Raw genomic sequence first — 64,670 nt, forward strand, 5'->3', positions numbered from 1 at the left:
GATGACAGTGCTACAGAGCTATATCTCTAGGGAAGTTTCATCATTTTGTTTAAGGCTAGAGAAGACATGTGTGTCTTTGAGATGAAGGAAACAAGGCGAGGTATATACGGAAAAAAAAAGCATATTAAAGAGAAATTACTGAAACAAGGTCTTAGAGGAAGAAAGCGATGACATATTAATGGAGTAGCAAGACAGGGGAGAGCTGATGGCAAAAGAAACATCTAATGTCTTATTCCTTGGGTGGCCCAAGTCTCCTTAGGCCAGTGGTGGCAGATATTGTAGAGATAAACTGGTGGCCTGAGGAGGAAGGCAGAAAAGATGTAAAACAGTCACGATGGATGCCAGAAAATATCACAGAGCAGTCAGATACAAAATCCATCCAAAGATTTATTTTATTGATTTATAAAAGATACAAGAGCAACTTAAAGCTATTTACAAATTTAAAAATAAATTTACATCAGTGTATTCATATCATATTACATTAATCAGTGAAATGATACAGGTAGTATTGAACAAACAAAACATGAATCTAGTTCTCTAAATTTCATTTTTATTTATTATTATTATTATTATATTATTATTATTATTTTGCTTTTTGGGTCACACCCGGCAATGCACAGTGGTCACTCCTAGCTCATGCACTCAGGAATTACTCCTGGTGGTGCTCAGGGGACCATATGGGATGCTGGGAATCAAACCTGGGTTGGGCGCGTGTAGGGCAAACGCCCTACCCACTGTGCTATCGCTTCAGCCCCTAAATTTTAGTTTTTAAAATCTGTAGGTCACAATCACAAAGGGAGGTCACATAACTGAATGGGGAAGAGGTGTTCATGAAAAATCTGGCAACAGTAAAGATTTCTGAATGCCCAATGACCAAAAATTAATTCAAAAGCAACCATATTGTTATTCCCAGGTATTTCTGGCATTACTTGGGAAAAAAAAAAGTGACATGTAAAAAAAGTTTAAGGATCTCTGCTCTAAATCACATAATGCCCTAAAAGATGCCCCTGATCCACTGGAAGACAGGAAAAACTGGAAAATATACGATTTCAGGAGCCCACAGGAAGACGATGATATCATTGGTCCCAGGTTCTGTGGCCGAGTCAAAATTTTTTGATTCCTAAACTGTGACGGGAAGAAAACATGAGTTTCTTCCCCACCCCCCCCCTTTTAAAATTCTGGTGTTGCTCATGAAACAGACATTATAAATGTACGCTGTGAACCACACCGATGTGGTGCTGTTCAAGGATGAGGGTATTTGTGGTTGGCAGGGCACTGCGCTTTCCGAGGCAGTGAGGATCCTATCAATACTGGTGCATGCTGAAAAGGCTGTGCCATCCCAGGGCCGTGGCCCTCGCCACTCCTGCCACTCGGGGCTTTGTCTGCACATCAACAAGCCCTGCTGGGAAGAACACTGTTAGAGACCTGGTGCTCACCCTTCCATTGGAGGCTGCAGCTGATAAATGTAGCACCCTGTCCTGAAACCAGGGAGGGCCACGTGGCGGAGGCCTGGGCACGCTTTGTCCCTGGGTGCAGCTGCCAGTCCAAATCAGGCAGTGGCTGGCAACTCACAGAAATGCTAATGCTTGAGACCTAAGTTCCGGCAATTGCTGATATATTTATCCTCACGCTTGTATGAGGAAAGTGGACAAAAACACAAAGCTTAACAAGGCCTGACGCCACCTATAGTTGAATGAAGCAAAGACAAATATGATCTACTGCAGCTCATTCCTCCAGGTATGACCTTTCAAAGTCTAATTAACACCCCCCCTGCTTCAGGGTACCTGTGTGGCAGCTAGGTAGGGCCCTAAGGTAAGAGCGCCAGTATACATGTTTTATTAACAATTAATTACAGCTAAATTTTACTAGTGGCCCTTCATGATTACAAGTCTTAATGTAATACAAGTACATTTTTCATATTTGTAGACTGATTATCCATTAAAATAGCAAAGGCACTTTCAGGTTACATGATAAACAGAAATACACGAGTGGAGGCAGGCTTGTGTCTTGGTTCCTTCAGTTTCGGTGTCCATAGTGATCACTGAGGGCCCAGCTTTGTACCTCGCCTTTGGCAAACAGTGCAAAGAAAATGGCACCAAATACATTAATAGCAGCAGCGATGCAGAAAACAGTTTCCCACTCTTTGATAGTGTTCTATGGAGACAGAGAGAAAAGAGAATGGTCTTTCAGTTTGTAGCCCGGTTATTAAAAAAGTGGTGGGCAAGACTGTAACAATAGGAGCATTTCCCATATAAGTTTCATCAAGAGGGAGATTGAGAGATGGTCAGTTGTCACTTAATGATGGGGGACAGGATCTAAGAAATTCTCCACTAGGAAGTTTCGTTGTATTTTTGTCACAGATGTATTTCCACAAACCTTGATGATACAGATGAGACATCAAAGTTATATGTGCTCCAATGGTGACCAAAGTGTTAAGTGACACACAACTTTATTCTTTCAGTAGAATACTATGCAGCAATAAAAATGAATGAGCAAAAGGAACAGATATAGTTCCCAAACAAAGGTTGATGAAAAGAACACAGAGTATTTCCTCTACGTGAAACTCAAAATCAGACCAAACTAATCTAGTGTTATTGTTATTATTTTTTGTCTTTCTGGGTCACACCTGGTGATGCTCAGCGGTTACTCCTGGCTCTGCACTCAGGAATTACTCCTGGCAGTGCATGGGAACCATATGGGATGCTGGGGATCGATCCCTGGTTGGCCATGTGCAAGGCAAACACCCTGCCCTCCGTACTATCGAGCCACCCCCCCTAATCTCAGGTTTTAAAAATAAAGACAGAGGCTCTTCTTGGAGCAGGTGAGAGGAATGGTAGGAAGGAGAAGCTGGGGCCACAAAGAGGTGGCACTGTTTCCAGGTGACAGAAATGTCTTTGGAAAATTCATTGCACTGCATGTGCTTAGGACTTGTAAATTTTAAAAATACATGTCAGATGGCTTCGAGGCTGGCCTCACGTTCCGGGGAAAGGTCAACTCAGAGAAGCGATCACCAACTACATTGTAGTCGAAGGCCATGTGGGGGAAGGGAGTTGCGGGCTGAATGAGGGCTAGGGACTGAGCACAGCGGCCACTCAACACCTTTATTGCAAACCACAACAGCTAATTAGAGAGAGAAAACAGAAGGGAATGCCTTGCCACAGTGGCAGGGTGGGGTGGGGGGGAGATGGGATTGGGGAGGGTGGGAGGGACACTGGGTTTACGGGTGGTGGAGAACGGGCACTGGTGAAGGGATGGGTTCCAAACTTTGTATGAGGGAAGTATAAGCACAAAAGTGTATAAATCTGTAACTGTACCCTCACGGTGATTCTCTAATTAAAAATAAATAAATTTAAAAAAAAAAAAAAAAAAAAAAATAAAAATACATGTCAGAGAAAGAGAAATTGAATAAGTACTGGATAATGGATCTTTTATTATATTATATAATAATAATAAATATATTTTGACTTAAAAAAATACATGTCAGGACAATGGAGACAGGTCAGTGATAGTCCAGCTCCTGAGTTACCTCATTCCCTGGTCCCGCATGGCTCCTGTAGCACCAGCTGCTATGACCCCTAGACTCAAAAACTGAATATTAAGCTATAAATTTGGGCTCTGGTGGTGCCTTTCAATGATAGGATGACTGAGGCCAAGAGACTGATCCTGACCCCTAGCTCATGTGCCAAGAACCATGTGCCAAAACAAGTGTGTGTCATCTGGGTGCACTGCAACCAAGGGTGTGTGAGCACTCTGGCGAGCCCTGCAACAGAAGCACATGCCACAGGCAAGTGTTTGTGACCTCTGGTCCACAGCAAAGGGAAGGGGGAAATACAAGAGAAACTACAAGGGCCAGAAAGACAGTACATGGATAACGTGTTTGCCTTGTGGTGTTGGAGACTGAATCTGGGTTGGCTGCACTGCACAGCAAGCGCTCTGCCCACTGTCCTCTCTCTCTCTGGACCTTCCTCAAAAGATTTTTCAAATTTTCAATTTTCAAAGATTTCAATTTTTCCTTACTTATTCTCCCATCATTCATTAATGCTTCGCCTTTGCAATCTACTATTAGAGTCGATTTTTGTTCTGGGGTTATACCTGATGGTGCTTGGGCTTTGCTCCTGGTGCTGGTCATGGGACCATGTGGTACTAGGGATCGAATCTAAGGTTTCAGCATGCAAAGCATGAGCTCCAGCCCCTGAGCTGGCTCCCTGGCCCCCTGCTTAAATAACTGTACATTGTCAATTATCACAAGACCGGAGCTGACAAACAAGAGGCCACACATGGTGGAACCTGGAGTGGGCGGGGCAGACCTCTCCTAGTGATGCTAGCCCAGTGGTGTGGCTGGTGATACAGTGCTGCTTAGGGCCACTAGGGCCTTCCTGGGGGTGCTTGGGGGGGCCGTGAAGTTCTGGGATTGAGGTACAAACTGAATTTAGGCATATGCTCTAACACTTGCGCTATTGCCTAGCCACAATTTCATGACTTTAAAGTATTTGATGGTTTCAACCATAAGATCGTCATGCAAATTTAATTCTTTTGTTGGGCCTAAAGTCCAAAGAGTTTTTCTTTGAAAATGCTCTTCCCTTCCCATTAAGGCAGTTAGGTTCTGGGGCCAGCAAGATAGTACAGCAGGAGGAACTGGCTTTGCATGTGGCTAGCCCGGGTTTGATCCCTGGTACCCCAAATGGTCCCTCATACCCCCAGAAGTGCAAAGCCTGGAGTAAGCCCTAAGCATTGCTGGGTGTGGCCCCCAAACCAAATATTTTGAAAAAGGCAGTTAGGCTAAGGGATTGTATAAAGATAAACATTCAGAATTTTACCTTGAATTAAAGCTCAAGTAGGAAAATGAAACATATTAAAGAAAAACCTAAGCAGATGGGGTCGGTGGATAACTCAAAGAGCTGGCACCACATAGTCTCCTGAGCACTGCTGGGTACAGCTCCCAAACAAACGATAAGTATCAAGTGAACTACAGTTTGACCTTTGCAGTTTAAAATAAATTATCTACTTACTTCAGGAGTCAGACTTTTAGCAATGATGGGTCCAACCATTCCTGGAATTGTGGCAAATGTGTTTGTGATGCCCAGGAGGATACCAGCATATCTGCAAAAAACATTTTCACAGAGGCTTATCATCGGGTTATACATCCAAGTAGCTTCTCCCCTCCCCCCCACCAAATAGACATCTATACCACTTCTAGGCTGTATTTTTGTAAAATTGTATGTCTTGTGAAATGAAATGCCTCACTGAAGTAAGACTGAATATTTAGCCCCAGATGAGAAGCTTGCATTTCAGTAGTTAATTGGCATTCTAACATTACATCCAGGGACATGGCCACTTAAAGTGATACGGAAAAGTGATGAGATATGATTTCCACACCTGGCCATTTCTATCCAGGAGACTTCATGTGTCTTGATTATTTTTTGAGTTAAAAGAGTTTCTATTGCAAAATTAATTTCACTGCTGACAGTTGGAGAAAAGAGACAGAAAACACTGGGTGCTCAGTGGTGGGGCGCCTGCATCGCAGGTGTGAGGCTGGAGCCTTTTCTTCTGGTTTATTCCTCTTTTTGTTTTTTTGAGGGGAGCCACACCGAGTTGATTCTGGTTTGTTTGGGGGGTCACAGCTTGCTGTGCTCAGAGCTTTCTCTTCTGGCTCAGAGCTTAGAGATCCCTTCTGGGAGTGCCCCAGGAACTGTATGTGGTGCTGAGGATTTGAACTGCCCTTCCCACTGTACTATCTCTCTGGCCTCCTGGCTGAGCGTTTGATCCCAACAATGCCCCTGATGCTCAAATGTGAGCCTGGTGGTGACACTGGCCGTGGGGGCACCCCAGCCACTGTGTGATCTCCAACATAGTAAAATTTCTACAAGTACCACAACTGATGTCAGTGACCTTGGCAAGCACTGGAACCAAGTGTGTATGTGGTCACTACAACAACAGCTGGAAGGGAGGGGGAAAATAAATAAATAAAAAAAATGAAGAGGAAATAAAATTATCTGCAGTCCTTCTAAGTAACCAGCACTAACATCTTATAAATACCTTAATTACTCTCCCTACCTAATGCAATTTATTTATTTTTTAAAAAGGAAATTATACTGAAGAGGCATTGTATTATGATATTTTTTATAAATTTCAGGTGTGCATGGTTATAAATTACTACCCGTATGTATGACATAAGTTCACCACTAAAAAATTGAATTCTGGAGGTTAGAGTTATAGGATAACATTTGGTTTGTCCTTTCAGCCTTGCCACAGGGAACTTAGTTTACCTTAAAGTAATGCTCTTTCTGTATGGATACAGGAAGACAGTTAATATTATGCTTTGTAACTTGGGAGTTGACTGACTCCAATAATATTTACTCCTGGGCATCTGTTTTCTCAACTCAGTTGCCCTTAGTTCCTAGCACCCCAAAAGTAGGGTCCCAACGAGGGACAGAATGGACCCAGGGCAAGCTGTGAGCTACCCTGGCATCGAAATAGGCCAGGCCAAAGTGCCACAATACTCAACTATAAGTTGAGAACATGGTCATAGACAAATGCTGTCATGATCCAAAAGTAATGACGAGACTAGGACCCTGCTGGAATTAGGAAGACTAACCTGGCCTGAGGACTGTGGTCTGGAATATATAGTGAATGTCCTCAGGAAGAACTAAATAAGGCTGACATATCTCTTACTGTGTTCATACAGAGTGACATTGCTAGAAATAGAAGTAAATTTATTATAACTATTTAAGCAGATTACTAGCTGAGGAAGGAAGAAAGTGACACACCCTTGTTTGGACCCCACCCTTGAGTGGATCTCCTAGTAATCGGGAGTAATCTCCTTAGATGATATTTTATTAATCTCCTTGAGAAATGGTCTTACCCTTTTTTGTTGATTTGTTAATGTTCAACCCACCTTTGTGTTACGGCCCTATGTGATTGCTATATAAACTAAGACTGTAACAGAAGTAGGGGGAAGACACAGAAGCGAAAGAGACAGCAGAGACAGAAGAGGAGACAGCACAGACAGAAGAAGACACAGCAAGGAGAGGACAGAGGCAAGACAGAAGCAAGAAGACGCAGAAGCCGGGAGAAGACACAGGAGAAGAAACAGCAGAGAAGACAGAAGCAAGAGAGAAGACACAGAAGCAGAGACAGAGAGAGGTCGGAAGAGACCAGCAGAGAGAATACAGAGACAGAGACGGAGCTAGAGAGACAGACAGAAGAGAGCAGAGCAGCACACACAGAAGCAGAGCTCAAGGAGGAGCCATCCCGATCCGGTCCATACACAGAGCGCGCGTCTTTGTAATTTTTTACAAGAGTGATAGTACAGGGGCTGGAGCAATAGCACAGCGGGTAGGGCGTTTGCCTTGCACGCAGCCGACCCGGGTTCGATTCCCAGCATCCCATACGGTCCCCTGAGCAGTGCCAGGGGTAACTCCTGAGTGCAGAGCCAGGAGTAACCCCTGTGCATTGGCCGGGTGTGACCTAAAAAGCAAAAAAAAAAAAAAAAAAAATAGTGATAGTACAGGGGCTAGAGCACTTGTCTGGCCTATGGCCAACCCAGATTCCATCCAGGATTCCATCCCTGGAGCCCTTTATGGTCCTCTGAGCACAAAGTCAGGAGTTATTCCTGAGTCTACAACAAACAAAACAAACAAACAAAAGGTTGAATTCTAGCATTCATCATGTGATTCACCTTTTTAATACCCAATTTACCTCCACCCTCTCCCTTCTCTTCTGGAAACCACCTACAGATTTAATATATTATTATATAAGTGAGATCACAGCTAAATCTGTGCACTGTCTCAGAAGCAGTCAAGTTAGCTCTACAGTGTGTGTTAATGTATAAGACCCAGAAGTACATTTTTAGTAGCTCACAAAAGTCCTGCTTTATCTCTAATGTCTCTGTAAGAGAAACGTTTAAGAATAACCTGGCTATTTCTTGTAGACACGGGAGAGGCCCAGAAAAGACTGAGTACTTCTGTGATTTATTTATTTATTTATTTATTTATTATTTATTTAGTGCTTTTTGGGCCACATCTGGCAATGCACAGGGGTTACTCCTGGCTCTGCACTCAGGAATTACTCCTGGCGGTGCTCAGGGGACCATATGGGATGCTGGGAATCGAACCTGGGTTGGCTGCATGCCAGGCAAACGCCCTACCCGCTGTGCTATTGCTCCAGCCCAATTCTGTGATTTATTTTAAGGGCAATTCCTGTGGGCTGGGGATACAGCTCAGCAATAAAGCATTTGCCTTGCATGTGCAAGGCCCTGGGTTCCGTCCTGCAAATTTGCTCACACACACGAAAACTCAGTGGGACTTAAGGGTAACTCTTCGAAGAATAGGATGCTGTACTGTTTTTCTTTCTTACTTTCCCACCCCCCTTGTGTCACACCTGGTAGTGCTCAGGGCTTATACCTTGCTCTGCTCTAGGGTCATTCCTGGAAGGGCTTAGGGGATCCTATGAAGTGCTAGGGATTTAACCCGGGTCGGCCTCATGCAAAGCAAGAGCTCAGCCTGCTACTATGGCTCTAGTCCCAGGAGTAGGATGCTAGAGGCTCATCTCTGAGGTATCATTTACCATGATCTTAAGCACTGCCCTGCTCCCTGTATTTCCTATACACTGGTAGTATGTAGATTCGACATTCTAAATGTATATTAGATTTATGTTTGGCATTTTGGTAAAAAAAAAATCTTGAAGATCCAATTACTATGGTAAACATATCTACACTACAACAATAAATATTAAAAAGAAAACTTGAAGACATTAAAGATAATCAACCGTGGGCTGGAGTGATAGCACAGCAGGTAGGGCGTTTGCCTTGCACGCAACCAACCCAGGTTCGATTCCCAGCATCCCATATGGTTCCCTGAGCACGGCCAGGGGTAATTCCTGAGTGCAGAGCCAGGAGTAACCCCTGAGCATTGCTGGGTGTGACCCAAAAAGAAAAAAAAAGATAATCAACCAACAAAATAGCCATTATTATTTCTTATAAAATTCATCTGGCCATATATGGAGTAACATTAGAGCTTTTAAATTTTCCAATTTTTCATGAGATGGTCATTGCTATATAATAAAAATTTGGGGGGCTGGAGCGATAGCACAGTGGGTAGGGCATTTGCCTTGGACATGGCCGACCTGGGTTCAATTCCCAGCATCCCATATGGTCCCCTGAGCACTGCTGGGAGTAATTCCTGAGTGCAGAGCCAGGAGTAACCCCTGTGCATCTCCAGGTGTGATCTAAAAAGAAAAAAAAAATCGGAGGTCACGGAGACAGCTGAAAAGGGTGGAGCATGTACTTCTCATTTATGGGCCCCTAAGCTGGATCTCCAATACTGCATGACCCCTGCCTCTGTACCACTAAATATAGCCCAGGTGGACCCTTAGCACTGCTAGGGAAACCCCCACCCCCAGTCAATTCTGACAAAATTACAGAACTTTGACGTCTTATTAGTCCATGTGAATTATTGGTTGTTTTATTTTTTTTTGGGGGGGTCACACCCGGCGATGCACAGGGGTTACTCCTGGCTTTGCACTCAGGAATTACTCCTGGCAGTGCTCAGGGGACCATATGGGATGCTGGGGATCAAACCCGGGTCGGCCACGTGCTATTCTTTCCTACTGGAGCGATAGCACAGTGAGTAGGGGTGTTTGCCTTGCACGCAGTCGACCCGGGTTCGATTCCTCTGTCCCTTTCGGAGAGCCCGACAAGCTACCAAGACTATCCCGCCTGCAGAGCAGAGCCTGGCAAGCTACCTGTGGTGTATTCAATATGCCAAAAACAGTAACAAGTCTCACAATGAAGATGTTACTGGTGCCTGCTCGAGCAAATTGATAAACAACGGGATGACAGTGCTACAGTGCTAATATTCTTTCCATTAGGGTTTAGAATCCCAGTAGCTTGGTTCTGACCACTGTTGAGTGGCCTCCCCTCAGCTGAGTTTACTGAAAAGTGCCTGCGAAGGTCTGAATTGGATTCTTCCCACATTCTTATATTAACAGTATCTCAGAGGTATCATTTAACATATTCTGATGGCGGTCTTACAGGCGTCGCATTATGATGACACCCTGGCTGTGCACTTACAGCCTTTAGAACTATGAGAAAGTAAGCTTCCGTCTCAGAAAGCTGCCCAGCTTGTAGTATTTTGTATGACTTCTTAAGCTGACTAATATAGAGTCTGAATAAAACTGATAAATCCAATCCAGTTATTTGTAACATTACAAATTCCTATGTCTAAAACTCATGCATACAGGACTTAATAACATTAACCATGTAGCACACAAACACACACACATATTGTTATTTTGCTTATGCCTTTTAGGGATGTAACTTAAATTAACCAAGCTTGGCAAAGCTGTCTTTTTTTTTTCTTTCTTAAAGCCAGTAACACTGGCAGTAGGAGGACCGATTGCAGTGTGCCAGGCCTTTTCAGTAACAGATATTAAGTGCAGATGATTGCTGTGAAATTCTAAATGTCAGCACCAAGAGGCTCATTCAAGTATTTATATTACACTTGGCTAGAAAGGGCCTTGAGAAATTGATGACTCTTTGGAAAAAAACATGTATGGACTTAGTCTGGGTTGTGTGCCTCTACAGAGTTGAGTTCTCGGATTAACAATGAAAAATCTATTCACTTAAAAAAAATTCAATTCTCTTGAATTCAGGAAACAGAATTATATGCAGAAAATATCTATTCCATTCTGTAGACGTCTTAGAGAATATTAAATAGACTTTTTACATTAAAAGGGATACTGGATGTTTTACTGAAAAACCTGTCAGACATGTTTCTAAGTATATCATATATATATCATTCATTTTTATAGTAAAATAACCCCACAAGGTAGGAGTTATCTTTATTTTATAGATGAAGAAAGCTATAAAATGTTACCCACTCTGATTCCAAACCAGTACTTAGTATTATGTTATGATCTATAATGCCACTTTATTAAAAACACAAATTTTCTCATGTTCAATTTTTCATCATAAACCTCTGTGTCTTGAAGCTTGAGGGCCTGCTGTCCTCACATGTTCCTGTCCTGACTAGCAGTCTTCTAAACACTGGATGGGCACTTACTATTTAACAAGAAGAAAAGAAACGAAGCAGCAAGATGGTCATAAATTATGTCACCTTTAGATAATCAACCCACAGGGAAGCAGAAACCAATTAGTAGGCTTGGAACCAAAAAACTAGTTGGAAAATAACTGAGAGCTTATCTGAAGGTTTGAATCAAAATTCGTGGGCGAAAAGGACATTTTCTCCTTTACATTTTGATGAGATTACTTTGCCGTTTCCCTGCCATGGAATTTCAAAGTTTCACATGTTGTTCACATATTTCCATCTATATGTTGATTTCAGCCCCGAATCTGATGCCTTGGGTCAACTTAGATACCATGATCTGAGGCATACAGGCACGTACCGTCATCCTAACTTTGACAACTTTTTGTTGGTATCACTTATATTTCTAAATGTTCAGTGTCCTATCTTCAAAAGATAAATTAATGCCCCTCACCCCCCGCCCCTGGACTGGAACGATAACACAGCAGGTAGGGCGTTTGCCTTGCATGCGGCTGTCCCAGGTTAGATTCCTCCATCCCTCTCGAAAGGCCAGGCAAACTACCAAGAGTATCCCACACGCACAGCAGAGCCTGGCAAGCTACCCATGTTGTATTCGATATGCCAAAAATAGTAACAAGTTTCACAATGGAGACGTTACTGGTGCCCACTCGAACAAATCAATGAACAATGGCAGGACAGACCTACAGTGCTATTCCCCGCCCCAACTTTATAAGACACACAAAATGTCAAGGATGGGCTAGAATCTTTTAAGACATAGACTTCAACCACTGGGCTGATATCAGCCAATACTGGAAGGCCGTTCTAGGAACTTGCTACTGGTTGTGTAATGTATGCTTCCATCAGTGCAAGCAGGGAACATGTTACTTGCATGTTTGTGTCTTCAACATTTGGTACAGGTCCTGGCACTGTGTTGTTAAGTCCCGGGGGCCATTAAGCAGCATGCTGTGACAGGGAAAGTCAGTAATGACACAGCTGCCTGGCTGGAAATCCAATTCATCTTTCTCCACCCCATCTGAAATGATATATTGGGGGACACTGCTGAAATCCTGAAATATTAAGTACACTGTTTCCTTCAAGTATGAGACTAAAAATGATGCTGAAAAGTGAGGCTTTTGTTATTTAAGATTCAATGGTGGTCCCTACTGAGCAATCTTTTTTTTTTAATTAATTCAATCAGTTTAATCTTTACATGAGTTGAGTTGTGACTCTGGTTATGGCACCTGACTCCAAGTTTCCCAGGAAATAATAATTAAGCTTTCTGTATTATGCACAGACCACTTATTGTATCATGAGCTAAGTATTCTACGCACATATATGTGTGTTCTGTTTCAGAATTTTCATGACGGGGCTGGAGAGAGTAGAGGGGTTAATGCCTTGCAGAGTGCTGACCTTCACTCAATCCCCAGCATGCCCCGAGTGTTGCCAATTGTGACCCCAAAATAACAACAACAACAAAAGAAGCTGCAATTTTCACAGCAGTCTTTTAAGGTAGGTGCCACGGATATTTAATTTTTCTTTCCCCAGCATCTGCTTTCATTTTCGCTTGACAAGAGCTCTAGTTACTCCCTAATGATCCAATTTTCCTTGACAGCCAGTTTCAGAGAGCAGAGTAGGGCCCTTGTCAGATTCCATAGTTCTAAGAGACTTCTGGCACCTTCTAAATCCTGAAACTGTATTTCAGCTCCATGAAATGAAGTAGCTGGCTTCTGACCTTTCTTCTGGCTGGGTGGCCATGGAACCAATTTTATGTTCCAAATCACTTTTACTTCTCATTTGTTTGCTTAGTTTTATAATCAACTCATGTTAAATGAGGTAAGCCAGTGTCTGTTCTCTGCAAGGATTTTTTTCCCCCCTCTTCAAATTCCCAAAATAGTTGTGAGCTACTTTCCAATGACCAATTTTTAAGACCTTGTAAATAAGTCTTTGGAAGGCAACTTAATGCGGCAGCAGAGTGATCCTGGGAGCACAGAGCCGGAAGACAAGTCAGGTTTGCTGTTTACAAGCTGGGACTTGAAAGTTACATAACTCCTTTGTGCCTGCATGTCTTCCACTTTCGAAATGACCCTTGATTTCTTCCCATGTTATAGTGGATGTGACTGCTGCATCTACTCCTACAAAATTTGGTGGGGCATGGACTCCTTTACCTCTAACTCTCAGGGAGTGTATTGATTGTCCTTAAGTCATTCAGCATTCCCTTGGCCATGGGTGGTGTTTCAGGGGTGGGTATGTGACTTAGTTTGGCTCAGTCAAAATGAGACTCAGGACTTACTCCCATAGTTGGGAAAGAAAAAGATCCCTGTCCTTCTTGCTTGACACGCCAGGAAAAGAAGCATGTAACCCGGGCAGTTGCGGGCCATCGTTTCACTGTGGGAGTGGACAAGCAGCCCCAGATTGAAACCAGGACCACGTGGAGTCGAGTGTGGAGAAGACACACACTTTCAGGGGCGTCAGGGGACAGCTGGGTATCAGACTCTTGCCTGAAGCCCACTGTTTCAGGACTTGACACTAGGGTCAATCAGCAGGTTATGCTGTGCAGAAAGCTTGACTGGAATTCCTAGTACTTCAGCTGAAAGCAACTCATACTTCAGACCACTTCTGTGCCAAACTGTCCACTGCCATATGGACAGCTGGACTGCTGCCTCCCCAGCCCCTCCAAGGAAAGAGCTTTGTGAGCTAGCGTGACAACTAACTTCAGCTGACCCTTGGCAATGACAAAAATCTCTAGTTTTTTTGTTTGTTTGTTTGGGGTTTGTATTTGGCCACACCTGGTGGCTTGCAGGGGCTACTCTGAGCTCAGGGGACCGTACAGTGTTAGGACTTGAGACTGGAACTCCTGCAGGTGAAGCTCCCTCTTAGACCGTCAAGCCATCGCCCTGGGCCCCATCTCTGAGTCTTGTGACTCTGTTTCTCTTGGTTCCTATTCAAACCTTTAGTCTTCTGCTCCTTCTTAGTCTCAACAAACCTGACTCTCAAGTCACAAATGAAAGGTTAGCAGTTAAGGGATTTTTTGGGCGGGGTTCAGGCTACACCTGGCAGTAGTCAGGGGGCTACTCCTGGCTATGCTTGAGGGGGTCACACCATGGGGGGGATTGAATCTATGCTTTCTGCATGCAAAGCTGCATTTAGCCCGTGCAACTCTCTCTCACCCAAGATTTCAAATTATCTGCATAATAAATGACCTCAAAACTTAGCAGCTTCCCACAACAAATATTTGTTATCTCCCACTTTCTGGGGGTCAGGACTGTCAGAGCAGCCTGGCAGAGACCCAGAAGGTTTTTTTTTTTTTTTTTTCTGGTTTTGGTGCTGGAGATAAAATCCCAGAGCCTGAGGCTTGTGACACAGTCTACAACTGAGCTCTATTCCTGGCTTCTCAGCAGATTTCAGTCATAATGTTGGCTGCTGCCAAGTCACGGGAAGGCTTGTCTGGGGCCAGAGGACCCGTGACTGCTGCATGGTGGCCTCCCTTCCTACTATGAGGGCTGTGTCACAGAGCTGCTAAATGTCTCCACTTGCGACATGGCGTTTGGCACCCCCTATTGTGAGTAATCTGAGAGAGACAGAAGCGAGGAGAATGTTCGATGCTTTTCTAACCTGGTCAGATGCCATCAATTTCTGCCACAATCTATTCATCAGAAACAAGTTACTAAATCTAGTTCATGCTCAAAGGTAGAGGAACAGGTTTTACCTTCTGAAGGGTGGAATACTGAAAAAAATTCGTGGATATATAATTTGTTGACTTTGTGTGTATGTCACCCAACATTTTTTTTTTCTTTTTGGGTCACACCCAGCAATGCTCAGGGGTTACTCCTGGCTTTGCACTCAGTAATTACTCCTGGCAGTGCTTGGGGGACCATATGGGATGCCGGGGATCAAACCCGGGTCGGCCGCGTGCAAGGCATACGCCCTACCCGCTGTGCTATCACTCCGGCCCCCCAACATATTTTTAAATCAAAATCTTTAATTTCTCATATAACCTGAAAATCTTTTTTTTCCTTTTCATACAGAACATGTATTACTCTCATCCTTTTCAAATAGTTGTTTCTTGCATTATCTCAGTTAATTCTTGACAGGGAGATGGCACTAACGGAAGTGTGCAAGTTTTGCTTCTAGGAGGACCTGATTCAATCCCCAACACTGCATAGTCCCCCTAAACACTGTGGAGGGGCCCCTAAACAACAGACTGAGACTACCCCCTAGGCATCATTGGGTATGATTCAAAAATCAAAACCAACCAACCAAACTAAAAAAGTTAGTTTCTTTACTTGAGCTCTGAATCTCATTCCTTATCTTCCACCACTAATTTTCGCTTCTTTAACTTCAGTTTTTCATCCTTTTGTTATATTTTGTTTTCTTTTGATTTTGGCCCACATCCAGCAGAGCTCAAGGCCTGCCTATTGGGGATTCTGTGATGCCAAGGGTTGAATCTGGGCCTCCTGCACGCATAGCACATGCTCAGCCTTGACCCATTTCTCTGGCCCCGATCTCATATCCTTTTCCAGTTATCTTTTCTCAGCATAAGCATATTAATATGTTTGGGTCTTTATTCTTTTTTTTTTTTTTGCTTTTTGGATCACACCTGGCGATGCACAGGGGTTACTCCTGGCTCTGCACTCAGGAATTACCCCTGGCGGTGCTCAGGTGACCATATGGGATGCTGGTGACCATATGGGATGCTGGGAATTCAACCTGGGTTGACCGAGTGCAAGGCAAACGCCCTACCCGTTGTGCTATTGCTCTAGCCCTGGGTCTTTATTCTTAGAAAGAAATCTCCCATCAGTATATGTCTCTCTTTAGCCACCCCCTCCTTCTTTTATAGTTAAGTGTTGAAACAGTTGTTTATGAGCAGTAGTTCTCAAATTTTATGTTTTGTGGGTTATTTGGTTTGTTTGTTCTGGGGTCACATCTGGTAGTGTTCAGGGCTATTCCTGGCCTCGTGCTCAGTGATCACTCCTGCAGGGCTTGGAGAATCATATGTGGTGCCGGGGATGGAACCCATTGAGGCTGTGCGCAAGGAAAACACCCTTTCTGCTGTACCATCACCCTAGCCCACTTCTCAAAGGTTACTGCTCACAACGACAACCTGGAAGAGCGACGTGTGCGGAAACCTCGTTCCTGGGATCAACATTTCCATTTTACTGTTCATTTGGTGATTCTGAAGTGGCAGGTGGTAGTGATCTAGAAAGGGTTAGTGAGAAAACGGGGAGACTTCAAACAGACAGAGAGAGACAGACAGAGAGACAGACAGACAGACAGACACACACACACACACACACACAAACACACAGAGCAAGGAAGAGAGACTTGACAAAGGGGTCTGAAAAGGAACCTCGTGGCCCTATGGGTTGACAGGTGGGCCCAGGAGTGGGCGCCCTGCAACTCGAACCCTGCGGAGCCTTCTTGGACCTCTAGTGAGAGAATTGATGGAATGATTTCAAAGCTCTGCTGGCATTCTAGGTCCTAAATTGCTCACTGAAGTGGCAGGAGATTGAGGACTAATAAGAAGTCGAGGCGTCCATGGACTAGCTGTAAAGGATTTGAGATAGAGGAAAGATGGCAGAACACTATTTGTGCCTTCTCCAAAAATAAATCCATGTTCTTTTTCACTTTTTGGGTCACACCCAGCGATGCTCAGGGTGTGTGTGTGTGTGTGTGTGTGTGTGTGTGTGTGTGTGTGTGTGTGTGTGTGTGTGTGTGAGCACTTCAGCCAGGAGGGGGACCCCTGGAGGCGTGCATGTGTGTGTGCATGTATGAACAGCACAGCAAAGATGTGCAACCTGAGCACCACAACCCAGTGTATGTGTTACTCTTGTCCCCCCACTGCAACAATGCCTGCAAAGGGCAGGGAATGAGAAACAAGAAGACGTGCCTCAGAGGATTGCTGTAAGGCTCAAATGAGATACCGTTTGTGCAAGTGATTTGTAAGCTACCAAGTGCTAGGCAAACAGTTACACATTGGTCTCAAGTGTTTCTCCCTCCAACTCAGGCATCACTGCTGCTTAGAATCACGGTGAGCCCTGAAGATGTATGTCTCTACCTTCCTAGAATTCCAACTTTTATTGCAGACACATACAAATCATAATGGGGCCTATAAATTGTTATCTGGAAACACTGTGGACAGGGGTTATGACAGTTGAAAGTGTAAATTTTTGAAAGTCAAAGTTTTTTTTATTTTGGTCACACCCAGCAATGCTCAGGGGTCCTGGCTTTGCATTCAGGAATTACTCCTGGCGGTGCTCGGGGGACCATATGGAATACTGGGGGTCAAATCAGGGTCAGCCACGTGCAAGGCAAGTAAATGCCTTACCTGTTATACTACCGCTCTGGCCTCCAAAGTCAAGCTTTAGTCCTTGTATAAACTGAAATTCTGCTAAAGGAGTTAGCATAGTTTAATTCAGAAAGTAAAGGCAGAAAGTACAACTGAAGTTTACAGGGGTCAAGAATAAAGGGATTCAAATAGGGATCAGTTTGCATCTGATGACAAGATCAAATTCTGGTAATAGATGGTGGTAAAGGTTACAAAAGAATGTACAGGAACTTAATGCCACATAACTATACATTTAAAATGGTTAAAACAGTACATTTTATGTCATGTTTATTTCACCACATTAAAAAAAAAGAATTAAAAATAAATCACAGCAAATATTTTATGTTAGTACTCACGAAGGAGCAATATCCAGATGGTTGATGCTAAATCCAGAAGAGCAAAAGCCTGCCAGAGTTGTTGATATACTTAGGAATGCTACAGCCAGAGAATAATTGCAGCCAATATATCCAGCAGCTATGAGGAACACTGCAGGCCCAATCATTCCTGGAATTGAAAGTTAGGGGGTGGGAGGGGAAACCAGAGAATTATTTCCTTTTTATGGCTCAGTATAGTTTAAGCCTAATGTTTGATGCTATTGCCACCTAGTGTAAAAACATTGTATTGCCTTAAGACTCTAAATTGTAGCATTTCATTAAAAATTTTACTGAGGGCTGGTTATTTTTGGGGGTCTCTCTGGCCCTCAAAAAAAGAATTGAGGGCCAGAGAGACAGTACAGAGGGTAAGAGGATTGCATGGTGCCTGCCCTGGGTTTGAATCCCTGGTACTGAATATAAGGTTCTCAACAGGTGTGGCCAAAGACTGAAAGAAAAAAACCTCCACCGCCACCACCACCACCAAAACCCTCCAAAACCAAAAACATAAAACAAGAGAGGCATAGGGGTCGGAGAGAAGGTCCAACAGGCTAAGCATATGCTGTCCAAGAAGGGGGGGCCTGGTTCAATCACACACTCCCCCAAAACAGAAAATGAAGATATAGGCACAATGCAAGTAATATAAAATAAAAGGAAAGAAATCTCATTATACAGCGTTACTTAATCTACGCATGACCAGGACTCAGCTAAAGTTCTATGTTGGAGAAAAGAAAGAGGAAGAAAAGATTGGCTATAAAATATATTCTACAGAGAAACAATAGTTGACAAAAGAGACTGTGATTAAATAAATATCATAAAACCAAAGATGACAAACAAAATAGTAAGCTCTGTTAAGTTAGAAAAACATTGTTTGGGTCTTAGGATTGTGTATGATACATACATAATTTATTATAGGTAAGCCTAAAATATAAGTCCCAGGAAAGGACTTAATTAGTGGGTAGGTTTTAAAATTTTGTTTATTTTGGTTTTGGTTGTTCACATTGGTCATGATAAACTTCAGCAGTATGAAATGGAAAAGGTGTGAAATTTAGAACATTAGGACTGGAGCGATAGCACAGCGGGTAGGGTGTTTGCCTTGCACGCAGCCAACCTGGGTTCGATTCAATCCGTCCCTCTTGGAGCCCAGCAAGCTACCTGTGGCGTATTCGATATGCCAAAAACAGTAACAAGTCTCACAATGAAGATGTTATTGGTGCCCGCTTGAGCAAATCGATGAACAACAGGATGACAGTGCTACGGTGCTTGGTTTTGGAGATTCACCCACCAGTGCTTGGGGAACCAGGTCGTACCAGGGATTGAACCCAGAGCTTCTGTATATAGCAATGCTGTCCAATAATAGCTATCCACAGATCATTCTTGGTCATCATGAGAATGCTGTATATGGTAAGTGGAAAAACTTACATTTTTATTTCAACTAAGTTTAAATAGCCATTGGTGATTAGTGGCTGCAGTTGGACACAATCGCTTTCTCACCTCCTCTCGCCTACCCATTCCGCACCAATAGAAAACCAGACTGGATCTAAAAGGGATGTATTTTACTTATTAAGTTTGTGTGTGTGAGATGTCAGGGATCACCCAGGGCCTCGCATATGCAAGACAAGTCTGTGTTGGGCTTATTCCTGGCTCTGTGCTCAGGGATCACTCTTAGAAGGAAGTGAGGGGACCATATGGGATGTTGAAGATCAAACCTGGATGGCTGTGTGCAAGGCAAACACCTTGGACATCTGTACTATCTCTCCAGTCCCTTTTCCTTATTCTTCCAACCCCCCTTTTCTTTCTTTTTTTCTTTTTTTGCTTTATGGGTCACACCTGGCAACACACAGGGGTTACTCCTGGCTCTTCACTCAGGAATCAACCCTGGCGGTGCTCAGAGGACCATGGCATGCTGGGAATCGAACCCGGGTCGGCCGTGTGCAAGGTACTAACACTATCTGCTGTACTATTGCTCCAGTCCCCAACTCCCTTTTTCCATATTTCTTCTTGTTCTCTGTCTTTGGGGGCTACACCTTTTGGGTGCTCAAGGGCCATTTCTGGCTTTGTGCTTGGGGGCCACTGCTGGCATGTCTGGGAAAGCATGTAGTGTCCAGATGAAATCAAGGTTTCCCACATGCAAAGCTTGAGCTCACCCACTGAGCCATCTCTCTAGCTCCATTTGTTTGTCTTATAGTGAGTCAAGGGGGCGGAGAGATATTACAATGGTAGGGGTGCTTGCCTGAATGTAACAACCTTGGGTTCAATCCCTAGCACTCTGTATGGTCCCCTAAGCCCACCAGGAGTGATCGAGGAGCACAGAGCCATGAGAAAGCCTCTGAACACTACTGAATGTGGCGCAAAAATACTAGGAAGGTGTTTGCAGAGTTACACTGACTAGGCTTCTTTCACAATGCAATCACTGTATCAGCAACTTCCTGGAAAGAGCCTTTAAGAAAACAGAGTAACTATCCTAGTTTTTTTTTTTTTTGCTTTTTTTGGGTCACACCCAGCAATGCTCAGGGGTTACTCCTGGCTTTGCACTCAGGAATTACTCCTGGCAGTGTTTGGGGGACCATATGGGATGCCGGGGATCAAACCCAGGTCGGACGCGTGCAAGGCAAACGCCCTACCCCCTGTGCTATCGCTCCGGCCCCGATAGTTTTTTTTTTTTTAATTTTTAATTTTTTTGTCTTTTAAAAATTTTAGTTTTAAATTTTTTTGGTTTTTATGGGTCACACTTGGAGATGCTTAGGTGTTACTCCTGGCTCTGCCCTTAGGAATTACTCCTGGTGGTGCTCAGGGGACCACATGGGATGCTGGGGATCGAACCCAGGTTGTCGAGTGCAAGGCAAACACTGTCCCTGCTGTACTATCACTCTGACCCCCAGATAGTTTTAAAATTGACCTGAGTGAAGTGTCTGAAACACAGATTATTTATAGTTCCTTTGAGTTTTTTTAATATAATATAATGTGATAACTTTTGACATGTTAAGTTTTAGGATTGAAATTTAAGATGTATTCACTTCTAAAAGGGATGATGACTTAAAAATACTAACACTATTATAAACTTAGATTTTGCAAATAAAGTGATTTATAAAATTCAAGGATGATATTTATAAAGAGAGCCATTTTTCATAATGCTGTGGTTGAGATAATAGAGTATTAACAATATTAATATTTCCAGTACAAGGTTTGGAAAGAACCACCTGCATAAAAAGTAATATTTAGACAGTTTAATAATTTAAATAAAATTTTATTTAAATAAATAAAATCACTATTTAAATAAAGCACTACTAAAACTGTTTAAATATGTGGACAAAATAAATAATACTATTTTAATTTTTCCTCATATAGTAAACCCAGTAAATAATTATAAACCAAAACATAACCATTCACATCACCTACCTATAAGTGTAAAAGTTCTTCGAACACATATAGTTGAAAAATTCCATTTTGCCCTTAAATTGTCAGCAAGTTGACCAGACAGGATCATACACACCCAACAGCCAAAATAAGGCACTGCGGATAAGACGCCATTCTGGAAGTATATAAAGATAAAGTATTAATTATGGTGGGAGGAAAGGCTAAAATAACTTAAACCTCCACACATCCACTAACCACTGGAAGACAGGAAACACAAAATTATATACTGTTAATTGGTCTGTAGTGATGGTACCTAAGTTTGTTCTCGGAAAGATGATGCGATTCATTTCAGTACATTCCTAAAGAGAATGTCTCAAAGAGAATCGATGCTAAAAGTTCCCTAACAACTAAAACTAGCAACATTTACACATCCCATGGACATCTTTCACAAATCTCAGTTTAAGGATATGACTCCTTGTCTTCATTAAAAAAAAATTAAAGCTGTTCATACCCAAAAATAGAGTAATAGATATCACCCCAGCCCTCACTGAATTGTGAAAAAGAGGGAGCTAGCGCTGAGGCTGTGGCTCCATGGTAAAGCACTTGGCTTGCGTGGGTGAGGCCCTGGGTTCAAGGCCCAGCAACGCAACAACGACAACAATAAAAGAAGGATGTTGTAGCATCACTAAACTGGAACAAAATGAGAGGCCAGGATAATAAAACAAAACATATCAAAAGGCAAGTTTATAACAAAGAATGAAGGGCTTTAGTGTTCTAAATTACTGAGATAACTTTAAAAACAGTGTATCAAGCAAGCTTTATCCCTTATCTGTGTCCCCAACCCCCATCTCATCCCTTCCCTTTTGTTGCTTTTTGTAGCTATGCCGGGGAGGGGCTCACACACTTGTCATGCTTGCTGAGCGTGAAACTCTAACTGCAGTGCTCCTGGGGCTGGTGCATTTTCCAGCTGTGATGCTCATGATGGGGGTCATACATTTCCATCATGTGCTTGACATAACATGGCTGTACCACCCCAGACCCCACACATTCTGCTGTGGTGGGTGCGTGTGGGCACTCTACAACTCAGCATATCCCAAACAAGCGTTACTCAAGGGCTATTTCAAGATTGTAAAGTAGCACTGCAGCACTGTTATCCCATTGTTCATCAGTAACCTCTCCATTGTGAGACTAGTTGTTACTGTTTTTGGCATATCGAATATGCCCTGGGTAGCTTGCCAGGCTCTGCTGTGGGGCGAGATACTCTCAGTAGCTTGCCGGGCTCTCTGAGAGGGACGAAAGAATCGAACCCGGGTTGGCCGCATGCAAGGCAAATGCCTTACCCGCCGTGCTATCTCTCCAGTCCCTAAAATGCATTTTTGGTACAAAAATGTAAGAACAAGATTTTTATATTAAAGTATTTCATTATAGAACTTGAGAACAGCTGAAAAATGAAGGTGATTAGGTACACAATACTAGTTATTGGCAGTTATTGATATTTCATGCTTTCCATGTCTCCTAGAAAAATTTCTGATATTTGTGGAACAATCATAAATTCGTATGCAATTCATCACCACAGCAGAAGATGACAGATTCTATTAACAGATTAGAAAAAAACAAGATTGCTTACACAAACACTTCCCAAACTACTGTCAAAGTCTCATTCAGTTTATACACCATCCACTGAGTTGTTTTATTTTGGTTTAACTGCATCTTGCTTTTCATTCTTTTTTTTTTCTTTTCTTTTTTGGGTCACACCTGGCGAAGCTCAGGGGTCACTCCTGGCTCTACACTAATGAATTACTCCTGGCGGTGCTCAGGGGACCATATGGGATGCTGGGAATCGAACCCGGGTCGGCCGTGTGCAAGGCAAACGCCCTACCCGCTGTGCTATCTCTCCAGCCCCTGCATCTTGCTTTTCAAAACTAATTCAGAGTACCTGACTGGGTGACATCTGAGACTTGGTTTTGTGGCCCATCTTTGTTTGTCTGATTGTGGGTCATACCTGGATGTGCTAGATTTGGGGCAGGGGTTGTGCTGTCTGGGTGCTCTGGGGACCATGTGATGCTGAGGCATTCAGCATGCAAATCATGTGCTCAGACTGCTGAGCTATTTCCCCAGCCCAGTGGCCAATGTTTCTCAGTCTGTGAAAAACATGTGACTGCAGACTCATTTCAACAGTGTTTACTTGGTAAGTTCCTGTGGCTATCAGTGCTGCTGTGCTCACCATTTAAGTTGCCCTGTTTTGCCCACGGCTCTTTCACTAGCTCTGTGGAATAGCCGATTGCATATTTGTGCCATTATAAATACAGCGCATATGTTTTTGTGTGGACAGGTTTTCTATTCTCTTGGGGGTATACCTAGAAATGGAATCGCTGGGTCACAATTTTATCTTGAACTGTTCGAGGGACTGTTTTCCCACTGTTTTATATCCCTATGACAATGGGCAGGGAATGCATGAAGGTCACCATGCCTCCACATCCTCACTGGCACTTGTTTTAGTTGTGGTGGTGCTGGGGACGGTTGTATTTGGTGCAGTGTCTGGGAGTTGCATGTGTCTTGTGGTGTTGGGGGTTACACACTTGGTGGTACTGCTCAGATGCTTTGTGGTGCTCACTGGCATGGTGCTTTCAAAGCACTTCTGTGACAGGGCACAAGGGGCCATATTTGCAGGATGGGTGCCAGGATAATGAGTCACCTCCTGGCCTGTTGCAATTTCAATAGATGCTGGGTGGTCACTCACACCTTTGATCTGCATTTCTCCATGACTAAGGATGCTCAGCACCGTCACATGTACTCACTGGCCACATGCGCATCTTTATGTTGTAGCTGTTTTATTTTAAGTCTTCACATGGAGAAGGAAAACCAGGGCTACACCTGATTGCTTGGGAGGCCATGTGGTGTCAGAAATCGAATGGGGGTGAGGGGTGGGGCCCTATGCAATCGAGGCATGTTCTTCAGCCCGCATCTGTATATCCTCTTTGGAGAAATACCTGTTTAAAACCAAAGGCTGGAAAGAGTACAGTGGGTAGGGCACTTGCCTTGCATGCATCCCATATGGTCTCCCGAGCACCACCAGGAGTAATTCCTGAGTGCAGAGCCGGGAGTAACCCCTGAGCATCGCTGGGTGTGAGCCAAAAAGAAAAAAAAATTTTTTTTTTTTTTTTTTACTTCCCTAGCAGTGTTTGGGAGGTCTGGGGACCCCCATTGGTCATTGGTGGCCAAGAAAGGGCTTGAGTCTGTGGTGATGTTCAGGCCCCCCAGTGCTGCTGTGGGGGGAAGGGCGGAGGGGAGAGGGTTTATATTTTTAAAAATGTTGCCAGGTTCAGGGATGTGACACAATAGCAGAGCATGTGCTTTGTAAGTGTGCAGTCTGCAGTGTACGTCTACCAGATGTGACCCCCAACGAGTACAAAAACTGTTTAAGGGCTTAAACTTTTCTCTTTTTTTTGGTAGTGCTGGATGGAACTCAGCCTATGAATGAAGATGTATGAAGATGTTCTATACCCCTAGCTCAGCTCTTCATTAATAACATGTTTTAGTAAATTTCTTTTCTTTTCCTTTCTTTTTTTCTTTTGTTTTCTTTTTTTCAGCCACACCTGGTGATGCTCAAGGTCACTCCTGGCTCAGCACTCAGGAATTACTCCTGGTGGTGCTTCGGGGAACATATCAGATGCTGGGGATAGACCTTGGCTGGCTGTGTGCAAGGCAAACATCTTACCCACTGTACTATGTCTTTAGCCCATATTTTAGTTAATTTCTTAATGGCTGCTCAGAAGTTATAAATATCATCTAAATTTATAGTAACATACTTCAAATTATCAAACTAACTTAACTTCAATAGTATATCTACACACATTTTGCTACCATAATTTCTATCATCTAGTAGCAAGCATTGGTGCCACTTGAATTGTTTTCTTATGTCCTATTCCTAAGGAATAGTAAGACCTTTATGGTGAAAAGAGATCCCAGCCAAAAATAACTTGAGGGGCTGGAGCGATAGCACAGTGGGTAGGGCATTTGCCTTGCATGCGGCTGACTGGGTTCGGTCCCCCAAGCACCACCAGGAGTAATACCTGAGTGCTGAGCCAGAAGTAACCCCTGTGCAATGCTGGGTGTAACCTAAAAAACAAACAAACAAACAAAAAACATAACAAGAAAAGGAACAACTCCATGGTCATAAAGAAAGCTCTAGAAATCAGCACATAAGAGTAAAATGAGAGACCCTCTGCTCCTAAAGACTATGATCCAAGAGGTCTTCTAACCCATTTTGGCACACGGAGTGGCTTCTTACAGAAATGCATCTAGACTGTGAGCTGTGCTACAACCCTGTGCCACCCATGGAGGGATTTTCCCTCTCTACCCTGTTTTTCTGTGCGGAAAATGGTGACAGCGGCAACTTCCATGTGGTGAGAGCCACCTTTTAAGACTCCCAACCCAGAGGTATGAGTTTGCAGTGACGTGGCTTGTAGGCGATCATGGGAGTGGGGGGCATTACCGGCACACCCTCCACCCAGTTAAGATCTGGAGCTGCTGTGCGTGAAATGGACCCTTTGCTCCTAAAGACTATGATCCAAGAGGTCTTCTAAACCCATTTTGGCACCCAGAGTGGCTTCTTACAGAAATGCATCTAGATTGTGAACTGAGCTAAAATATCAGAAATCCAAAACCACAGTAGCCGCTGTTGCGGCCGCGTGAGCTCATAGAGTGTTCATTCTCAGCAATGAAAAGAAATTATTAAATGATGCCTTTTCAGCAGGCCTGATTGTTGGGGGAAAATTCCAAACAATAATAGTGAGTTCTCTATTGAAATATTTGAATGTATTCAAAGTATAGAGAGAATAAAGTGAAGATCACTAGCTACTTAGGTGGGGGTGGGTGGGAGGGGGGTATATTGAGGTTCTTGGTGGTGGAACATGTGCTCTAGTTGAAGGGATGGGGGTTTAATCATTATATGACTGAGACTTAAACCTGAAAGCTTTGTACTTTTTTCAAGGTGATTCAATAAAATAAAAACTTTAAAAAAAAGAGTAAAATGAGATGGACAATAAAATTGAAAATAGAAATCAATTTAATATAGACAAGTTTGGATTTTAAGACATATAAATAGCAGATGATTATTTTTTTCTTACCTCTTGAATATTGAACCTTAATATCTCATTCATGTAAGTAGGCAACAGTGTCAGTAGAGTATAAAAAGTCCAGTTGGAAGAAAAATGGGCCACTACTATAGCCCAGAGTGGCAGTGACTTTAGCATGGGTATCCATGGGATTGACTTCTGTGAAGAAAGCTGAAAACAAAGCAAAACAAAACAACCAGATACAATTAGGATAAGACAAACTTATGTTTACACCATTTATCTCCCTGTGTTATATATACGTATTATATATATATGAATATATGTGTATTCTGTGAAGAAAGCTGAAAACAAAACAAAATAACCAGATACAATTAGGATAAGACACACTTATGTTTACACAGCGGGTAGGGCGTTTGCCTTGCATGCGGCCGACCTGGGTTCTATTCCTCTGCCCCTCTCAGAAAGCTGGGCAAGCTACCGAGAGTATCCTGCCCACATGGCAGAGCCTGGCAAGCTACCCATGGCGTATGTGATATGCCAAAACAGTAACAACAAGTCTCACTTGAAAATATCTCTTTGATTAAAAAATTACATATATACTACATATTACATATTAGAGTCCATGATTTAGAGGAACAATTAGAAAAGTAATCTTCACTATATGTATCAACCATACTCAGTGCCAAAAGTTCTCTGTGGTACTACTTTTTCCATTTATAGAGAATAGTTTCATAATCAAATTCAAAGAAAAGGTTAACATAAAGGAAAAAAGAAAGAGATTGGAAGTCATTTAGAATTTATATTTCATTATTACATTCTGATTCAATTACAATGATTTATAAGAACTGTGCATAATCTTTAGAGGACTTTTAAATTCAAATTCAGGCATTTGGCATACTAGATTTGAAAGGTGGAAACACCAGAGATATGCAAGATGATTTACTCAGTTAAGGAACAACACATCAGAATTTTGATCTACACTTTTTTTTTTTGCTTTTTGGGTCACACCTGGCGATGCACAGGGGTTACTCCTGGCTCTGCACTCAGGAATTACTCCTGGCGGTTTACACTTATTTTTATTCCAAAAAGGAAGTTGTACTTTTTTATTCTATGAAAAGTTAGACTGGAGCGATAGCACAGTGGATAGGGCATTTGCCTTGCATGTGGGCGACCAGCATTCGATTCCTCCGTCCCTCTTGGAGAGCCTGGCAAGCTACCGAGAGAATCTTGCCTGCAGAGCAAAGCCTGGCAAGCTCCCGGTGGCATATTCGATATACCAAAAACAGTAACAACAAGTCTCACAATGGAGATGTTACTGGTGCCTCCTCGAGCAAATCAATGAACAACGGGATGACCATGCTACAGTGCTATTCTATGAAAAGTAAAGCTATTTTTATTTTATGAAAAATAAATTAGGGCCAAGAGTTTGTACAGGAGCTAAGGCCTTGCTTGTGGCCTATCCTAGTCTAATCCCTAGCACTGTGTGGGCCCCAGAACACTTCCAGGATCACCACTATCCCCCTCACCCCTTAACTGGGCTTGGATTAGTGACTGAGCACCACTGAGTGTACCCCACATGAGCCCCCCAATAAATTAATTAAACTCCAGTAACGTTTAACAAATAGGATGGCCCTGAAGTATAATAAGAGTCCCATATCTCTGACTCAAAAGTCATTGGTACCCTCACTGGCTGCTTTACCTGTAAGTACATTACAGTTCATGCCTTTTTTTGGCAGACTTAAGAATTTTATTAGTTAACTTTAATTTAAAAATATCGCATAAAATCAAGTGCCTTAATAAGATCCTTATAAAGAAACTCAATAGAAGAGCATCTAGTAATGTAGGCACAAGTGGACATTAAGAAACTGGAGGGGCTGGAGTGATAGCACAGTCAGTAGGGCGTTTGCCTTGCACGCGGCTGACCCAGGTTCTATTCACAGCATCCCATATGGTCCCCTGAGCACCGACAGGAGTAATTCTGAGTGCAAAGCCAGGAGTAACCCCTGTGCATCACTAGGTGTGACCCAAGAAGAAAAAAAAGAAAAAGAAACTGGAGAAGCTGATACTCTGTCTCACATGAATTCTCTTTTATTTATTTTGGGTCACGCCCAGAGGTGCTCAGGCTTACTACTGGTAGGCTTGGGGGACCATAGGGTGTCCTGGGATTGAACATGCTTCAGCTGTGTGGAAGCCAAGTGCCCTACCCACTATACTACCATTCTGGCCCTCAATAAACTCTTTGTTACATGCCTGGGCAGGCTCTTGGTGTACAACAAATTCAAGCACTCTACCGTCATTAAGCAACATGATTTTAAATAATTTTAAGTGATAAGACGACTTTCCTACTAAAATGTACTACTAGGGCACATGCTCTGCAAGTGTGAGCTCCTCCCTGACACTGCATGGCCTCTCAGCTCCCCCTCCCACCCAGGAGGCAGTTCCAGAGGCCCAGCCGGGGAGGGTGGGGCCTCTGCAACAACAGAAATAGGTAAACAGAATGTCCATAGATACTATTAAGTTCATTTTATGTGTCCTTAGAATTTTTACTGTTATGTTTGGAGATGTAAGTATAGCAACTCATGAAAATAATTTATGAATAACTATGTATATTCGAATTGTCAGAGGGATTATTTACAAACCTTCTGATTATCAAACCAGAATTTCAGTAAACCATGTCCCTTTCTGGGGAGCCCAGCCCTCGGGGTGGTGAGGATTGCCTCAGCACATGTGTGTGCCTGAGATTAGCGCAGTCTCAAACTCAGCCTGCCGCTTCCTAAGCCCCGGGGCAGTTTCTGCGTATCTCTATGAGGAGGGCTCTCAGGGTCACCTCAGCCCCTGCTCCCAGCCCTGCAAGGTTAAGCCTGGGAGCCATCTTTCAGGCTCTGGACTATTTATTCTTACATGGGATAGTGGTTTCTCAAGGCTAGCAATCTTTCAAAAATGGCATTTGACAATTTAAAATTACAGACTTCTGTACTCTACTGCAGACCTACCGAGTAAAACAAAAAATGCTTAAGAGTCGGATTTACCCTACTAATTTAAAACAAAGCTACACAAACAAACAAATTAGTCAATTCCTCAAACCCTGAAGTCATATAAAACCCCAGAGCAATCATTAGAGGCATGTGCTCTAACACTGAGCCACATCCCCAGCTTTCACTTCCTTAGACTGCCGACCAAGTCTTTTAAAGTTTTAGCAACACTAGACACAGGCGAAAAGATGCTACACTTCTCTATATTTTTTTGTAGGGGTGAGGGGTAGGTCCACCCTGACAATGCTTAAAATTGGGGCTGGAGTGATAACACAGCGGGTAGGGCATTTGCCTTGCACTCGGCCAACCCGGGTTTAATTCCCAGCATCCCATATGGTCCCCCGAGCACTGCCAGGAGTAATTCTTGAGTGCATGAGCCAGGAGCAACCCCTGTGCATTGCTGGTTGTGACCCAAAAAGCAAATAAAATAAAATAAAATAAAACACAACACAACAAAACAAAACAAAAAAGCTTAAAATCATGTGCATTTAAAATTTAAACGAAGGGCTATTACTTTTCTAGCAACATTTAGAATTTGTTGTGAGATCTCTTTTTGAAGACTGGGGAAATTACTCAAGGTCCTGAAGGGTCTGAAGCATATACTGGCCCAAGTTTGATCACCACCTGTCACCACATGTCTTTGCTCCCTACCCCCACCCCCGCCCCTGTACTGCTGAGTGTGGCTTCACAGGCCCTTGAGCAGCGCTGCATCACCCTGTGGTCTGATCTGCACAACCCAGGTGAGCATTACTGGCGGCAGGGAGGGGGCTCAGGCTCCTTGAGCATTGCTTGGGAGGCCCTCAGACAAAAAGATTTCTTATCGAAATAATACACTTAATTTTCTGCTAATTAAATAATAAACAAGACTCACTTCTGAATAATTACTCTAGAATGATTGAGGAATGTAATTACAAAATGATTGAGGAATATAATTTCCAGATTAGTTTCGGGTGACAGGTTGAGCTACACCTGGCAGTACTGGGGGCGGGCGGAGGGGGGGATGTTTCATGTGGTGCTGAGAATTGAATCAGAGCTGGTGCCACAGGCTGGTTAAGAGGCTTTAACCCCTATGGCCTAATTTTCAAATTTTTGGGGGCGGGCTGTGATCAGGCTTAGGGGACTGTATGTGTTTCCAGGGATTGAAGCCAGGTCAGCAGTGTGCAAGGCAGACACCCTACCTGCTGTACCATCTTCCGGGCCCCAATTTTCAGATTTTTATTTTGAGAGAATTTGAATTCTCTCAGCTACAACAGATTTGTAACTCACATATTTCATTTGCTTGCTGTATTTTGCCAAAAGGGTGCATGCGCACACACACACACACACACACACAAACGAAATGCTGATTCTGAAAATTAGAATCAATGCTGAATAAGGCTCTAAAATTATTTAAAAAATATTTTAAAGTTTTTACCTGATTTCTTAATGATGAAAGAATGTATTCTTTTTCATATTGGGAGATTGTCTTATGAGTTTCTGGTGTTTCGCTAGTTAAGCAGATCCAGAAAATAAACCAAATAATTCCAACTACACCTTAAAACAGAAAAACAATAGACTTAGAATACACCAACTGCAATTTTTTTTTTTAACCAACTGCAAATTTTACAGATCTTGAAAAAGCTATGTAACTATACAGACACTATAAAATTGATTCCAAGCCATTGGGGCTCTATCTCTCCCGCCGCCCGAGTTCGGTAGTCTCACGCTGTTTCCCCCCACCCCGGGGAGGCTGATGGAGATGGGCAGGCGAAGGAAGGAACGAGTACCAGGCTGGTCGAGTGCCAGGCTGGTCGGTATCAGTTGCAGTTTATTCCAATCTCCGTTCCCATTCTGCTTCTCTCTTTTTCTCGCCCTCACTCTCACTTCTTTCGCCTTGTGCTCTGCTTCAGTGTTTCCCCCCTGCTTCTGTGTCTTCTCCGTTCTTCTCTTGTGTCTTTCTTGTGTGACTCCTTCTCTGTCTCTTCTTTCTTCTTCCTCTGTCTCCTGTCTTCCCTCAGTCCCCACGGTCTTAGTTTATATAGCAAATTACATAGGGTGGTGACACAAAGGTGGGTTGAACATTAACAAATCAACAAAGAAGGGTAAGACCATTTCTCGAGGAGATTAACAAAATCTCATCTAAGGAGATCCGCTCAAGGGTGGGGGTCCAAACAAGGGTGTGTCAGGGTGTGAGCTAGTAATCTGCTTAAATAGTTACAGTAAATCTACTTCTAATATTTCTAGCAATGTCATTCTGTATGAGCACAGTAAGAGATATATCAGACCTAAAGTTTGGTTCTTCCTGAGGACATCTCACTATACATTCAGTATAGTGAGACCACAGTCCTCAGGCCAGGTTAATCTTCCTAACCCCAGCAGGGTCCTTGTCTCGTCGTTTCTTCTGGATCATGACAGCATTTGTCTATGACCATGCTCTCAACTTATAGTTGAGTATTGTGGTGCTTTGGCCTGGCCTATTTCGATGCCAGGGTAGCTCACAGTTTGCCCTGGGTCCATTCCGTCCCTCATTGGAACCCTGTTTTTGGGGTACTAGAACTAAGGGCAACTGAGTCGAGAAAGCAGAAGCCTGGGAGTAAATATTATTTGGAGTCAATCAGCTCCCAAGTTACAAAGCATAATATTAACTGTCTTCCTGTGTCCATACAGAAAGGCCATTGCTCTAAGGTAAACTAAGTTCCTTGCGGCAAGGCTAAAAGGACAAACCCCATGTTATCCTACACTAATAAACACCTGCCATTTGCAACATCAAGGATACAGAGGGATGGGAAGGATGACAACACAGCAGGCATGGAGTCAGCCTGGATTTTACCCCTGAGCATGGAGCCAGGAGTGAATCCTGAGCACTGCTGGGATGTCCCCATGACCCCTCCCAATATCGCCCCCAAGGATGGTATTAAACAATGATATAACTCAAATAAAGTATGATTTTATTCATTTTCTATGGCTAAAAAATGGAAACGAATGAATAAAACAAATTTTTAGACTGTAAGAATAAAATTATGGTTACCAGAGGATAAAGAGAAAAGGGTAGGTGAGTAAAGGGACGATAGCAATGAACAGAAACTAGAATTCTGGTGGCACACACGCAGATGTTTATTTAAAATGTTGTACTACATAAAGCCTACATAGTGTTATAAACCGATATTATTTCCATTGAAAAGATGGCCTCAGTTTAGTTTAAGTTCTTCTCAAAATCCTTTTCTTAGTAACAGCCTCACTTTTTTTTTTTTTTTTTTTTGCTTTTTGGGTCACACCTGGCGATGCACAGGGGTCACTCCTGGCTTTGCACTCAGGAATTACCCCTGGCTGTGCTCAGGGGACCATATGGGATGCTGGGATTTGAACCCGGGTCGGCCGCGTGCAAGGCAAATGCCCTACCCGCTGTGCTATCTCTCCAGCCCCCGAGTAACAGCCTCACTTTTTAAAGGAAACTCACATTTCCTTTAAAACTGACAATTCAGTATTTTTATATGAAATATGTCTATTTCAAATGTATTTGAAAATACTGAATTGTAAGCTTTTATACAATTTTAGTACATTCATATAGTTGTACTAATTATATCTCTAGCTAATTTTGGAATATAGTCATCATTTCCCACCACAAAGAAATCCCAACCCGTTAGTAGTTATTTCCCATCTCTCCTTCCCCAGTCACTAGAAACCACAGATTTACTTCTGATCTGCTATTTTTGTCCATTTTGAACATTTCATATAAATGCAATCATACATGCATAATTCTTTAATGGGATAATTTCTATTTATGTTACTGTTTTTAAAGTTGGATAAATCAGTGGTAACATTATGTAAGTTTATGTGTACCACTGTTAATGTGACCCACCATCAATACATCTATGCTTTGCGATATGGTTGTTGTAACAGTACTTGCCACTCATCTACTTTTGGCACAATATTAGTATTGATAAAAAATATATTGCATATTAGATACATAGGACTTCTTTAGTTCCTATTGCAGGTTAGTATTTTTTTTTTTCTTATTTTGCTTTTTGGGTCACACCGGGTGATGCACAAGGGTAACTCCTGGCTCTGCACTCAGGAATTACTCCTGGTGGTGCTCAGGGAACTATATGGGATTCTGGGAATTGAACCGGTTGGCCGTATGCAAGGCAAATGCTCTACCCGCTGTGCTATTGTTCTAGACCCCCTGGTTAGTATTCTTATCTCTCACCCCTTATTTCCTACAAATTTTGAAAAAACTTTTTTGGTGGGGAGCACAGTTGGCTATGCTCAGGAACTACTTCTAGCTTACTGCTTGGGAGCTGCCCCCAGAAGAGCTCGGGGGAGCGGGAGGTGTAGAATCAAACCCAGGGCCTCATACAAGCAAGGCAGGTGCTATACTACTTGTCACATTCCTGGTTCCAGAGAGAATGACTTAAAAAATTTTTTTTTTTTTATTGAATCACTATGAGATACAGTCACAAAACTTTCATGAGAGAGTTTCCGTCATACAATGATCCAACACTCATCCCTGCACCAGCGTAGCTTTCCCACCACCAGTGTCCCTAGTATCCCTCCTGCCACCCCATCTCCACTCCACCCCACCTTTTGCCTCTATGGCAGACAGTTTCCTTCATATTCTGAGAATGACCTTTAACCACATGATTCTGCCTATCAGGGTCTATTTCTTTTTTCTTTCTGGGTCACACCCAGCAATGCACAGAGGTTAGTCCTGGCTCTGCACTCAAGAATTACCCCTGGCGGTGCTCAGGGGATCATATGGGATGTTGGGAATCGAACCCAGGTTGGCCGTGTGCAAGGCAAACATCCTACCTGCTGTGCTATTGCTCTAGCCCCTATCAGAGTCTATTAGAAAAATCTTTAAAAAATAAATTTCCACAATCTGTTATCTCCATGGACATCTACTGTTTAGGTTTTTTTGGGGGGAGGTGGTGTGGGGAAGAGTTGATTTGGGGCCATTCCCTGCGGTAATCATATTCAGGACTTAATCCTGGCTCTGCTCAGGGGACCAGATGGGATGCCAGAGATTGAACCTGGGCAAGCTGTATGCAAGGAAAGCCTCCTATCCACTGTATTGTCTCTCTGGCCCCGATTTTTGTTTTGATGATGGATATATATTTCTTGCATGACGGGTCTGTGTAACAATCTGAGAAAAAAAAAGTATATCACTCTACTAATGGATTGAGAAATGAAAGGACTAAATCAGATAAAGGGGAAAAAGAGATTAAAACTAACAGTGAGGGGCTGGAGGCGATAGTACAGTGGGTATGGCATTTGCCTCGAGTATATAACCTGGGTTCCATCCCCGGCATCTTATATGGTCCCCCGAGTATTGCCGGGAGTAACTCCTGAGTGCAGGGCTAGGAGTAACCCTCCTCACTCCACGCCCTCCACCCCCCACAGATAAAATCTACCAGTGAGAGTATTCTGCTTTCTTTGAGAAAAAATATTTTCAAAATACCGTCTTATAATAACCAACATAGTGATGTTTGATAGTAAATTCAGGATTTAAATTCTGGATTCAATAGCCATTTCAATTGAGAAACATTACATGATCCAGGTAGGTGACTCAGAGGGCTGCAATGTTCACGACGCATGATGGAACCCTGGGCCCCATCCCAGGCACCATGTGGTCCCCAGCACCAAGCTGGGTATGGCCCAAACCCAATAAAATAAAAGACAGCAATGTCAAAAAACTAAAAATAATTAGAAATTAAAGCGATAATGCTACCAACTTAAAAGATTTTTTTTTAGAGTACACATTCAGGAAATGATTATTTCAGTGAGCTGGTGTAGATATACTTCTACACATGTGCGTATATATGTATTTCTTTCACAGGGGTCCTACCTAACGGTACCTGAAGCCCTGGGACCACTCCTGGTAGAGCTCAGCCCTGGGCAATGGGCAGGCTGGTGGCACTGGGCATCAAGCTCATGGCCCTGTACATGCTACACATGTGTCCTACCATCTGAGCTATCTTTCTGGACCCTGGAACACATATTTTTAACCACTGTTATTAAGATTTTGGATTTGTTACATATAACTTACATGAAAATTTTGAATAAACTTACCAAAAAAGTAGAAGACATAAGTCCAATTCATATAGTAACAAATTATTCCAGAAAGAGGAAGAGAAATTACTGTCCCAAGCTGTGCTCCTAAAACAACAACAAAGACTTAGTAAGCTTTGGAGCGAGTGAATGGGTCTATTGCTTTGAAGAAGGTGGATTACAAATAATGGAGAAAAGTAGTTCAATACGATCATAGCTGAGTTAGTTGCATATAAATATAAATAATCCATTTCCCTAAGGTCCATTTATTAAAAGCCCTCATGTGACCTTTATATAATAATATATGCTTATAATAGATACGATTATGTATTAAGTGATGAATTAGAAGGCATCAATCAATATTGAGACCTATTACAACAGAATAAAATGGGTAGCTAGTAAACACCACCTATTATATATCTAGGTCTCTAGGGAAAGATTCAAATCACACCCCTCAAGGGATAATAAGTATAACCTATAGTTGCCTGAAGTGGTTAGAAATCTAGTTTGCTAAAATGTATACAAAAATTATTTCAGAAAAAAAAATCGTTTTAATGGTCAAACTCAAGATATTTGAGTAGATACAGTGACAAATAAAACATTATGTTTGGGGACTGGAGTGATAGCACAGTGGGCCGACCCAGGTTCAAATCGCAGCATCCTGTATGGTCCCCTGAGCACCGCCAGGGGTGATTCCTGAGTGCAAGAGCCAGGAGTGACCCCTGTGCATTGCTGGGTGTGACCCCAAAAAGCAAAAACAAAAAACAAAAAACAAAAAACAAAAACCAAAACATTATGTTTGTTTTCAGCTTTGGGCATTACCTAGGAGAAAATATATAAAATAGTAATTATTACTTATTAAAAAGTGTTAAAAGTCACAAAACAATACAGAAGTGCAAATATGTGATAGCTTATCTCTGACAGAGGTCAAGAAGCAAGCATAAGGAACGCACAATAAGAAAGACAGATTAGACAGGAAGTCATAAATAAGGTAAGAAAGATAACCAAGGCAAATGTAACAAATTTAGCAAACGAACAAAAATAGGAAAGTAGAAAGTGTTTGTAAACCTCATTTAGGTGAAGGAAAGGACTGAAAAATTAGGTTGAATAGTTAAGAGTTTATCTAATTCATGGTAAGGGACAAAGCTAGCAGAAATGAAACTACATTAATCCATTTTCTTTTTTCTTTTATTTTTTTGCTTTTTTTGGGTCACGCCTGGCTATGCACAGGGGTTACTCCTGGCTTTGCACTCAGGAATTACCCCTGGAGGTGCTCAGGGGACCATATGGGATGCTGGGATTCGAACCCGGGTCGGCGGGTCGGCCGGGTGCAAGGCAAACGCCCTACCCGCTGTGCTATTGCCCCAGACCCTAATCCATTTTCTTATTAAAGCCCTCATTATATAACCTGAAACTATTGAGAATATAAAGACTGCTGATCCTTGGTTGGAGTTTAAGAGTTTAAGAGTTTACTCAACAGATAGTACCTGTTCCTGGATTTATCATCAGATTTAAAATGTGACTCTCCAGCGTGCTGAAAGTAGACTAGAGACTGAACAGGATGACCACTCAATACCCCTATTTCAGGCCACAACACCCAAAAAGGAAAAAGAGATATCAAATTGGAATGTCTCGCCACAGAGGCGGGGTGGGGTGGGGGGATGGGACTGGGGGGTGGGAGGGATACTGGGTTCATTGGTGGTGGAGAATGGACACTGGTGGAGGGATGGGCTCTTAAACATTGCATGAGGGAAAAACAAGAACAAAAATGTGTGAATCTGTAACTGTACCCTCACTGTGACTCACTAATAAATAAATAAATATAAAATGTGAATCTCCAAGAATCAAGAATCATGTTCTTAAGATGCAAACTTGATTGTTTCTCTCTTCATTAAAAACCAACCTCTCATGGTGGGTGGGGGAATACTGGGGACACTGGTGGTGGAAAATGTGCACTGGTGGAGGAATGGGTGTTCGATCATTGCATGAACGAAACTCAAACATGAAAGCTTTGTAATTGTATCTCACAGTGATTCAATAAAAATAAATAAATAAATAAATATTCAATCCAAGTAAGGGGGAAAAAACACAAACCTCTTATCTCTAATCTCATTTTAGCGGAAGAAAAAAGACCACCAGTATTCTTTGGTTTTTATTTATTTGTTTGTTTGTTTATCTATTTATCTATTTATTGGCTTTTTGGGTCACACCCTGCAATGCTCAGGGCTGACTCCTGGCTCTGTACTCAGGAATTATTCCTGGCGGTGCTCAGGGGACCATACAGGATGCTGGGAACCAAACCTGGGTCGGCCATGTGCAAGGCAACCGCCCTACCCGCTGTACTATCGCTCCAGTCCCGGGTTTTTATTTTTGAGCAACACCTGGAGATGCTCAAGGGTTACTCCTGGCTTTGTACTCAAGAACTACTCCTGTTGGTGCTCTGGGGACCATACAGGATGCCAGGGATCAAAGCTACATGCAAGGCAAATGCCCTACCCTCTGTACTATTGCTCTGGCCCCCCAAAACCAATATTCTTCATCTAGGACACAGCTCCATGGGCTGGAGTGCATACTTTGCCAGGTTGATTCCCTGGCACTAAATGACCCTCTGAACACCATACAGAGGAACTGCCAGCACTGAGCTGGGAAGAGCCCCCAAAGTGTTGCAAAAGCCAAAAACTACACTATCCCATGCCCCACTGCCTGCCACCCAAATCAACATTATTTCCATGACTTTTAAGGCCTGATATAATTTATTTCTCTTAACTCCATTTAATGCCATTATCCCCTTTATGATTATGTTCCGGCCACCACAAATTTTCCATTTCTTTGAACCCTTATATTTCCTGCTTGAGAGCCTTAGTACATGCTATCTGATTGGCTGAAATGTTCTTTCTGGTTTTTGCATGACTGGTTTGTTCTTATCCTTTAAATTTTAGTTTAAAAGTTACCACAGAGGGGACTTTCTTAACCACTATACTTAAGAGAAGTCAGATCAGAAAGTTTTCATTCAGTCAATGGAAGAAAGGCTAGAAATCCTTGGATAATCTGGCAATATGATATTTTACATGTAAAGCTAACGATTTCTCATCTATAGAAGAAAAATAATGCAAATAAATGAAAAAAGATTCCTGAAGAGAAGGGTTTAGAGTCATGATACACTCATTAGACAATCACAATTTTAAGGATTCAATTTTCTAGCTATTGGACTTAAAAATATATTGAACTTTCCATAACAGCATGTGTAAAGCAACATATTTTGAATTATGATGACAAAAGAAGAAATTATCAGGAGTCAATGCAGTCACATTACTATAAACTGTTGAGTCAAAGGGAAAAATGAATATTATAACAACCAAATTTAATTTTACCTCAAAGGAGGAATCTTACATGCATCATTCTAGTGTGTGGACACTTGTTCCCCAGTCTGATTTATACTTATATACTGTGGTGAAATTTTTGTAATTCTCACCTGCATAGGAAATGCTAAGAAGCTTGCTTCTTTCAAGAGGAGGAGCCCAAGAAGACCAAATGGCGTGCATGGCAGGAAATGTAACACCCTGAGGAGGGAAAAGATATTTCCGATAAAATAGAGTAGTATGAATTTTATAAATTTGTTTTTGGGGCCACACCCAGTGGTAATCAGGGATTACTCCTAGATCGGAGCTCAATGATCACTCCTGGTGGGCTCGGGGGACCATATGGGGTGCCAAGGAGTGACCCGGATGTGCCGTGTTGGAAGGCAAGTGTTCTATCTGCTGTACTAGTGCTCCAGTACCCCCCCCCCCCCATCTTGTAATGTTTTAAAAGCAGCTGAGTATTTTATTGTGAAAGAAATATCTAGGTAAGAATCAAAGTAGAGGGCTGGAGTGATAGTACAGTGGGTAGGGTGTTTGCTTTGCACGCAGCCGACCTGGGTTCGATCCCTGGCATCCTATATGGTCTCCCAAGAATCGCCAGAAGTGATTTCTGAGTGCAGAGCCAGGAGCAACACCTGAGCAATCCTGGGTTGACCCAAAAGCCAAAAAAAAAAAAAAAAAAAAAAAAAGAATCAAAGTAGAGATGTTTCATGACGTGATGGAATGTCTTTAACTCTTTAAGAAAGTACCTCATACTTCCAAAATTGGAATAAACATTTGTGGATAAGTGTCAACTGGTTTGAGGATTTCCAAAGAAAGTCTGAAGTCAATCTAAAAGAATATACCAGGTGCTGACTTCAGGGATCCCTCTTGAGGTGAATTTTACTAATCTGCTTTATTACTGATCTAAATGAAACGGGGATGCTATTAGTATATAACTTTAAAAAATACCGAGTTAATACTTACAGATATGACAAAAATGCAAACAAACCTATAGAAAAAAATGGTCCTACAAAAAATAAAAATTACATTCAGGTGTTGATGGCCTTTTCTTCTCATTCTGGCGAGGACTAGTCTAGCCAATGCCAATGACTGCTCTGGGGAGACAATGGGGAAGTGGAGGCACGCTGGCTCACAGGGCGAGGAGGAGAGGCCGCAGGAGGGAACAGGGCCTGGTATACTCAGCACAGGGGATTCAAAGCTCTTTGGACACTGACTGTGCAGCTGTACCATGACGAACCTATTTGTGTATGTGCGCTTTGGTTTTCCGCCACACCGGAGGTGCCTGGAGGTCACTCATGGTGGTGTGCAGGGAAACATGGGGTGAGAGAGTTCAAAAGTGGGGCTCCAGTCTGTGAAGTGAATCCTCTAGCCCTTTGAGCCATTTCCCCAGCCTCTAGTGAACAAACTTCAGTATTTTTATCTGGCAAAAAGAAATCCACCTGTGTGAGTGTTGAAAAGGTAAGGGACAGCTGGTATTACTCTCCTGAAGAGCATGGCTGGAGACGTGGCTCACGTGGCGAGCCCTTGTCCCGTCTATACATGGCCATGGCACTTTTGGTCCCTTAAACACTGCCAGTGTTGATTTTTTGTTGTTTTGTTTTGTTTTCCTTTTTTCTTTCTCCAGCAAGCTCTAGCTGGAGGGAGGGTCCACAGCGCTGGGCACTGCACACCACCCCTGTGTTGTGTGTTCCCATGTGTCACCCATGGGTGCACTGTCCTGTGGGCTGAGGCTCCTTTCAATGTTGCCTCCAGTTCCCGGCCTGTGGATTTGATCCATACTGCTGCACGGCCTAGGAGATCAAACCTCGGTTGCCGAGGGGCATCTGCTGTGCAGACACACTAGACACAGAGGCAAGTGAGTGTAGGTGTATGTGTGTGCGTGTGCATACCTTTGCCCAGGGCCCCTCTATCCCTTCTCTTACTGATGAATAGCAGGTTATTCCCAGTTTGGGTAAGTCTGAGTGGACTTGCTCTGACTGTCCCCACAGAGAGCTCTATGGGACATGCACCCCTCCCTTCCTCCTGGGAGATGCCAGTGCTAAAGTAGGACCCATGCACTCCTGGGTACAGTCCCCACAGTAAAAAAATGGAGAAGAGGAAGTGCCTAGATACTTTTTGCCAATTTCAAAGGCAAAAAGTTACCAATGGGAAGAAAAAATAATTTAGGCAGTATTGCAAATCTATGAGAAATTATTCATCTCATGGAACATCCAGAGGGTATATCATTACAAAATCATTCTTAAGATGTTTGAAAATGCCCAAAGAGACTATGTTATGGTAAATTCTTGTTCTAAAACTCTAGAAACAATGTACGTTTTCAATTAAAATATGTATGTGCTGCCAGGAACTGAACCCAGGGCCTCATACACACAAGGCCTGCTCTCTAGCTCTGAGCTATATCCCTGGCTCCAGGTATAGTTATGATGAATCAGGTTCTGGAGATGAAAGAGGTTACCTAGGGGTGAGATGATGTACACATGGAGATATTTATTGGAGGAACAGAGACAAATAAAAGAGTCTGAGAATGACTATAACTTAAATTCAATTCAGAAATAAAAGGGAGAGTAGCAGTAATAAAATCAATATATACTATAACACTAAATTTGTGACATAAATAGGAAGTGGAAATACAGAAATACATATAGCAAGAAGCCTCTAGTTCATAAAAATGTACAATTAAACATATTTTACTTAGGTAATGGGTGATAATTATCAATCTTATAATCAACAAGGGTTTAGTAAACCTCAAATGATAAAACAAAATAATGGTGTTTGGATGAGTGAGAAAATCTTAAATTTACATAGCATTTGGCAATTCCCAAAGTATTGTAGCATTTATTATCACATTTGAGATACAGCTGAGAATGAGGCACGTATTTTAGCCCCAATTAAAAAAACTGGAGCTAAAGGAACTGAGGTGTAGAGATTAGGATTTATATAGGGTTTCATCATTATTGGCGTTAGTGTCTAAACTCTGATTTTATGACTCTAGTTCAGTATTTTGCCAAAACAACCCGGCATGCTGCTATCAAAAATCACCTTCATGTATCAAACCCAGAGGCCACAATCCTGCTTGGATTAAAGGAATGTTAAGAGAGAGCAAAATAAACTTAAAGCTTTGGTTTTATGAATAGAAGTTCAAAGTTATAAAGGAATCACTTTTTGGGGGGAGAGCGTCACTCCCTATGGTGCTCAGGGCTTATTCCTGACTTTAGACTGAGGGATCACTTCTGGTGGCCCGGGAGACCCTACAGGACATCAGGGGTTGAACCGTGGTTAGATGTGTGCAAAGCAAATGTCCTACTCACTGTACTATTGCTCCAGCCACTAAGGATGAAGTTTGTGCACAAAGGAAGTAGAAAGAGAGCTGGGGAGGAAGGGGGTTAAGGCGCTTGTTTTGCCTGCAGCTGTACCTGGTTCAATTCCCAGCACTGCTTAAAGTGCCCTTAGAACTTTCAGGAGTAAACCCTGAACTTAGAGCCAGGAGAAAGCCCTAAGCACAGACAGGTGAGCCTCCCTCCACCCAAATTAAAACAGACAAAACTGGAAAGAAAAGTATTTTTTAAGAATAAAATCTTAGAAGACAAAGGAGATCAAAATTAGTAATTCCATAAGCAGCAAGAAAGGCCAGAAGACTAAAATCAAAGAAACAGATTTATTGAAAATTAGTTGTCTCTAAGAGAAATGATAGGAAGCAACAAATATAAAAGTTAAATAAGGCAAAACTTCAGTATGTAAAATGTGTCTTAGAGCTAGGCAATCAGTGATACAGTGGAGGTAAACTGGCAAAAGTTCATGAGGTAAAGATTACTATCTTATGCATTCTTTTTTTTTTTTTTTTTTTTTTTTGCTTTTTGGGTCACACCTGGCGATGCACAGGGGTAACTCCTGGCTCTGCACTCAGGAATCACCCCTGGCGGTGCTCAGGGGACCATATGGGATGCTGGGCTTTGAACCCGGGTCGGTCGAGTGCAAGGCAAACACCCTACCCGCTATGCTATCACTCCAGCCCCTCTTATGCATTCTTATAGTAATTTCTTTCCTCAGAAGGAAATGTGAAGTGTCCCTGGAAATATGTTTGAGTAAAGCTCCTAATTTGGGGGTGCTTTCACTCAAAAGTTCACTGATCACAAACAAAGTTCACTTGGGTTACTTTCTAGTGAATCATCTTTCTGGTTAAAAATAAATCCCTGGGGCCTAAGCAAGGGCATTTGCCTTGCACATGGCCGACTGAGGTTCAATCCCTGGCATCCCATATGGTTCCCCATGCACTGCCAGTAGTAATTCCTGAGTGCAAAGCCAGGAGTAACCCCTGTGCATTGATGGGTGTTACCCAAAAAGCAAACAACAACAACATCACAATCACAGTCTGTCAATGTTTGGTTCATGTTCAGATCAAAGAATGATGTCTTTAAAAGACAAGACAGGCTGAGATGCCTCCGGCCCCCACACCAGGCTGTCTCATATGGGGCAACCCAGAGCGGGATAGTTGAGTTCCCCTACCCAAGACAACAGAGCCCCGGCAGCTGAAAACCTTTGTAACTCAACTGCTGCCATGCTCACAGCCGATCTCCACAGGCTCGGACAAGCTTCATCTATAAGTGAATCTGCTGAAAATCTCAGGTATGCTGGACTTGTGACAGAAATTTCCAGACTTGCACAGAGTCAGGAATGGGCAACTCCCTCCATCTCTCTGTGCTTCAGGTAGCCTGGCAGTCATGCCCATGAACTGCCTCTGATGCTATATAAGCTCATTAATAGTCATGATCCAGAAACTCAGAAATAAATCTCTCAGAAACGAGCAACACGAGAGAAACACGTTTTAGAGACGTCAAAGTCACCATCCAGTTTAAAAAAAAAATTTACATTAACCTCAGTTGTATCGCCATAAGAACAAAAATAAAAACAACAAAGAGACAAGACAGTAATTCAGGGTAAAGAGAAAAATAAGAGAGAGAGAAAAAAATTACCTCTCCTAGTCCTTCCAGGGCTCTGAGGGCTATCAGAGTTCCGACTCCAAAATCGGCAGCAATGGGAGTGAACAGGGTGAAGACAGAGGTGCTAAGGACCCCAAATCCTAGCAGCAGTTTTCCCCCAACTTTGCTGGCAATGTAGCCTCCAGGAATCTGTGTGATGATGTAGCCATAAAAAAAAGAACCGAGAATCCATCCTTGAGTTTCTGCATCCCATTGGTACCTTTTACCCTATAAAGAAAATGAGGGGGGAACAAAACAGATTCTTTACGATGTTGCCCGAACAGGCACTGGTGGAGGGATAAAAACCAAATGCAAACATGAAAGTTCGTAAGTTTGTAACTATACCTCACGGTGATTCATTAATTTTTTTTAAAAAAAAGAGAACAACAACAACAAAAAGATCTTGCCCAAAAAGATCCTTTTTCTGACCAGCATGTAAGTAGACAGAGATGTAATTCTAAGCCACTGTTACAGACTGAAGTACTTGCAAACTCTACTAGCTGGGGCATTCACTACAATAATATACACAATTTCTAGAAGTGAATGAAAAAGATAATTGAAAATCATGAACTTCAAGAAGGTTCCTGTTTGAATGTAGGACTATTCAAAGAGACTTCGTAATGCCTATGAACAAGCAGGTTTGAAAAAAACGAAAAGTGAAATACCCACAAGCTTAATCCAGAGAACTACTGACCAGGAGACAACAGTGGTTAAATCAGGCTTTGTAGCCAACCTGAGTTCAAGTTTACCTCTAATGCTTATTGGATTTGTGATCTAGGATTTATGAAAAAGACACATAAAGGGCCTGACATGAACTATATGTTCACTTAATTTTGACTATTAATATGCGTAAGTATAGATCATTAGTATCTCCTCACTTCAGACCAAACACTTGAACCTTACAAAGGACCAAACATTTAAATTAAGTCACAGGGGGCTGGAGCAATAGCACAGCGGGTAGGGCTTTTGCCTTGCACTCGGCCGACCCGGGTTCGATTCCCAGCATCCCATATGGTCCCCTGAGCACTGCCAGGAGTAATTCCTGAGTGCAAAGCCAGGAGTAACCCCTGTGCATCGCCGGGTGTGACCCAAAAAGCAAAAAGCAAAAAAAAAAAAAAAAAAAAAAATTAAGTCACAAAGCAGGTGAATAGGAAATGTCTTTGATTTCTGAGCAGGACATAATAATGAAAATTTAGTGGATGATCAGAATACCTGACATATTTAATACACATAGCTATATAACCAAATTAATCTGTCAAGAACCATTCCTAGATTTCTTTCTCTTTTTTCTTTTTTTGTTTTTTTTTTAAATTTTATTGAATCACTGTGAGATAGTAACAAGTTTTTTTTTTATATTTGGGTTACAATCACACAATGATCAAACACCCATCCCTCTACCAGTGGACGTTCCCCACCACCAATATCCCTGGTATATCCCCCTTTTCCCACCCTCCCCCTGCCTCCATGGTACAAAATATTTGTGCCTCTCTACTTTTGGGCATTATGGCTTGCAACACAGACACCGAGAGGTCATCATGTTTAGCCCATTCCCTACTTTTGGCAAAGCTGATAATAGGACAGATTAAAATAAGTACGAGTCAATAAAAGCACTTGCTAAGAGGAAAGGTATTGAGCAAACCCAAATTATTCTTGTTAATGGTGCCAATCTGTAGCTCATCTGTAGCAATCGAAAACTTTGTCAACTATCCAGCAGCACTCTCTCTCTGAATCTTATAGGCTGGAGCAGAGAAGAGGTGTGACGTAAACCCAGATATGTTATTCAGCAATATTACTTAAGTCGAATGTGAGTATTTTTGAGAAGTCATCTTTCATTTGTGCTTATTCAGGCAGAAAGCATCTTCTTTACTTGAACACTCTTATTTGCACAAAGCTCATTTGTACTCACCCAAGTGTGATTGTTCTACTTCAAAAGTATTAAAAAAGGATGAATGTGTACTTATTAAAAGGAAGCCACTTTTTCTCCCTGATTTCTTTCTTTGATATGAATATGCAAATATGATATGAATATGATAAGCAAAATATTTAAAGTGGGTAAAACTCAGTTGTAACAAATAAAGAACACACAGTAACTCCAGCAAGAGGCAGCAGAATGATTTAAATTCGGGGTGCATAAGTCTTGGAAAAGAAAGTTCTAAGAAATAGCCCTGTTTTGGGTTTTCAATCTGCAGTTGAGATTTTCTAAACTCTCAACACCAAGAATAATCATGTAATTACAGAAACTGCTAATAAACAACAGTCTCATAAAAAACTACTTAGCAGCATCTCCAACAGTAGGATTTTCTAGTATGCAAAACAAGTATTTTTAAATTATTTTTAAGGATGTAATGTTTCAAGACAAAACTGAAAAACAACTTTTCCCCCCAGATCCAGGGCAGCACAACAATAGCTACAGTAACAAGTTACTAGCCAAACAGTTCCTAGAAAAACACAAAAGACAGTTATTCATGGAGAAAAAGTCTGTGATCTCTGATAGATGAGGAAAGGCCTTTTCATAATTTTTGGAGGTATTTTAGAATTAAGATGTTTTTTCTTTAAAAAAAAAGCACTTACCGTTTGATTATGGAGAACTTTTATGGAAGGAGAATGCTCTGGACATTCTCTGGAAGTTCGATTATCGGACAAAGTTGTGTTGGAATCTATCATATCCACTAGTGCAACACTTAGGTTAACCCGCAATGCATATAGGACCAAGAAACCAAAAAAGGCCAACACTGCTAAATTGTAACGAGCAGAGCAGCATACTGGAGCTGAAATAAAAAGTTTGGGAGAAATTTTCATTAAAAGAATCAACTATGCTAGATTATCTAATCCAAAAGTTTACTTTTAAGAAGTATATAAGAAAGTTAATGATCATGAATATTTTCTGAGAATATTCTCAAATTAAGCACATCTAAAATAATTTTGTTTTGTTTTACTGGCAACACCCAGCAGTGCTCAGAGCTTACTCCTGGCTCTGTGCTCAGCGATCACTCCTGGTGAACTCTGGGGGCCACAGCAGGTAACACAGACTGAACCCCCATCAGCAATTTGCAAGGTAAGTGTCCTTCCTACTGTTCTTATATTTCTGGCCCTCAAAAAGAATATACTGCTGGTATGTTTACAGTTTTTATAAACATTTAATACACAAGGGTCTGAACTCTAAAACTGCTTAAAACTCCAATAAATAGCTTTGTCAATTTTGCTCAGAAAAAAATTTCCATTCCAGAGTCAAAGCTGAACTCCTAATCTGTCAGTTAGCAGGGATATGAGAAAATATGTATTTCTGAAAAACTACTAAAATATGGCCAGTAAGCACCCGAGTACTCACCGTTGGATAGCTTGTATTCTACAAATGGGTTAGAAGCTGTTTCATTGCAAATGCAGCAGAGGACAATTTTCTGCCTGCCAAGAACCCCTCTTGGTACATTTCTTACCTTTAGCAGTATTCTCAGAGGTTGAGTTAGAGTCTGAAGCCATGACTGATATTTGGGGATCTTCCAAACGAAATGTATTTAAGAATCCAGAAGCAAATTTTTCTAATCTATCATAGTAGCAGTGGCTCTGTAGTGATCACGCTCGAAGAGCACACAGTGAGAAGGGAAATAAGAGAATGTACCACAATGATGGAAAAAAAAAAAAGAGGGAGGGAGTAGACTGGAGGAACCAATCAAGGAAAGATCATGTGAGGGGAGGGGTTTTGTCTATCTTTTCCTTCTTCTGAAAACATAAGGCATATGTATTCTCCTTTTACTGAGATATTCAAATAAGGAAGAATAGGAACTCAAAAAGCGAAGGGTGATCACTCTGAGTCACAGAAGGAAATAAGTAAATCCAGAGCCTGTAACTTTGGTAAACACCAAGCATTTGACAAATGTATAATGAAAAATATATGCGCTTAATCTCCTTACAAGTACATATATATATGAATATATGTGTTTCTACTTGGTAAAGGCACATTAATGTTATTTGTGTGCATGTCCATATATTTCTTTCTTTCTTTTTTTTTTTTTGCTTTTTGGGTCACACTCCGCAATGCACAGGGGTTACTCCTGACTCATGCACTCAGGAATTACTCCTGGTGGTGCTCGGGGGACCATATAGGATTGCTGGGAATCGAAACTGGGTCGGCTGTGTGCAAGGCAAACACCCTACCCGCTGTGCTATTGCTCCAGCCCCATGTCCGTATATTTCTAGGATTTAGATTTTTGTGTGTGTGTGTGTCATACCTAGTGATGCTCAGGGGTCAATTCAATTTATATATTGTCTGCTTCACTAAGGTATTACTTAAGAAGTTTGTTTAAGAAAAAAGCCAAACATCGGGGCTGGAGCGATAGCACAGCGGGTAGGGCGTTTGCCTTGCCCGCAGCAGACCCAGGTACAATTCCCAGCATCCCATATGGTCCTCCAGGTACCACCAGGAGTAATTCCTGAGTAAAAGAGCTGGGAGTAACCCTTGTGTATCACTGGGTGCGACCCAAAAGGCAAAAAAAAAAAAAAAAGCCAAACAGATGCTACAAAGTATATAATAAGGCTTTAAGCAATATTAAAAATTAAGAATATTTGATTTATAAAAAAGAGTATCAAAAATCAGAGAAATTTTATTTCAAGAAAATATGATGGGACTGTACAATGCAACTATAAATACAGTCTCTAAAATTTGGCCAACAGAAGCATTCTGGCATGATAATGAAAGAGAATATCCAATAAGCATCTGCCACATTCAAATCAAGTTCAAAGCAAAACCATGCTTGCATAACGAACAGAGCACCCATCTAAACAAACATCAACTTCTGAAAAAACTGCCTCAAATTTAGGAATGTGGAGTGGGTGTAGTTGTAAGAACACAGTCTGATTTAGACTTGAGCAGACCCGGGGGATGGGTCGGAAGGGGTTCAGAACAAGTCTCCCCAAAATGTTCCATTCTGGAATGTGGATTTTGATCTGAAGTTTCCTCAGCAGACTCCAGGAGAAACTTTCCCCTCTTAATCATCCCTCAAGTATTCAGATAGAGAGGCCTAGTCCAGAGAATGAGCCATTACCACTGGTAACTTTTTATGGGGGGCAGGGCACACCAGGCCGTGTTCAGGTATTACTCCTGACTCCACACTCAGGTCTATATGTGGTGCTGGGGATGGAATCTGGGTCAGTTAACAAGACAAGTGCCTTACTCACTGTACTATCTCTCTGGCATTGATACCTTTGAGCCTCTCTGATGTACCTGTATGGCAGGGCAAATATCTAATTACTTAATATCTGCTCTTCTTACTTCTTGATTTTTGGGGGAGGGATTTGGGCCTCATCTGGTGGTGCTCAGTGGACCATAAGAGGTGCTGGGGAATCTTACTAGGCTTGGTCTTAAGCAAGATAAGTGCCTTAACCCTGATATTCTCTCCAGCATCTTTGCATTGTTTTGTGATGGATAGAACTGTCCCATCTTATTGTCTACCCCACTTTGAAGCCCTAGGCCCTATTCCATTCTTTTATGGAATATAGCAGATACTTTTTTTTTTTTTTTGCTTTTTGGGTCACACCCGACAATGCACAGAGGTTACTCCTGGCTCTGCACTCAGGAATTACCCCTGGTGGTGCTCAGGGGACCATGTGGGACGCTGGGAATCGAACCTGGGTTGGCTGCATGCAAGGCAAACGCCCTACCCACTGTACTATTGCTCTAGCCTAGCAGATACTTCTTAACTATAATTCCTGTCTACAGGATTCTTCTTATTTTAACTATAATTCCTGTCTATGGGATTCTTCTTATGTATTAAATTAAATGCTTTTCTTTTGTTAATCTGTTTTATGTTGTGCTTTCTGGTTCCTAAAGAACCTAAAATGGTAAGAGGGGAGGTATCTTCCTCTACAAATCTCAGTTCTGATTTTCACTGTAACTTTGAAGAATTATGTAACAGTTTTTAATTTCAAGTGTCTCAGATTTAAAATCCACCTCACTGGACTGTAGGTGGATTACATGCCATACTGCAGGGAGCAATATTAGGCACTCAATAAAAATGAGTTCCTTTCCTATTCATGCAAGACAAAGTTAAAACTAACAAGATCAAGTTCAATAATGTGTGTGTGCTAAAGGCAGTAAAGTCTTAGACTGGTATTCTGATGCAATAGGGAAGTGAAAAGGAGAGGGCTAGTTGTTTAGGAAAATGCAGGCTAGAAAATAAAATGTGAGGGGAAGAGCAATTCTATTTTGTTTACTGCTGAATGCCTCGATGGCTACAGCATCTGGGAGAATTGGTATGTAAACATTTGGGGAGCTATAGATAAACCAGAATCAGGAGCTGGAAAGACAGTACAGGATTGAATGCTCTTGTCTTAATGTGGCCCCGGAACTCCAAATGGTTCCTGAGCACTACCAGGAGGGACCTTTGAGCATAGAGCCAGGAGTAGCAGCCTCTGAGCATCACCAGCTATGGCCCAAACCCCAAACAAACCAAACAACAGCAAATAGGAATCATAGTGTGGTTAAATCTCTCTTGGTGTTTCCTAAACTGAATGGGTGATGCTACACTCGCCCTCCACCCCCAGCAGGAAGAGAGTGGTGGGAGTGGTATCACTTGTCATCCCAATTTGTTCGAGTGGGCGCCAGTAACGTCTCCATTCATCCCTGTCACATGCTAGTGTAGCCCAATGGTGTCTGCTCGCTCCAGAACACGAAGAGACTCAAACCGTTAGTTCAGGGTCTTGATGAAGAAGTCTGACCATCTCGTACATGGGCGGCCCGGCGTTCCTTTGATGTCCTGTGGAATCCAGTCGGTAACAGCTCTAGTCCAGTGGTCCTCTCGAAATCGCATTATGTGACCGGCCCATCTGATTTTTGATGCGTTGGCAAACAAGACAGCATCCCTGATTCTCCAACGTCAATGGAGGTTGGAACTCCGGATTCCTTCTCTCACTTGAGTGAAACATGATACTCCTAGCATAGCTCTTTTGATTCCTCTTTCGGAGACCTAAATAGCGTTCTCATCCTGTTTTCATAGGACCCAGGATTCTGAGGCGTAGATTAGTGCAGAAAGAACAGCGGAGTTGAAAAGATGTGCCCGGAGTCGGAGGTTCTTTATCCTCTTAACTTCTTCGATGCTCCTGAAGGCATTCCACACTGCTCTCTTCCTCCTGTGCAGCTCAGGTGCCAGGTCCTTGGTCATGTTGAATTCTCGACCCAGGTACACAAAACTGCTGCATTCGGAGATATTCATTCCATTGAGAACAAATGGAACATCAGGAACTAGTCCGTTTCTCATGAACATTGTCTTCGTGAGATTCAGCTGCATTCTAACCTTTCCACACTCACGGTTGAAGTAGGCCAGCATTCGTGCCACTCAGGTAATGTTTGGTGTTATTAGAACAGTGGGAGTGGTAACAGGTGTAATTGGGCAGGGGGGGAAGGGGAGGAGGGTGCTTCCTGTTGCTTAAATTAGGAAAAGCTCAAGGGGAGCTGAGTAGCTGTGTGTGTGTGTGTGTGTGTGTGTGTGTGTGTGTGTGTGTGTGTGCGCGCGCACTCGAAAACAGGGTGATAGGCCAAATAAGTTTAGGAACCTCTGCTCTAGACCTATCTACCAGTTGTAAATTTATAGCAAACATGAGGGCAGAAGAATATATTGAAAAATAACCAGAGGGCCAGAGTGATAGCACAGTGGGTAGGGCATTTGCCTTGCATGCGGCCAACCTGGGTTCGATCCCTGGTATCCCATATGGTCCCCCGAGCACTGCCAGGAGTAATTCCTGAGTGTAGAGCCAGGAGTAATCCCTGAGCATCGCCGGGTGTGACATCCCTCCCCGCAAAAAAGAAAGAAAAATAACCAGAGATATTATCAGAATAATGTAAAGTGTAAGAAATGACCCGGTTTGCTCCAACAAATTGCAAGGAAGAAATAGAAAGAGAAGGAAAGGGCTTCAGGTATCCAGATTAAAAAAAGACAAGAGATATTTCAGTCATTTGTGTGGTATGGATAATATTGGGATTCTGATTTGAATAGAATAAAGTATTTAAAAATGACAGGATGAGGGCTGGAGAGAGTATACAGCTAGGGCTCTTGCCTTGCCGGTTCAGTCCCTGGAATCCCATATGGTCTCCTGAGCACATCAGGAAACTTCTGTGTGCAGAGCCAGGAGTGACACCAAGCATTGCTAGGTGTGGCTCAAAAGCAAAAATATTGCAGGATGGGGAGACAGTATAGTCTAGGTGCTTGCCTTGTAAGGGGCTGATCCAGGTTTGATCCATGGAACCACATACGGTCCCCTGAGCACTGCTAGGAGTGATCCCTGAGCACAGAACCAAGACTATACCCTGAGCACAGCTGGGTATGTCGCCCAAACAAAATAAAAACAAAACAAAATTACAGAATGGTTGGCACTGGATCTAGTTGATTTGACCAGGGAATTGTAATTTAAAAAAATTCCTATCTAAAATGAGTTCATTTTGTTTTCAGAAAGAGCAATATTCAAATTGTTGCATCTTGTACTATTATCACTTCAGCCCCTGTATCTGGTCTTTAAAAGTAATTAATCCCAATAAATCTTTATAAATTTCTGGCTGAAATACACATTTATGTGAAAAAGTAAATGTTCACTAAAATGTACTCACATAAGCATTAACAATTTGTCACAGATGCCCAAAGATAGCTCTGTCATTGTGTAAACGGTTGCTTCTGCTAGTACTAAAATTCAACACACACACACACACACACACACACACACAGAGCATGTGTATAAGACTTGGGCTGGAGAGGTAGTAAAATGGGTAAGACCCTTTGCCCTGCTTGCAGCCGACCTGGCTTCTATCCCTGGCATGATCCCCCAAGGCCACCAGTAAGCTTTGAGCACCTCCAGGTGTGGCCCTCAAACAAACAAGCAAAAAACAAATCAAAGCATATGTGTGAAGCATAATGACTATGTAACTGAATATCAATTTACCCCAACAGCAGAGACTAGTAAACAAAACTGAAAATCAAAATCAATGAAAATAAAGCACATTTATTAGCAAGAAATTGATAATGCACTATTATAAGCCAGAAAGGTTCTAACTGAGCATGGTAGTGAAGATTGTAGTCCTCCCAGGAGATCTGCCCCACAGCTTGGAAACCAGCCTCACATGCTGGGGGAAAAGGCAGCTGAGATAAAGAAGGGAACACCAAGTAGAGGATGTTGGGAGGACCCACTCGGGTTGGAAGATGCGTGCCCAAAGTAGACTATAGACCAAACACGATGGCCACGCAATACCTCTATTGCAAACTACAACACCCAAAAGGGGAGAGAGAATAAAAGGGAATGCCCTGCTGCTGAGGCGGGGTGGGGGTGGTGGAGAACGGGGTGGGGGTGGTGGGAGGGATGTTGGGAACATTGGTGGGGGAGAATGGGCACTGGTGGAGGGATGGGTAAACAATCATTATGTGACTGTAATGCAAACACGAAAGTTGGTAAGTTTGTAACTACTGTACCTCACGGTGATTCACTAATTAAAAAAAAAATTGGAATCCTCATTCTCCAAATGGTCTTCAGTGATGATGATAACAGTAATTAACATACACTATGTGTCAAACTCTCCTCAACTACTTTTTTATTTAGGTTTGGGGCCACACCTGGCAGTGCTGGGGAGAGGGGGAAGTGTTATGCCCTGGTACGCGCTTAGGGCTTGTTCCTGGCCGTGCTCAAGCGACCATGTCGTACTGGGGACTGAGGCAGGAGTTCCTGCATGTGACCATGCATCCAGGTTCTCTCTGTGTTCTCTGAGCATTTTAAAAAAAGCTTATAGTTTTTATACGATCTGACAGCACTAATAACAATGAGGAACTACACATAGAGATGGCCATTGCAATTCCCTATAATTGGAGACAATATGGGCTGGAGCTATAGTGCAGCGGGTAGGGCGTTCACCTTGCACCCAGCTGACCTGGGTTTGATTCCTCCGCCCCTCTTGAAGGGCCCAGCAAGCTACCGAGAGTATCTCGCCCGCACGGCAGAGCCTGGCAAGCTACCCATGGCGTATTCGATATGCCAAAAACAGTAAAAATAAGTTTCACAATGGAGATGTTACTGGTGCCTGCTCGAGCAAATCGATGAGCAGCGGGATGACAGTGATACAGTGACACTGATAACTGGAGGCACCTTGCCCTAAAATCTTTTATCATATTTTAAATAGAAAAAAGTGTTGCTGCTACTTCTCTTTTGCCTCCCCCCACCTGTAGGTAAATACAGAATAAAATAAGGAAAAATCCCTATAATGAGATAGCTACTTCAAAACAGAAGAAACAGGGTGTAAAGATCTATACACTGAACCCATGTATCAAGTAGGGATTGTTTGTATAAGCAATGCTATGAGTTAATATATTTTTCCTTTTTCAATGAACTTTACTGAGAACTAGATTACATACAGTAAAATGTACACATTTCAGGGCTGGGGAGGTTGCTTAACAGTAGAGTGTGTGCTTTGTGTGAGTTCATGCACTGGATCCCTGGTCCTGCATGGCCCTCTAACACCATCGGGCAGTGCGTGGAGGTGTCGGGGGAGAGTATCACTGTATCACTGTCATCCCGTTTGTCATCGATTTGTTCAAGCGGGCACCAGTAACATTTCCATTGTGAGACTTGTTACTGTTTTTGGCATACTGAATATGCCACGGGTAGCTTGCCAGGCCCCTGACCCTGAAAGAGCCTCTGATCGTTGGGAAAGACGTGTAAAGGAGGCTGCTAAAATCTCAGGACTGAGTGTAATAGAGACGTTACTGGTGCCTGCTCGAGTAAATCCACCAATGGGATGACAGCGGGTGAGATACTCTCAGTAGCTTGCCGGGCTCTCCGAGAGGGGTGGAGGAGTCGAACCCGGGTCAGCCGTGTGCAAAGCAAATGCCCTATTTGTCAATGGTTTAATTCAGTGGACTGACTAATATATAAACTTATCCATCCCAATCAAGATAAAGAATTTTTCCATCATTCACAAACTACCCTTATAGTCAGTTTCTTCTGCTTGTGGTTTCCAAGTAGCCATGGACTTTATGTTATTCTAGTTTTGCTTGTTTTAAAACTTCTGTTTCATGAAGCCATTAATTAATAGGATGGCTTCTATCTATATTTCTTGGTGGTGTTGGTGATTGACCCAGGGCTGGGTGTGTGCAAGGCAAGCTCCTTCACCCCTGTACTATTGCTCCAGCTCCTATACTACCCTTTGTTACCACTTTAAACATTCAGGGCAGGCTTCCTTTGCTCAGTCTTTTAAAAATATAAACCACATTGTTTAGTGTATTAGTATCTTTTCATTTCTGAATTCTACAGCCTTGATTCTATAGTACTTTTCTATTATTCTATTGTATGGATGTACTGCAATTTGCTTGCCAGTCACTTACTGATCCTTGACTAGAAATTTTCAGTTTTCATTATTATGAATAATACTGCTATAAACACTGTATATGTTAAGGTAACATCTGTTTAACCTTAAAACAAATTTGCCAATTTCCCAGAGTAGTTGTACTCTTTTACTAGAAAGTCATTAAGGTTTTAGTTATTTTTGCCAAGATTTGGTATCTTTACTGATGTCAAGTGGTCCATTGTGGCTTAATCAGCATTTTCCTGACAGTAATATTCACCTTTTGAGTTAAAGTTAGATGTAGTCCAATTTTAAACCTTATATATAAGTGTATATAATTGAAGAATATGTATTTCATTTGCAACATATCTTTATTATGACATTTGTTTCTATATTTCCATACTAGATTATTTTACAGAAGAAATTCCTTTGCAGAAGATTACAAAAATCTAATAGTACATGCCATAAAGACAGGTTTATGTCGAGACAAGATCTTGACACCTGGGGCCGAGATCTCCAAGGCTGCTCGGATCGGGACTGGGCCTCTTCCATTTTCCAATAGCTTCGCAGTCACACCCAGAAATTGGCCCCGCTGCCATGTAATCCCATCAACAGCCAACATCCAGAGACTATAAGACCAAGCTCCCGGAAGGACGACATCTAACAGCCTCGTTCTTCCTCTTGGAGAACCTGACAAGCTACCAATCGTCTATTGCCCGAACGGGAGAACCTGGCAAGCTCCCCATGGCGTATTCATATCCCAAATACAGTTAAAGATACATACATACCTCTCGGAGAGCCCGACAAGCTACCGAGAGTATTCTGCCCACACGGCAGAGCCTGGCAAGCTACCCGTGGCATATTCGAAATGCCAAAAACAGTAGCGATAGGTCTCATTCCCCTGACCCTGAAAGAGCCTCCGATCGTTGGGAAAGACGAGTAAAGGAGGCTGCTAAAATCTCAGGACTGAGTGTAATAGAGACCTTACTGGTGCCCGCTCGAGTAAATCCACCAATGGGATGACAGTGATACAGTGATGGAACCAAGATCAACTTGTCAGTTAAATGACAGCATTTATACTGAAGAGTCAATAAGAAGACAAGGTCCCAGCTGGGAGATGGAGTTATATTACTACTGCCATCATCAGGCAATTTTTTGTTTTGCTTTGTCTGGGGGCCATATCTGGTGATGCTCAGGGCTTACTCCTAGCTCTGTGCTCAGGGATCACTCCTGGCAGACCGGGGGCGGGGGAGGGGTGGTTACTATATGGCATGCTGGGGATAGAACCGGGGTCGGCCCCGTGCAAGGCACTACCCACTGTACTACCCACACCATCTGGCAATTTTAAAAACAAAAATAAATCTCAAGGAAAACTCCACATTTCTATTTTAACTGCTCATCTTTGAAATGGCTTGTAAGGCACGCAAAACTTTTTCTTAGTCTTAACCACGTTTAGCGAAGCCACGGTAAAAAAAAAAAAAAAAAAGTATCCCAAGAGCAAAATCGTTTTAATTGTCTCACGTTCAGAGCAGAAGTACTGTGAACCCCAGCCGCGCGCCCGCCCCCCCCCCCCCCACCTTCCGATCCGCTGCAAGACTTTTTTAACTCTCCCGGGAGAAGTCCACAGTAACCCCTAACTTAAACGATGCGCAGCCCCCACACCGGGGAGAAATGTGCAGCAGCTGCACTTGTGGTGTCTGTCTCTGTCTCTGTCTCTCTCTCTTTTCTCTCTCTTTTTCTGTTTTTGGCTTTTTGGGTCACACCTGGTTATGCACAGGGGTTACTCCTGGCTCTGCACTCAGGAATCATTCCTGGCGGTGCTGGGGGGACCATATGGGATGCCCGAGATTGGACTCAGGAGTGCCGCCGGCTGGACTAGCGCTCCGGCCCTAACATACTCGTGGTCTCCTCTGAACTATGTCAAGCCCGTCTCCGGGCTGTGCCACGATCCCCCCTCCGGGGTGTCACGGCTGTTTTAAGCTCTGTCCTTTCCCGGCTTCCGGACCCAAGGAGCTCCCGACCATGCCAGGCTGGCGGCCGGCGGCGGCGAGCCAGAGCCAGCGGTTCCGCGCTGCCCTCGGTGCGCCCCGTTTCCCCACTTCTCCCCCGCCCCGGGCGCGAGTCCGCGCGGCGGCGGCTGCCCCCGGCTCCCGGCCCGGCCCTCCGGGGCAGCGCTCGCTCCCTCGGCGGGGCTCCGGGACGGCGCGAGGGGCGCAGTGGGGCGCTGACCGGCTCCTCCTGCTGCTGCAGCCCACTCGCTGCCCCTTGCCCCCGGGGCCCGGCTCCTCCGGTCACTCCGCCGCCCGCTCCACCCCCCCGCCGCTCACCGGCTTTCGGCCCCGAGGCGCCCCGCAGCAGGGGCGTGCTGTCCGAGCCGTCCTCGCCATCACTCGGGGACGGGTCCCGAACCGGGGACCTCATGCCGTCTCCGAGGAGCAGGGGTGCAAAAGCGCTCCCGCCGGCTCCACAGCTGCAGCCCCCGCGCGGTGCTCACTGGGCGGGGCTGCGACTGGAGTTCTAACCCGGGGCCCGGCCCCGCCCTTCGGCCGGCCGCCATCTTAAGTCCGGGCAGGCAGCCTCGTGGGGGCGTGGCTTGGGCCCGGGAAAGCGGCATTCTGGGAGTGTTACTTGCAGGGGGCGGGGTCGGCGGTGAGTGACGGGTCCCCACTGGTTCTCGGCTGACCAGCGGGCGGGGCTTCCCGCTCAAGCACGCCCTCGGGAGGGGCAGGAACCCTCCTCTCCACACCTACAGTGTTGGGGTGGGGGTCTAACGGCGGGCAATGGGGACGTGAGTCTTGCATAACTAAGTGACGGGCTTTGATCGAACAACCAAGAATCGAGGGTGTGTACATTTACTATTCCAGTTATCAGTAATAAATTGCCATAAACTTTTATTAGCACCCCTGGACCTACTAGCCACGAGGACTTACTGTCAATAAAATAAACGTAGGCGGAAGAAAAACAGTAAATGGAAACATATTTACGTTGCGTCCTGTAAAACTGTCGATTTTCTAGGCCCAAATTGCTCGTCATCAGCAGTGTCATTCGCTTTAACCAAAGAATCCTCTGCTGTAATTGTGTTATATCGTCGCAGGCGTCTTAGAAATAGTTTCTTCTGGCATTTGCTGGCATTGAGAAAGAGGATCAGCCTGCAGAAAAGGATGCTGTGTGTGTTTTGTGTGTGTGTGTGTGTGTGTGTGTGTATGTGTGTGTGTGTGTGTAGGAGGGGAGTAATAGTCCTTTTCTTTACATTGCATACTTCTTTTCAGAGTCAACTGTACATTCTAACTAGAGGGGAATAATTTCTTTCGGGTGCTTTACCGGACTCTCTCCTCTCTCTTTTCCATCTCCTGTACTTTTGAAATAAAACTATGTTACTTCACTATCTTCTCCAGAAATGATTTTCTTTGACATAAAGACTAGAAGCTGGTGGAGACTGACTTTCTTATTTTTCGTTTTTGCTTTTGGGCCCCACCGTCAGTGGTGCTTGAGGGTGCTGTGGAATTGTTTCTTGGGGTATTTGGGGCTGATGCAGTGCCCAGGATCAAGCTCAGGGCTCTCACAAGCAAACCATGCCCTCTAGCCTTAAGACCTGTCTTCTTGGCTCTTGGAACTGACTTCTTCCACCAATCTTGATCTCCCTGGGCACATACACCTGCACAAGATGTATGAGGAAAGATGCCAACAACTTGGGACCTTTCCAACCAAGAAGGCCCTATTCTTTCTTACACAATGTTCTCCTCCTCCTTCTCCTCCTCCTCCTCCTCCTCCTCCTCCTCCTCCTCCTCCTCCTCCTCCTCCTCCTCCTCCTCCTCCTCCTCCTCCTCCTTCTTCTTCTTCTTCTTCTTCTTCTTCTTCTTCTTCTTCTTCTTCTTCTTCTTCTTCTTCTTCTTCTTCTTCTCCTCCTTCTCTTCCTCCTCCTCCTCCTCCTTCTCCTCCTCCTCCTTCTTCTTCTTCTTCTTCTCCTCCTACTTCTCTCCTCCTCTTTCTCTTGCTCCTCCTCCTCCTCTTCCTCCTTCTCCTCCTCCTCCTTCTCTTCTTCTTCTTCTTCTTCTTCTTCTTCTTCTTCTTCTTCTTCTTCTTCTTCTTCTTCTTCTTCTCCTCCTCCTCCTCCTCCTCCTCCTCCTCTTCCTCCTCCTCCTTCTCCTCCTCCTCCTCCTTCTCCTCCTCCTCCTCCTCCTCCTCCTCCTCCTCCTCCTCCTTCTTCTTCTTCTTCTTCTTCTTCTTCTTCTTCTTCTTCTTCTTCTTCTTCTTCTTCTTCTTCTTCTTCTTCTTCTTCTTCTTCTTCTTCTTCTCCTCCTCCTCCTCCTCCTCTTCTCCTCCTCCTTCTCCTCCTCCTCCTCCTTCTCCTCCTCCTCCTCCTCCTCCTCCTCCTCCTCCTCCTCCTCCTCCTCCTCCTCCTCCTCCTCCTCCTCCCCTCCTCCTCCTCCTCCTCCTCCTTCTTCTTCTTCTTCTTCTTCTTCTTCTTTCTTCTTCTTCTTCTTCTTCTTCTTCTTCTTCTTCTTCTTCTTCTTCTTCTTCTCCTCCTCCTCCTCCTCCTCCTCCTCCTCCTCCTCCTCCTCCTTCCTCCTCCTCCTCCTCCTCCTCTTTGCTGGTAGTGTGCACTGTGATCATTCTGGCAGCATGCGGGATCCTATCTGGCGCTGGGGATTGAACGTGTGCAAGACAAGCACCTTACCCACTGTACATATTTTCTGTAGCCCTCTCTCTTCTCTCTTTCTTTGGTTTGTTCTTTTTTTCTTTTTTTCGCCACAATCATCAATGTTCAGGGCTTACTCCTGGCTCTGTGTTCAGGAGTCACAACTGGTAGGGCTCAGGGGACATACTAGTTGCCATAGCCTGGGTCAGGCACATTCAAGAACACTACCCTCTATTTTTTTTTAAAATTTTATTTTATTTTATTAAATCACCGTGTGGAAGATTACAATGCTTTCGGGCTTAGGTCTCAGTTATACAATGCTGAAACAACCATCCCTTCACCAGTGCCCATATACCACCACCAAAAAAAAAAAAAAACAACCCACACAGTACACCTCCATCTTGCCCCCCCACCCCCTACCTTGTAACTGATAAGTTTCATTTTACATTCTGTTTACTTTGGTTACATTCAATATTTCAACACAAACCTCACTATTGTTGTTAGGAGTACCCCACTAGATTCAGACCTACTGTGAAAACAAATACGCTACCGCGCCGCGCGGTTTTGAATTTCTGTACTTTAACAAGAAGTCCAGGGAGATTTCTTCCAGATATTAGATAATTGCAGGCTTGAACGACCAATCTGTGGTCGTCTTAATATGGCGGCCACCGCGCCCTTCATCCCGGAGAGAAAGAGGCGAGAGAGAGAAATACCTTTCCCCCTCCCGGGCGGGCACAGGGCCGAGTCTCAGTTCTCAGGCTGGAGACATTCTGCGAGGAGTTGCTCACACCAAAAGAGGTTTTGCTGGGTCTGGATTCACGCTTGTACAGCTGCGGAGAGGCCGCACATACGTGCGGCCCCCGGATCACATCTCGGCGGTCGAACACTACCCTCTATATCATCTCTCGAGCATCCGTTGACTCCAGATTTCTTCAGTTTTTTTTTTGGTTTTTTTGTTTGTTTTGTTTCATTTGGGCCACTTCCCGATGGAGCTGGATGCCTACTCATAACTCTGTGCTCAGAGGTCACACCTGGTGGTGCTCAGAGGACACTGAGGGGCCAGGACTTCAACCCGGGTTTCCTACATACAAATCATGTACTCAGTCCTTTGAGCTGCTTCTCAAGCAAAATTCAGATTTTCTATGATCTGTATTGGTAATCAGACTGTGGCTATGGTTGTGGGGAGGCAGAGCACAAAGGTTAAGTGCTACGCTCATAAGTCCAAGAGTCTATGTTGTCCACAATGACTTAAATACTGATGATTATCACAGGGGAGCTTTAGTGTCCTCACATGCTTGAGATAGTGCTCGCTGGGTCTTCCCTCCCTTTCCATATGCCTTTAAGTCAGGACAAGCCCCTCTGCTGGACAGGTCCGGAGCTCTGGCTCACCTACCTGAGCAGCGCAGTTGTTTCATATGGGAGATGATCTATCTTCCCAGTTTAGTTGTCCAATAATTAGTATTAGCATGGTCTGAGAGTTTTTTATTTTGTGCTTTGTATCTTAATCCTGTGCTAGTGCGGTGGATGGGGTAAGGATGCTGGGGCAATTAGGGCAGTAGAAAGAAGTCAGCCCCAGTCACCATCTGGTTCAGGGGCTTGTGAGGCTTTCAGAAAGGCCAGAGATCACTGTATCACTGTTTGTATCACTGTTATCCCGTTGCGCATCGATTTTCTCGAAAGGCCAGAGATACTATGAAGTAAGTGTTAGGAGAGAGGACAGTCTCATAAGGTAAAAGAAAGGAATCATGTGCCCCAAGTTGAGATATGAATATACCAATATACCATAGTGGGGACTTGCTTTTTTTTTCTTTTTCTTTTTGGGTCACACCCAGTGTTGCACAGGGATTACTGCTGGCTCATGCACTCAAGAATTACTCCTTGTGGTGCTCGGGGGACCATATGGGATGCTAGAATTGACCCACATCTAAACGCCCTACCCACTGTGCTATCGCTCTAGCCCCAGGACTTGCTTTTTTTTTTTTTTTTTCTTTTTGGGTCACACCCAGCGATGCTCAGGGTTACTCCTGGCTTTGCACTCAGGAATTACTCCTGGTGGTGCTTGGGGGACCATATGGGATGCCGGGGATCGAACCTGGGTAGGCTGCGTGCAAGGCAAACGCCCTACCCACTGTGCTATCACTCCGGCCCCAGGACTTGCTTTTTTTGCAAAGCTAACTTTATGGCCTTTTCCAGGCTGCCTCAGCCTGCATAGGTCTTTCTGAAGAATGTCGCTAGTCTGTTGTTACAGGAAGAGAATGTCGGGCCTAGAGGTCTCCAAGATCTTCAGGATTAGTGGAGCCTTGGCCTGCAGAAAAATCCCCTGAGGAGTGTAACCTCTGGTGTGGGCTGGCTTCCTGGATTGGCTACTTAACTGATTGGCAACAACCAAGATGTTTAGATGGCTTCTTGGTTTGAGTCTTTCTGAGAGCCATAGCCAAAGGGTCTGTTACCTGCTGGACAACTAGGCTATGTTGTTTTGTTGCTCAAATTGTTTCAATGTTGGTGACTAGGGATCCTGTGCCTCTATGGCACGGACCCATTGTTGTATTTCCTAATTTCCTGGGAATTACCTTGTTTTCATGTATAGAATGTTTTTTGTTTGTTTGTTTGTTGTTTTTTTGCTTTTTGGGTCACACCTAGCAATGCACAGGAGTCACTCCTGGCTCATGCACTCAGGAATCACCCCTGGCGGTGCTCAGGGGACCATATGGGATGTTGGGATTTGAACCCTGGTTTACCGCGTGCAAGGCAAACGCCCTACCTGCTGTGCTAGCACTCCAGTACCTCCTGTATAGAATGTTTCAGGCACATCTTACCTAGTTTCTGCTTCTGCCCTTTCTTCAAGGAGAATGATAATTAGAAACAGAGGCGGACATTGTGTGTCCATTTTGCTATTGGATTGTCATGTAGGTTCTAAGCTCAGAGGAGGGGCTTATATCATTGTGGGAACAACATACACACACACACACACACACACATACACGTCTCTGGGCCACACTCAACTGTTCTCAGGGCTTATTCCTGACTCTGTGCTTAACTTTGGCTCTGTGCTCAGTGATAACTTATGTCAGTGATCAGGAGAACTTGTGGGGTACTGGGATCAAACCCGGCTCAGACGTGTGCAAGGCAGATGTCCTACCCACTGAACTATCTCTCTAGCCCCTAAGATGGCATATTTTATCTTGATAAGTGGCATTTAGTTCCAGACTGTGTGCTACCAAAGTGAACCATTGCTGATGATATGTATTTACTAGTTGATACCTCCTTTACCCTCACCCTAAAGCAGTACTGTCCAAGAGAAATGCAATGCAGGTCACATGTGTAATGTAAAACATTTTCTGATGTCTACATTAAAATAACAAAAGCAAAATGTGACATTATAATGTCATTAGTTTTACCCTGTGTTTAAAATATTAGCAGCTCAACACTAATCAATTTAAAGTTATTAATGAGGTATGTGATGTTTTTATTTTGGTACTAAACCTTCAAAACCCTGGCATTTTTCACTTCCCCATTGTGGTCAACCACGTTTGGAAAGTACTTGTGGCTTGTTCTGTTGGACAGGACAGCTCTTGACCAGATGAGAGCTTATTCTCCACCAAAATCCAGTCTTTGGATGGAAAAGGAATATCCCCTGCCAGAGTACCTTTTCTGGGAAACTCTAGCTATTTTCTTCCTATGTACAAAGAACGTAACCCCTCAGACAAACCCACAAGTTGACATCAGGATTGAATAAAGTACATGCACCAACCTCAGTATGTCATCATCAGTACACCTCAGTATATGTTAACTATTGTTCTTATTGTTACGTTTCCTCTACAAAATGATCTTATTTCTCTTAGGAGCCCCATTTTGATTTTCATTATACCTCTTTCAAAATACATGTGACTCTCTACTACAAATCTGGTAGTTTGTAGTTGGTTGTGTGACAGTTCGATTTGCTTTTATGACCCTATGTTATCTAGGAACTGGGATCAAGTCTGTTTTATCTTTGCTAGCTGAGCAATTCCTAACATTTCACAGTGTCTTATCATGTTCTCCTTGGTGATACGACTGAGATGAGAATGTTAAGTAGACAGGAATATTCAGGCAGTGAAAAATGGAATGGAGACAGAAATATCTATCATTTAATTTAGAAATAGCCAAACTAAGAGTTGGAGAGATAGCTTCATGGTGTGAACTCATGCTTTACTGGAATCCCAGGATTGATCCTAGCTATATGGTCTGCTGACACCATAGGAGAGCACAGAGCAGAATTAGCCCCTGAGAACTGACAGGGATGGCCCCCAAACAAAAATAATTAGTAAAACTGGTAAAGGAATGTTTAGAGGAGCAATGTGATCCTAAAAAGAAAAAAAAACAATTTTTCCAAGCCACAGATATAACTATTGGTAGAGCACTCACTCGCCCTGTGTGTGTGAGGCTCTAAGTTTAAGCACCAACACTGGGGGAAAAAAAAGCAACAAAAACCTACCAAGTAAAAAACAAAATCCTTTACTTTATAGCAGAATTTTTCTCTAAAATAAATCATTGTAATTATAATTATTAGTAAATGTAATGGTTATTAAGATACATTGTTTAGTTGTTTAGTGTTTTTGTCAATCTAGATAATTACAGTGTTGACTTCTTTCTATTTTTAAAATTAATTTTTGTTGTTTTTTTTTGTTTAGGGGCCACACCAGATGGTGCTCGGGGGACTACATGGTGCTGAGAATCAAACCCTGTGCTCCTGCATATGAAGAATGTACTCAACCTATTTATTTTTCTTTTTGGGTCACACCCGGCGATGCACAGGGGTTACTCCTGGCTCTGCACTCAGGAATTACTCCCGGCAGTGCTCGGGGACCATATGGGATGCTGGGAATGGAAGCCCGGTCGGCCATGTACAAGGCAAATGCCCCACCCGTTGTGCTATCGCTCCAGCCCCTCAGCCTACTGAGCCCTCTCCGGGCCTCCTATTTTTTTTTTTTTAACCATAGAAACTTAGTTTTTGGGCCCGAGTGATAGTACAGCGGGTAGGGCATTTGCCTTGCATGCAACCGACTCGGGTTTGATCCCCAGCATCCCATATGGTCTCCAGAGCACCGCCAGGAGTAATTTCTCAGTGCAGAGCCAGGAGTAACCTCTGAGCAGTGCTGGGTGTGACCCAAAAA

At 43.2% G+C, this 64,670-nt stretch overlaps 1 protein-coding gene across 2 annotated transcripts; it reads right to left on the bottom strand.

The window, feature by feature from the left end:
* Positions 1–374: 374 nt before the first annotated feature.
* Positions 375–57,423, bottom strand: SLC17A5 (solute carrier family 17 member 5). Of its 2 annotated transcripts, none has more exons than XM_012932149.2 (11): positions 57,206–57,423; positions 46,142–46,338; positions 43,565–43,798; positions 38,705–38,792; positions 35,254–35,340; positions 30,620–30,738; positions 26,225–26,383; positions 21,138–21,270; positions 17,724–17,871; positions 5,010–5,100; positions 375–2,154 (listed from the first exon to the last, which is right to left on the bottom strand). In XM_012932149.2, the coding sequence occupies exons 1-11, from the start codon at positions 57,297–57,299 to the stop codon at positions 2,017–2,019; spliced, it is 1,488 nt and encodes a 495-aa protein (XP_012787603.1). In that variant the 5' UTR covers positions 57,300–57,423; the 3' UTR covers positions 375–2,016. The 2 variants fall into 2 exon arrangements, with proteins under 2 accessions (XP_012787603.1, XP_054992836.1); XM_055136861.1 differs by lacking the exon at positions 57,206–57,423 and adding an exon at positions 47,005–47,146.
* Positions 57,424–64,670: the final 7,247 nt, after the last annotated feature.

Source organism: Sorex araneus, chromosome 4 (genome assembly GCF_027595985.1).
Source record: "Sorex araneus isolate mSorAra2 chromosome 4, mSorAra2.pri, whole genome shotgun sequence".
NCBI lineage: Eukaryota > Metazoa > Chordata > Mammalia > Eulipotyphla > Soricidae > Sorex > Sorex araneus.

Bases quoted from the DNA above. Each gene is read 5' to 3' on its own strand.
- SLC17A5 (XM_012932149.2), bottom strand. From the start codon at position 57,299: ATGAGGTCCCCGGTTCGGGACCCGTCCCCGAGTGATGGCGAGGACGGC. The intron at 43,799-46,141 runs GTAAGTGCTTTT...TTTTCTTTATAG, and splicing joins AAGTTCTCCATAATCAAACG to GGTAAAAGGTACCAATGGGA. The intron at 38,793-43,564 runs GTAATTTTTTTC...TTCCCTCCTCAG, and splicing joins CCCTGGAAGGACTAGGAGAG to GGTGTTACATTTCCTGCCAT.